General features: G+C 41.2%; 2 protein-coding genes across 3 annotated transcripts; one reads left to right on the top strand and one right to left on the bottom strand.

Annotated features, from left to right (window-relative positions):
- The first annotated feature begins 25,117 nt into the window (after positions 1-25,117).
- LOC148014028 (histone deacetylase 15-like) lies at positions 25,118-65,323 on the top strand. 2 transcript variants are annotated; one of them, XM_087666832.1, is made up of 18 exons: positions 25,118-25,392; positions 35,052-35,636; positions 35,742-35,856; positions 35,941-36,059; positions 36,160-36,235; positions 36,349-36,413; positions 36,557-36,612; positions 36,724-36,847; positions 36,933-37,058; positions 37,189-37,239; positions 37,321-37,386; positions 38,909-39,017; positions 44,846-44,925; positions 45,824-45,906; positions 45,990-46,035; positions 63,931-64,099; positions 64,300-64,846; positions 64,983-65,323. In XM_087666832.1, exons 2-17 carry the CDS (start codon positions 35,241-35,243, stop codon positions 64,425-64,427), a joined length of 1,809 nt encoding a protein of 602 aa, XP_087522958.1. In that variant the 5' UTR covers positions 25,118-25,392; positions 35,052-35,240; the 3' UTR covers positions 64,428-64,846; positions 64,983-65,323. The 2 variants fall into 2 exon arrangements, with proteins under 2 accessions (XP_087522958.1, XP_087522959.1); XM_087666833.1 differs by lacking the exon at positions 64,300-64,846.
- LOC148014029 (translocon at the outer membrane of chloroplasts 64-like) lies at positions 29,133-32,325 on the bottom strand. The gene is made up of 3 exons (XM_087666508.1): positions 32,270-32,325; positions 29,738-29,864; positions 29,133-29,621 (listed from the first exon to the last, which is right to left on the bottom strand). The coding sequence occupies exons 1-3, from the start codon at positions 32,323-32,325 to the stop codon at positions 29,133-29,135; spliced, it is 672 nt and encodes a 223-aa protein (XP_087522634.1).
- Positions 65,324-72,089: the final 6,766 nt, after the last annotated feature.

Raw genomic sequence — 72,089 nt, 5'->3', positions numbered from 1 at the left:
CCATGATCATTGATCCTCTTTGGAAGTTAGTCTGCCAGTTCCTCCAAGATAGGTTTATGCCTGCCAAAACACCATCTCATTATTTGTCCAAGAAACTCTTCACAGCTTCCAGGATGGTGTTAAAAGGGGTTGCCATTGATTGGAGTACTTACCTGCTTACGAAGATGGACCAACATTTTGTTAAAGTGACCAAAGGGAATGTCACAAATGTCACTTATGGTTCCTATTTATATGCTTTCTTGACATACTCAGGCCTTAAGAAGGCTGTGCTACCACCTCCTCCATCTGATCTAGTTCCTCCCCCTCCACCTTCAGAGGATTCATAACCTATTGACATCGAGGATCTTGATTCCCCTCCTCCATTGGTCATTCAGCAGAAGTGCTTGAAGCATGTGGCAAATAAAACTCCCTCAATCCTTCCTTCAGTCACAGTTACTGCTACTTCTGGCAGTGACCTCCCTGCCTACCTCACATACAATAATTTATTCAGGGCACATAGAGAGGGTTCTTTGGAAATATCAGTCACTTCACTGAACAGTTTAGTGTCCGGAGATGCCATTCCATTCCTTTGTAATGATATCCAGAGTTCGATTGAACCTTCAATGACAACTTGTGTTCAACAGTTATATGATTCTTTCTATGAAGAATTGATGCAGTCTAAAGACCAATTGCATAAGGCAACCACAGAGTTAGCCTCTGTTAAAGACACTCTTGCCAATCTGTTTAAGCAGATGGAGCAACAGACCCAAATGATTGAGACCCAGAGAGAAGAAATATCTTCTTTGAAGATTCAGTTAATAGAAGCTCAGTCAGAGGTCACTAGAGTTGCGGAAGAGAAAGAGAGAATGTCCAAAGAAGCTCAAGAGTTTCAGACTCTTTTAGATACAAAACTGCCAGCTTTGCAGACTGCTCATAATACAGTGGAATCCCAAGCTTCCCAGATTAAGCAGTTGCAAGGCCAACTAACACAATCATGGTCCATTCCTCCGAGTCCCAATGTTCCTATGATTCCTTCTATATCTAAGCAGGACTTTGTAATTCTCCAGAGACAGGCCACATTGTGTCCGTTGTTTCAAGATAAAGTGGAAAGATTGCATGCAGTCCAGGATGGATTTGTTATGGTCTACATTTGAGCACTTTCAGGAGTATGTTCCTCCGGACCATTCCTTCTTTGTCCACTACTAGTTGCAAAAGTTGGCCTTCTATATGAAGCTTTCAACGATGGATCTCCCTCTTCCAGAAGATGGTTGGAGTGGGACTTGGTCTTCTGATTTGCTGACAGAAGTTGTCTGTATTGTCTTTGAAGATTCTGTGACGACGGATACCATGTTGCTATCTTACATGTATCTACGAGGTGATTTGTTGATTTCAGATTATGTAGATCTAGCATGGTATGTGGGAGATGTGGTTTTGCAAGTTGTATTATATGTCAACTATTTGGAGTTGAGGATAGATGACATGTTCTAGTATTATTCTTTTAAAGTGGCTACTTGCTCTGACACTTCATGGCATTCAATGATTGATTCTGTGGTCCTAAATCAATGTCAGAATACAGCTTCTACTTATGTGCAAAGCATTAACCAATTGAGGGTGGATCTCCTAGCTTATCTTTCCAAAAACCATCCATTTGATTCATCCTTCTTTGATGCCTATCAAAGACGATCTTTTTTAGGTCCCTCTATTCCTAACCTATTATACTATCAACAAATGGCCCATCGCTATGATACTTATCTTTCCCTTTATCAATCCAACTCAGCAGCTATCTTACCTCTTCTTTTCCAACCTCAGGGTTTTCCTCAGATTCCTATCTTTACCTATTGTTCTTTCATAAAAGTTCGAGTCTTTTTCCCTTCTCCACCATGTCCTTCTCCATCTATCCATATACCTTCTACTTTTTCTGCTTATCAATTGACACCTTTCCTAACTTATTCGCTTAAATTCTCAGCCACTCCTTCTTTAGCTTATTCCTCCTTTTATGAATTTTCCTATCCATCTCTTCATCTTCTTATACTTATTCCACTTCCATCTCCTACCACTTTTGTTTCTCAACCCCCTCAGTTGGTTAGTGGGTACGAAGGATTTTATCAACAGATTCCAAGAAGAAGAGGATTGAGCTCGACTGATTCTCTCACGGGACCATAGATTAACTGGCCATTAATTTCACGGGATTGGACCACTGCTAGTCAAGCATATTAGAATTACCTTCATTTTGCTCACCAATATTCACAATCTCTAGATCCTTCAGTGAGATTGACAACTCATTTTGCTTGGTATCTAGCATATATGCATAGGCATTCCCATAACGATCAAAAAGCCATTCCAAAGCTTTGTATGAATGTCAATGTGAACATTGATTCCCAACAGTTGGATGTCCTATATTTTCACGCCCTATATCTACCTAGCAGATACCTTGTCTTGCTAGAAAGGATGTGCTGCCTTCAGTTCTTTCAAAATCCTCCAAAGACATTTGTGGATGAGTCCTTCTCCATGGATCATTTTCGAAATCACCAAGCCTTCAAAAGGGATCACCTTCATTGATGCATTTGCAATGTATTTTGGATGATTCTTAATGATATATATCTCTTTTTAGAGGTGTCATTCAAATGGTTGTGTTTAGTGTTTGTGTTGTGGGTTAATTGTATGTGGTGAGTTCGTGTTGGTTGAATAATTTGTTCGAGAGCTCTTTTCAAACTATTGATGGTGATGGTGGATGGAAAGCTAAAGAAGAACATCTTATATCCTTTACAAATTTGTTATGACTTTTAATTGATTATCAGATGTGTTAATGAATAACGAAGTTTTCCTTTAGAAGTATTTTTCTAGAGATACAGGTGATAAGTTGGGATCATGGTTTGGAGAGATTATTGAAGATACTAAAGAAGATTAAATTGAGCTCTTTAGTGAACTTGTGTTCTTCTTTTTCTTAGGTCACGAGGACGCTTCCTTTCTAAGTGTGGGGATATGTTGAGAGTGGAAAAAGACTGAAATGTTGACTGATTTTTGTTGTTTTTGAGGTCTGGATGATTGATTTTTTATGGATTTAGAGTAGTGTATGGTTGTTAATAGAAGTGTTTGAGAATGTTTTGGATGATATTGATTTTTTTTGAAAGATCGTGATGATTTTTAGTGGATATATGAAGCTCTGTGATGTTTTGATAGGTTCTGTTGAGGTTCTGATTGGTTCAGTATAGCTTCTGTTTTGTTCTGATTTTCTTCTGTATGAAGTATGGATTGATGATTGATGAAGATTGAATTATTTTGGAAGATTATTGAATAGTTTTTGATAGTTTGGAATGGTTTTACTATGAGTTATGAGGTTCTGATGACCCTTTGTAACCCTCTGTAAACCTTCTGTAGAGCCTTTGTCTCTGCTCTATAACTGTTATGTATCTGCTCTAGTCTTGTACTGTACTGTTCTGTAGATCTTCTGTAAGTATTCTATAGAATGTATGTATGACTTTGGAAAATTTTTCTAACTTTTGGAAAGGATGAATCTAAGTTAAAAAGAGCTAAAACAAATGGAAGAAGCAGCTGCTGAAGACTTAAGAGAAGACTGGAGTGACACTCATAGTAGTGAGCTATGAGGAGACACTGTAGTGGCTCTGGTGCATCTTCACATCAGGCATACCTCTTGGGAGGTGCATCCACAACCTAAGAAGGATTATTGAGAGTCATTATGAGAGAATTTTAGTAAGGAGATGATGTACTATTGAGAGAGAGAGAGAGAGAGAGAGAGAGAGAGAGAGAGTCAATTCTATCAAAACAATGTAACTGTATATGAGAGATCAAGAGAGAAAACTATGAAGACATTGAAGATGAATACTATGTGATTGATTTCCATTCAAAAATGGTATATTATTTTATGTTCCTTGTTCTATTGATGGATTTTATGAAGATGTTGAAGATTATAGTTGATTCTATCAAATCCGTGGGAGATATCTACTATGATGCTGCGTGAAGAATTGCTATTTTCTTTTTTTTGGTCATCAAAAGAATGAAATAAAAGCTTGTTGATGTTACAAGATAGATTTTCTTGTAGTAGAATCTCCTTTTCCTTGGTGTTCCTCTTGGGGCTCCACAAATGGATATCAAGAATGCTTTCTTGAATGGTATATTGGAAGAAAAAATATATATGGATTAGCCAAAAGGATATGTACACCCTAAATATCTAGATTATGTATGCAAGCTAAAGAAGGTATTGTATAGATTGAAGCAAGCACCTAGAGATTGGTGTGAGAGGATCAATCGATTCTTATATAGCATGGGATTTCAATAAATCGTGTCTAATTATTTACTTTATGTCAGACATATAGAGGATGGAATGGTGGTTGTGGTCATCTATGTTGATGATCTTATCATTACAAACACTGTGGAATGAGAGATTACTTAAGTAAACCATGGATTGCATAAGGAATTTGACATCAAAGACCTTGGATTATTTAGATACTTTCTAGTCCTTAAAGTGATTGACACTCCACATAGAATTTGCCTAGTGAAAAGGCAATACTCATTGGAGATGTTGAATAAGTATGGGACGACAACATGTAAGCCAATAGATACACCATTGAATCAAAATATAAAGGTGGTTGATGATGGATAGTATGTTGAGGATGTTACTATGTTCAAGAAGATGGTTGATAGCTTGATCTACCTAACCATGACAAGTCTGGATTTGAGTTATTCACTAGGAGTGATGAGCCAATTCATGTGGAATCCATGCAAGTCACATTTGATGTAGTGAAGAAAGTATTGAGATATGTGAAGGAGACAATTAATATGAAATTTTTTATAAGAAAGGGATCAAACCTATATTGTTTGAATACACAAATGCAAACTGGGTTGGAAGTATCATAGATAGGAGATCCTCAATTGGTTATGCTTTTTCATTTGGTTTGGCCATGATGAGTTTTTGTTGCAAGAAGCAACCTACAATTGATTTATCTAGTACAGAAGTAGAGTACAAAGGTATAGCATTGGCAACATGTGAGCAGATATGGCTAAGAGTACATCTATGTGATATGGGTATTAAGATAAATGGTGGAGTTATCATGTATTGTTATAACATTAGTGTCATCATGTTGGCAAAGAACCATGCCTACCATGTAAGGACGGTAGAGCATATTAAAGTGCATTACCATTTCATCAAAGAGAAAGTTATGGATGAAGAGATAGACTTGGTATCCAATGACGAAGTCGTGGATATCTTAACCAAAGCATTGAGTAACGATAAGTTTGAGTACTTTAGAAGTACAGTTGTGGTATTGTATCTACAAGATAATTCTAAGCTTGAGGTGGGAGTGTTGAGAAATAAGACATAAGATAAGTCTATATTCCATGTATGCATAAATAAAAGAGAGGTTATGGGTAAAGAGACTTGAGGGTCAAAAGATATCTATCACTTTAGTGGGGATGCTTTGTGTGTAGATTGTTGACAATGAAAGAAAGACAATTGACTATGGCTAGTTGCTACTTTGTGCTAGGATAGTCTTCTACCTTGGTCGTGGCAACTTTCTAGATTTGGGGTGCTATTGTGGCTCCTTTTGTATTATAAGTAGCTATAGTTTCTTAAAGTGTTACCAATCCTTTGCTCTTCAACCCAAGGTCAATGTACTTCTCTTTGTTTGACACTTCTCTTTCCTCTTATTGATCTATTAGCAATTATCAATCTAACAATACTAATCCCTCATTTGTTACTTTGCACTCTCATAATGGCATTGACCAAAATTGGGATTGTGTCTTTCTTCTTATTCATTTCAACTCCAAAGAGATTCAATGGAACTGAGGGTATGATTTCCTTGCTAGTATTAGCTTATTGCTTAGGGAAATTAGGGTACATATGCGTGTTTCCATACTCAACACACTATTGGTTAGTCTTTTCTATTTGGGAAGTTCTTATTTTTGAGAATACTATGAGGACACATGAGCTAGTTGTGTGCAATCCCAATAAGCTATACTTTTTTGTACTTAGATCATTCTACATTTCATTCCATGTCCCAACATCATGATAAGTACTAGATAATAGTCCATGAGGACAGGATGGCATGCTTCGTCATAACGAGCAGAGGGATTCGTATGCTAGGGACTCTTCTAGGTGCTTTGCAGTAGGCTACATCATGCTTGAACTTTCTATACTTGTGCAAGTGCAAATTTTTTTAGAGCATTCTGAGGGAAGATCATCCCCACCACAATGTATACATTGGACATGTAATACCCCAAGGCCCTACCATCCTAAGTCGATGAATGACAATCACCATCCCTCTCCCATTGCTTCCATGCAATGCAACACTCCACTATTGCTATTGGATCACACCATCACACCATCATAAACAAGTCATTATTCAAGCAAAGTCCCTGCCATGTGATCTAACATGCAGTTTGAGTCATTGATAACGAGGATGGGGGAGCCATGAGAGAGGCAAATAGAGAAAGGAGGGAATATTGGCTAAGGCTATAAAAGCCTTAATAATTAAGGCATTGGTAGGAATTTTTTATCTGAAGTTCTACCAGAGAGAGAGAGAGAGAGAGAGAGAGAGAGAGAGAGAGAGAGAGAGTGTGTGTGTGTGTGTGTGTGTGTGTGTGTGTGTGAGAGAGAGAGAGAGAGAAAAGAAGAGAGAGAAATAGAGATAGAGAGATATATATAGAGAGGGAGAGAGAGAGAGAGAGGGGGAGGGAGGGAGGGAGGGAGAAAGAGAGAGAGAGAATAAGAAGATAGAGAAGAGGTGAGTCTAAGTGAGGAATGAGAATAGATGAATAGATAGATAGATAGATAGATAGATAGATAGATAGATAGATAGATAGATAGATAGATAAACTCTATGTGCGTGCGTGCGTGCGTGCATGGGTGTGTGTGTGTGTGTGTGTACCAAAAATGGGCCCAACACTAGCTTTAGGGCTCTAGCCGAGCATCCTATACTCACCTAAACAACCCCATGACCTTGCAGCAGCCAAGAGTGTATAGATACTATGAACTGATTTATTGATACAATGCGTTTGTAGATAGCATCTCTAGATTGTAGTCCAATGTAATGTCCCCCCCTCCCCCCCCGACTCCAAGTAGAGGGAGTACCCAAACATATCGATTACTAGCACCTCATAACACAACCAAAGGGAGCACCCCCAAGCTTACACCATTGTAGCCCCATTACAGCTCTCCTACACCCCCAGGGTTACCTCGAGGATGCACCGTCTCAACATATAATACATATGCATAAAGTCCACTCTTCACAATATTCATTCTAGGAGATTGTGTAATCCTCACCAAATTGGTCTCCAAGGAAATGATTATCTAAACTAGTTAGAAATCAAGTGCTACGCATCTAGGAGATAATTCTCTTTATACCATGTTGATGCAATGCAATGCAAAGTGAATGACATATGTGCTCAAGCAAGTAAACTTATAAATCAATCAGTGTGGATGTGCACAAACAACCCTTTTATGATTTCAATCTATCATATTGCTTCATTGCTAAGGCAGCACTAGAATAACCTACGCTATTGCCATTTTTAAGACTTAAATCAAACGAATCCAATATGCTGGAATATGCCAAAAATCAGAATTTAGATGATACTTAACTCCCACAATCTTTTTTTCCCTACCATTTAAGATTTTGCATTCGATGGGTAGGTTAAAAGGGTATTTCATGTATGTTTCTTCATATTAAAAGTGATAAACACGTACTATGACATACAAATGGGGATAAATTGAGGCAAATCCTTATACTTTACCTTTGTTATACTTGCAAAAAAATAATCCTAATTTTTTATAATTTTCCGAAAATAAAATTTATTTTTTTCTATTTTCTTTATCCCAAAACCATATTTTTTGTATTTTTCATTATCTTATTGAATCAAAATGTTGTATTTTCTAATTGTTTTCATTCAAAAAATCAACTCACAAATCTAATCCATCATTACATTTAATTTTAACCCATAAGAACATGATTTGATTCCTTGAAACAAAACAAAAACATCATTTTTTCTCTTAAAACACGCATTTCGAGGTTTCAAAAATTAATAACTCACAAATACAAACAAGGTTCTAGATTTATGTTTTAGAGCCTTCAAAAACATCACAACCAAGCTTCAAACAAATTTTCATCATATATGAACAAGATTTGCACCATGAAATGTCAAAAGAATCCAAATTAAAAAAGAAACTTATTGCCATTTTTTGGATTTTGGGTCTTAAGGATTGATTTTATGGACAACAACCGAACCTATCATTGCTCTCCAAATAGCGCTAGTCATTACTCAGCGTCAGCATAATCCCACATCAAGCCAAACAATTGATCTCCATCCCGATCTTGCCTAATTAATTCTCGCATGAACATCCCATTGGAGAAGAGAGAGGGAGGAGAGAGAAATATTGATTTTTGAACGTCTAATTTATTGAATCATTCTCTACATGGTTTCTTCCGATTGAAGGTGAAGAATATAGAGATCTCATCCCCTAGAGGATGCCTCTTGATTCCAATAGGTGCAAAAATTTTGACACCCCCCCAACATTTTTTTTCATGGGCTTAAGCCCTTTTAAGCTTAACCTTCAAAATAAGTGGTTCCATTTTGAGTGTTCACACTTGACTGCAAGTGATTTTTTGGCCAAATGGAGGGGCAAATGACCTCTGATTTGTGAATGGACTAGATGACTAGCTTCATGGCATCGAAAACTATCAACTTAGCCTTTGTCGCACACTTTTCGACTCCCGAATCCAGTAGCTGCTTCACAACACCAAACCTTGCGGCCATTAAATGGGGGGTCAAATGGACTTCAATTGATGAACATACACTTGTGTTGGATTCCGACCATCGAAATGCATCTAGGAAAACTCTAGCTCCTTGATCCACAACCATTTCATTTGCCATGAAATTTTGCTCTTTTACACCTCCCGAGCTACCTTTCCACTTTAAAATTGGCTCCCAAAATATGCTCTGTGTGTGTGTGTGTGTGTGTGGAGAGAGAGAAGAGAGAGGAATAGAGAAACAAAGGAAAGTAGAAAAATAGAGAGGAAAATAAAGATGGATAAAACAGAAGAGGCAAGGGTCCAACCATTACCATCTTCTTTGTTACATTACTCTCACCCCATCATAATTTGCTACTCTTATTGTACTCCCAACTATATGGAAAGACCTTAAAGGAGACTAACAAAGAAAGAGTACAAGGAATCATGGTTCATGGTTGGGAGATTGCACCCAGAGGAGCACCTCAAGCTAGGAGCATCCAATGACTTCTCTAGTGGCAATGCAAGCCTCCATCTTAGAAGAGCTCGAGAGCATGAAGACATTGAAGACATCAAAATATTAAGAAGCGTCTATTGCCATTAATATAAGGAACCATCAATATCAAGGCCCTAACACTTTGTGCAAAAGATGTACCTTGGTCTCTATCTCAAGAGTCTCTACTCCTCAAAGGTTATATGAATTGCTCCAAGAACTCAAATTGTATCAATGATCACAGTTCTTTAGCTACAAAAATTGCTCTAACATCAAGGTATGTCCTTCAATTATCTTGATTTACAATTTACCTAATGGATAACAAATGAAAAAGCATAAATCTCTACCACGATCAGCCCTCCAATCCTCAACATCCATTTGTCCTCATGATGTTGGATGCTTCATTGTATATCACTTATCTATTTATTCAAAAAAAGAGAAAGAAATGAAACAAAATAAAATAAATATGCACACATGACCACTACACCACAATCAGGAGTCCTCAAGCTAGGTATGCCTAGTGGCCTCGGTTGACTGGCTTCATCCCTTGTCTCCTACTTGGTTTTACCCTTTTTCTCCATATTTACTCTAGGCCCATCAAAGGCTAATACACCTAGGGAGCTTGACTCACATATGGTTAGAGCTATCTCCTTGAGTCACTTGCACATTTTTTTCCTCATCATTGTGACTACAAGAGTCCCTACCCTTCAACAATGACCAACAAGCCAACAAGGCTCTTCATGACCTTCTTCAAGAACCTTTTATCTTTACTTATCTTTTACTTTTTACTCACCTTAGTGCCATCATCTCAACAATGAAAGTAATGTGAAAAACACACTTGAGTAGAAAATCATACTTTATAACTATACTCACCATTGTGACTACAAGAGTCCCTACCCTTCAACAATGACCAACAAGCCAAAAAGTCTCCCCATGACCTTCTTCAAGAACCCCTTTTTCTTATACTAGTAATAACTCTTCCAACATGCTTCACAACTATGCTCGCAATCATGATGTGGGAGTTCCTACCCTACAACAATGACCAACCAACCAACAAGTCTCATAACCTTCTTCAAGCACTGTTTCCCTTGACATCAACAACTCTTACAAATCTAAGTTCCAATGCTTCATCAATCAAGTCATTATGGAGAACCAACAAAGTTGTCTTCTAGATAAGTACTTATCTAGGTATGTGTCAAGAATCCCGTGGTGGGGGGACTTGCTTAAGTTGTTGTGCCAAACACATACTATACACACAAGAGGAAGCTCACTCAAGAAGACAAGAAGAGAGATGGAGGCCAAAACATTTTCTTGTTGGTTTCTTCTTCTTCTTCCACTCACAATGCAATGTACACAAAGTATATATAAGATAGAACATAAAGGAAAGTGGCCTACTAAGTCAAACAGTGCATAATTGACTATACTAATCAACATGCACTATAACTATGCAAGCTATAAGTAGGTGCAACAAACTAAATATAATAAGTGGTAAGTCAATGGCCATGTGAGGATCATAATGGCCACCGATGTGCTAAGCATAGATGTGCAGACCCATTTATCCAGGTGGTCCATCATCAATGTTCACACATGTTAAACTTGCTATCTCAATAGTATGCACATGCACTCACATAAGTATTTGTATAGCAACCTACACACACTTTGGATCCTCGAGTGTGGAATAATACTCTAGGCTTGCTTAGAGCTGACCTATATTCTAAATCAATTAAATATGTACTATGCACAAGAAAGAAGATTAGCATTTCCCCTAGGGAGAGAGTACACGATATGTTTTCCATTATAGATATAAATGATCATAATGATTATGCCAACAACTATACATCAATAATGACTTGTTCACCTACTACAAACCTACAAGCCCATGCTTATGCAAGCTTATCTAACAAAATGGAATTATCAATCAAGAGTAATATCAACAACCACCAACACTTTCAAGATCTTCAATGACTTCATCACCATCAACACTTTCAACCACCTTTTACCAACCACCTTTTACCAAGCAATATCTCTCATCCACAACTATCACTATCCCTCCAAGGTTCACATCCGAACATCCCGAGCATTCCATGTCCTCAATGCTTGTTGAAGCATGCTATCACTATGAAGAATTGCCATGGGACTAACACTCATCTAGGAGAAGTTAATGTTAATTTTAGATGGCAAAGGGGAATGCAAGGCAAAGTGGAAGAGCAATGCACAACATGTTGATAGAGCTAAGTCGAGAAGGATCACATTTTCTAATTTACATCATGCTATTCTAGGCATTGTCACTCAATTTGCAATGTAATTATGTACTTATAGCATTTATGGTTGCACTCTTATTTTTGACAAAGAGTTAGCTCAACCTTGTGCAAATTGTAAAATGTATTGAGATTAGTTAGGAAGGATTGTAGCTATGAGGAGTTAAAGGTGCTTGCCTTCTATTCACTTTTGATGAAATTGGTCTCATTAACATAATATATATACATGTGTTGGAAAGGGACTAATCAATAGCCTAAAAGTGAAAAGAGGTGACCAACGAATGGGGGACTCTAAACCCCTACCACTAGTCAAATAGTCATATCTAGACTCTTACATCTCACACAATGAAGAGGGCAATCCACTCCATATGGACTACTGACCAATTCTAGTGATGACATTGGGGCTAGAGAAAGAGGAAGGTTTTGGAGGTACACAACCTTAAGAACCGGTGACCTATTGGAATTGTGACAACCTTTGGGCATATCTTGTCTCGATGCCCTAAGAAGGAGCAAACCAAAAAATTCAAGGCCAACTTTAGATACCTTGAATGTGGTATCTTAAGATTGGCCATGATGAAAAGCTTTTACTAGCAATGCAATCATTCCATCAATGTCCATAGGCCTTTTTGGTGTAGAATCCAAGAATGAGGAAGCAACACTAATCCTGCTAAATGTAATGACAAGAACACAAGAAAATGAGCTATAATATCAATACTAAGACCAAGCAATCTAACGTTTTTCTATAGAGAATAATAATAAAAAGAAAAATAATAAAATGTCTAAGGGTAAGCTTCATTTGAAAAGCAACAATGTGACCATATTAAACACTAGTGGATAAGTTCCAAATGCTGAAGCAACAACCTTAATACCCAAATAGAAAGGCAAGGGAGTGTAAAGATAGGATAATATATTGACCCTAACCATTAGACGCAAATCATCAAGAAGTTCAGAGATTAAGAAGCCTAAAAGCACCTTAAAGAAAATGACTCAACATTAGATCATGATGCTTAGAATCTCTCAAGCATGGACCCAACGTCAACCCCAACTTACATTAGACCTATCAGGAATCAAATATCCAACCTACTCAATAAAGAATTGAGTCAAGTAGTGTTAACGGTATTTTGAGAAGGAAATTTGAAAGTGCAAGTGCAATATCCTATTTTTTGGTGGATATTTATTTTGTGGAGCTTCGGCGTATTATTTTGGGCACTTGTATATCATGGACATCATCAAAATATCATGGATGTATTATTTTGTGAGAGCCGGCGGGCTCACTCCCGTGCAGATTGTATCTACCACCCACAGTTATATTTGTCGCACCCACAAGTGTTGTGTGGGTTGAGCACATGTATTTGTGGTTAGATAGCATAGGGTTGGCCTATATAGGCTAAGACTGAAGCATGCAATGATGTTCGACTAGCCTAGAGCCCACTAAAAGTGTAGGACGCCCAAGAGAGGGTGCAAACCCTAATTCACATTTGTGGAAACCCTAAATGCAAAATGCAAAAGGGGCGCAAACCCTAAACGTAAAATGCAAACCCTAACCCTAACCCTAATTATTGGTCTATATAAGGGTGGGAGGTCTTAATTGTATTCACCCTTTAGGCACATCCATGTTGTGGAAGCTATATCAGTGCCACTACTCAAGCTTTCTATGCTATCTTTCCATTCTATCATCTTGCTTCCCTTGTGTTGCAATGACTGAGAGGGAGTAGTGAGGGTGTGTTGAGCGAGGGACTGAGGGAAGGTAAAGCTCTTCATCGTCTTCTTGATTTTCTCTTCTTCTCTACTAGCTTTTGTTGGTGTGCTTGGTGTGGTGGATGCGAAGGAATGATGGCATTGGATCATGTTGATCATGGTCATGGAACCATCTTTGAGCCTTCATCAAATGCAAGAAGGTAAGTTAGGTGAGTTTGTTACAACTCAAAGCTAGTCTTGTGCTCTTGCTTTCTTGGATTGGAGAGAAGGGTGCTTGGTTAGTTAGAGTGGACTATTGAGAGACAAGGTGAGAGATTGTCATCGAAGTGAGTTGCAACTTCTGAAACAATAGAAGTCCCACCCAAAGTCCTAATTGTTGGTGCATTTGGCTCAACATTTTGATTTTGTTTTTCTAGGACGTAGGATGGTGCAACCGCCAAGGTTCTCACACTCCCACCATGTGGTGGAATAGGAGGCTTGTGCATGGGCGTGGATGGGATAGATGGGGTACCGATCGTTTGTGTTTGTGGCTAGCATTCTGAAACCCATGCGACTAGGTTAGAAAGGCCAAATCAGAAGAAACTAGTTCATTGGATTGAGATTGTGAAGATAGACATTGTTAGGGTAGGAAAAAACACAAAACACATTTTTTTTTAAACACACAAAAAAACTCAAATCTCAAATCTCAAACGCAAAATGCAAAACTCAAACCCTTCTTGCTTGGACAACCCTTGTGGCAACATTGCAAATGATGGTTTATTTTGCTTGCCCTTGTGATTGGTTGCATATGTATCCATATTGACACCTAACCAAATTCATAGCTCACTCTTTTTCACAAGCACTCACACACATAGATCACCTGCACCACCTTGACCCCACCACCTCTCTCACTCGCACCACTTCCTTCAAACCACCTCACTCACCCGAACCACCTCGCTCATTCAAACCACTCTCACTCAAACCACCTTGACCCTAGCCACCTCTCACTTGCACCATCTCAACCCTAGCTACTCACTCACACCACCGCACTCACTTGAACCACCTCTCACTCATACCCCTCACTCACACCACTTCCTTCACATCACTTACTCGAACCACTTCCCTCCTTTGAACCACCTCTCACTTGCACACATAGATCACTTATACCACCTCACTCACACGAACCACCTCTTACTCGAACCATCACTCACTCGCATCACCTTGCTCATTCGAACCACCTTGACCCTAGCCACCTCTCACTTGCACCACCTCAACCCTAGCCACTCACTCGCACCACCTCATTTGCACCACTCACTACTCACTCGCACCACCTAGGTCACACTCACTTGCACCACTTCCTTCGAACCACCTCATTCACACTACTCACCCTACTCCTTCAAACTAGTGCACTCACTCGCACCACCCCAACCCTAATTCCTCACAAATCCTAATTATCACTCGAGCCATTCATCCCTCACTCGAATCACCACACCTCACTCATACTCCTCTCTCACTAATTCCCCACTTACTCATCCACACTCATCCCTACTCACTCATCCTCTCTCAACTCTCACTTATCACCCACTCACACTAACCAATCACTCCCACACTCACTCACACTCCCACTTATACACACACACTATGCCTCAAGGCTCACTCATACTTATCTTACTCACATTCTAAATTTGAACCTCTTGCTTTACGTATTTGCATCAATGTGCCATCCTTACTTGCCATTTTGTTAACATGACATGGTTGTAATACTTTGAGGAATTGCTTGCACCAATGCATATTGCATTGGAAAGGAAGAAAGACTAATTTGGCACACCTCACTCTTGTGAGTTTTTGAATCAAAGTGTTGCAAAGTTCCTTGATAACTTGTAGGTCTTGAAGTCAAGTGTTTGAAGTAAATATCTTAATGACTTAAGGAGCTTGTTAAAATAAGTAACCACCTTGTCATATTGCAACGACATGGCACACATTGCACTTAGCACCTAGGCAACCTTGGCAACACACACTGGGCTGACATTACCTTTGGTCATTTAGGATCATAATACACAACCATAAGAGTCACTTTCACATCTACATATAGGAAACACTGCAAGTCATTAGGGGGGGAATTGTCCAACCAAGCCGCTATTATCCTATGCTTCATTCCAATCATCATAAGGGCTTGATGAGTAAAATATTGTTGACCAAGCTACCATAAGTCCTAAGCCCCCTTTGAATCATTTTGAACCACATTCAAAGAAAGTGTTTAGATCGCAGCAATTGAGAGGAAAAGCCAACCACTGAGCCCATATTTCCGCCACTTTCACTTGACCAATTGACCAATGAGATACAAATTTGAAGGATAGGAACTCCAAGAAACAAAGTTGCGAAATCCAAGAGACAAGTCTAGAGAGTTGAACGAGAACACCCACACAAAGAACCACACAAGAGCATTGCAAGAAGAGTTGAAGAATTTGTCATCTGGCTATTAAGAGCCTTATACACTTTGTTGGCGTGCCTCATAGTGAACTTGACCTTAGGTCTCAAAGTCCTAAAACCTGATGAGTCAACAAAACTGAGTGAATATTCCCATCCATCTATCCATTCACATGTTGCTAGAGCTAGCAACATAAGAGCCTAGGCCAAAGCTAGCAGACTAGATGGTGCTAGATAAATTTCCCAAGGCTGACCTTAGATGCATTGAGTGTAGCATCATTCACATGTATCATGATTGTCCAGCATGCAAGGTTTCATATAGTACCCTACCTAGGTCTACCATGCCTAATATACGAAATGTCCAAGCCACAAACACTGATCTAGAAGATGGAGAGCTAATCCCTTCTACATATCTTAGGGTCAAACTAACTGGCAAGCGAGAGCTCATCATTGACACTCTCATAGATGAAGGTTCAGATTACAACATCTTAACCTATGAGGTACGGACAACCTGAGCTCGCGTTGTCGCAGCGCGTGAGGGTGAAGGTCACCATAGGGGATTTGTAAGAGATCTGGACAAGATAGATGGAGATGTGTCTTCAAGAGATAGGTAGTTTTAAGTAATTGTTTATAGGTTTGAGAGGAGCTTCTCAACTTTCAGTTCACCTTTTGTCTTGGAAAATCCGAGATTGATACATAAGACAATCAAATAAATGGGTTAAGAGCTTGCAACTTTTGATCACAGAAGAATGAATTGTAAACAGGAGTACAACCTCAATTTATACAAGAAGAGTCTTGTCCTTCATTGCCAATGAGTATAACTGCCTATGTCAACCTAGGCATGAAGAGGATATTTAAGTCGCTTCTCTTTTCAACTGATAATGAAGATAGAGGATCAAGAAGAAGACTGCCTATTTCAGTCTCTATGAATGAATCATTATAGTTGGATTTACATGAAAAGTTCATGACTTAGAACAATGTATCTTGCACTAAGTAGCTTCATAAAAGCTTCAGCTGCTTAATTCCAAAATATGGCAAGAAATCTCTAGAGGTCTACTTTAAACCCTCTCTTGAATGAAAAGGAAGCAAGATACTATTGAACTTGTAATGCTTGGAGTTGAGGTAGACTTTGTGTTTACAGAATTTAGCCTATGAATATCCTGGTCAAGAATAGTTTGTGTTCTACCAAGATAAAGGAAGTGGTTAACAAGTAAAGCTTTGGCCCATTAATTCCCTATTATGGGCAGCCAAGAACAAACCATGAAGTTACAAATAATCTACCAAAGAGTATCTTCAATGTCCTTTCAAGGTAAGAGTGTTTAGATGCAGCATTTACAAGAGTATGTAGAGTATATTCTCATCATAAATCATAAGAGTAAAACTTGGAATATCAAAAAGCAGCCCAAAGATTGTAGTGGGCTGAATATGATAGTTTTTAAATCAGAGTTTTAATATCTACCAAAAAGCTCTTCTTGGTAGGGAGGAGAGACTTCATCAAGCTGTAGTTATGTAAGAAATTGCCCTTCTTTTCTTCTACACAAATAACTTTACTAATTTTCATCGTTTAAAAAACATGGTCCATATTTTGTAGTGTAATGGCAACTTGATAGCATTTACTCTGAAATAACATATGTGAGGGATTCAATCATGGCATATAAATAACCTCACAATTGTCTAGACCGTTATCACCATTCATGGTCTCAAAGTGGCGGATTGTAAGATGATTACTCAAAATCATTCTAAGGTTTGTTAAGTTCAAAGGAAGGTTAGACACTATTGTGAAGAATCTCTTATAGCTCATTATAATGCTCATATTAGTGTTATGTCTCTCTCCATCTTAGATAGCTTTAAACACCCATTCATATTCTCTAGATGACTCTTGAGTTATCCATGCATTAGGTTCTTTGTTCATTTTTCCTAGCCAAATGATACTCTACACTATGTGATATCTCCTTACAACATTGGTAAACACAAAACAATACTAAAGGAGCTCTTAGAACCTCTTTGTAATGGACATGATCCAAACTACCATGAATGGGCCTACAATTCATCCCAATAAATTTAACAATGAATTCTTTGTTTATTTCCTTTAAGAGATGATTCCATGCACTTGAGGGAGAATCACTTATAGCATTGGCAAACACCAAAATGTACTTAAAAGTTTTTACAACATCTTTGTATTGGACATGTCTAGACTAGCATGAATGGTCCTAGATTGCTTCCTATAGGCATGAGCAAGGGAAGGTTGATTGCTCAACAATGCAAATGGCAGAATCATCTAACAACCACGAGCAAATATTCCCGTCAATGCCTAGTCCACCTAGGAGTCCTGAATATCCTACATCCTCTTCCCTTAAATGAACACAAGAAGCACAATAGCAGTTGCTAAGTGCAGCTGCTAAATCCCAATCTCTATCTCTATCTAAGCTTCCAAATGTCCAAGAGGTGGGACATGACACCGCCCTTATCTCTCAACCTAAGGATATGCATGTGCAATCCACTGTGACTAGCTCAACTGATGCTCGATCTGCACAAGTGAGTGCTCAAATGGCAACAAAAGACATGACCACTTCTGATCTGCCTAAGGACTTGACGCTGCAGTCTACCAATGCTGAACTAGCCACTACTCCTTCCAATAAAAAATCACAGCAGTCACAGCCTTTGGCCATGACGATGCCTCTCCCGGAATGTGTCCTTAGCAATTCACCTGTGGAAGAGGTGTCGCAACCAACATCCTTGACACCTCTAGCACTGCCAAAGCACCTAAAGCCTAGGCTTGAGGAGAAATCTCTCAAAGATTTGGCCAAGGAGATGGCTCATTTGACCAATGAACTAGAGATGAAGTGCCCAATGAAGCTTGATCACAAGCTAACAGCCATCACACATGCATACGTCCATGGGGACATTGGAACGCCAACACCAAAGAACACAAAGCTCATAGCTGAGCCCCCCTAACTTGGAACAAGCAACAACATGTTTGCTCCCACTATGTAGTTGTTGCTGAGGAAGTCATAGAGGACATCCCAAAGGCCATGGCTAGAGAGTCGCACTTGATACCCTCACATTATACTACTCAATGTGAGACAAATGAGGAAAGGCTTGAAGCAATTAAACAAAAAGGGAAAGGACAAGGTAACTTTGCATAGAAATGGTACTCCAACCAAAGTTTGGCATCCATAATTGGTCACCAACTAGGACACCCGCTGCGCAAAGGAAAGCCCTTTGGACATCAATACATGATTCCATGTACATTGCCCCAACCTCATTACGAGTGTTGGCAGCGGTCCATGAGGTCCAACTTTCTACCACTGTCCACAAACATCCCTTGTATGATAAACTGCTTCTAGAAGAAGATCTATATGTGGCTAGCAGGCTAGGAGTAGGGAGCATGGTTCTTGATGTTAGTGCATATGTCTTTTGCCTCACTCAAGACCTTGCAATCCTAGATCTCTATGCTTCCTATCAATACAACCCTGATTTCTTTAGCTGGTTTCATCCAAACCTATACGGTAAGAACCCTAAACCATCTCATGGCTCTATACTAGAGTCACCCAAACCCCTAGAGCAAGAGAAAAATAGCTCTAAACACAACACCCGCTCTTATAAGAAGCAATAGAGGCATATTCCAATGGGTAAGGGAGAGAGCCTAGAGCAAACACCCCCCGACCAAGAGCAACTGCCAATGCAATTGGATGATGGGCTAAACGCAGATGAATTAGCTAAAGAGCTAGACTCTCCAAAAAGAGAGGCATCTTTACCCTCGCAACCTAGTGAGGTTGTCCAGCAAGCTGCGGCTATGTCCCATGAGGACACACAAAAAAAAGAGAATGGTGAGGCCCACCAAGCACATAACGAGTGACCTAGTTCAGGGTCCTAAGTATTTAAAGGATACACCTCAATTTCCCAAGAAAAAGAGGAGAAAACAACGAAAACAATGGCAGTTGCAAGTGGTGGTAGACTCCAAGAGAATCGAGACCAAGAGCACTGAAGAGCTGAGGAATAAAACATTGAGTCCATCCACCAATGAATCCATTGTCATCTCTCCTAACGGCTGTGAAACCTCAAACGCATCCATGTGTTTTGATAAGTCAAAGCAACCATTACCATCAACAGTTGCTTACAACACTCAATCCACCGACAACAAAACTTGCATTGACCAATGAAAAGTGGATACAACACTGTCACAACAGGGTGACAAAACTATACCAGTCACATCCAAGGAGAATCATGACGCAATAGCAATAAAGCCTCATGAGAAACATGAAAACCTCGAGGGCATAAGCAATCCTAGCATTGACCAATCTTTCTCATCTAGGCCTAAGCCCCCACTAAAGCCTAGGAAAACCCCAAAAACCTTGCATGAGATAGCAACCGAGCAAGCCTTCATAGAACATAGAAGTGTCACAGAGTGCTTGGTTGAGTTGGATGCTAAACTCAAAATATTCACATGTGTCTACGTCCTTGCAGACATGCGTGCATTCCTTAGGAAGCAGCTTGAGGAATACTTGCCATATCATCTATCTTGGGAAGAGCAAGAATATCTTGACGAGCACTATGACAAGCTCCTACATAAATGCATGCAACTCATCTCTGACGAGAGGAAGCTGATGACTTATGCTTAATTGTGACATTCAATGATGTGCTTTGCCAACCAAATCTCTTAGAGATAGAGAAACTAAAGTGACAATCAGAAGATTGAAGTCAGTTTGAAAAATGTTGGTTTGAAAACCGTGCTACAATGGCCAAACTTGGAGCCCACAGTCTCAGAGGAGCGATTGGTCAAATGGTGGTGTCAAAGAGACCCAACCTATGTGGTGCCATCTTCCTTTCAAGTACTGACTAGCATTCGGGGTATGGACTTAGTCGAAACTAGCCAATAAAACTCTCCAATTGATAAGATTCTCACTAAGAAGGAGCTACATGTTGCGAGTAGACTCAGACAAGGTACCATGCTACTCGATGTTGTAAAATGTCTGTTGTTATTGAGTAAGCTGCCATGAGTATTGGATACGTGTGCCACACTCCAATACAATCCTAAGTCTACAATCGGTTTTTATCCTCATGAAATGACATGGATGTATAATTTGTACATAAATAAACAATGAGTTTTGTGACTGTGTATAAATAATACCAACACACACAAGCAATGATAGTCAAGCGCATGAATAAAAGTTTGGGTTTGATAGATTGAGCTCCTTACGTCCTCCCCTCACCATGTGTCTAGAAGTCATTACCATCTCCGCTTCTAGGTGGAGGGCATACAATCCTCATTGCCTCCATGGGAAGCCCTAGCCAACACCTCTGAGGGTGTAGACGAGGCCCCGACCCCTCCTTCTGGGGACGAGCCCTACTCCATTCCATCGCAGCCAGTCCACGCAACTTGACATAAGCAAAGATTTGCTACTGGCCAAAATCCGCCCCACATTGGAAGCATGACAAATGTCATCACAGGGGCCGTCCCTCTATAGCAAATACTGCATGCCCCGCCTCACCCCTCCTCGTCATATACACTTGATAACCCAGTGTTTAATCCACTTCATGCAAATAGCTCTATCCAACCCTTGGTTCACATTTTGCAGGTTCCTCCATGGTAACCCATCATGGAGCACACAATGCAGGTGGCTTGCAAAGAAGCTCTCCTTTGTAGAAGCATACGACACAAGCTCCTCCACCAGAATGCTACGTGCCTACCCTAAAGAGGTATGCACCGAGATGACGCCCAAAGCAACACCGCCCAGGATGCAAGTCGAAAGCTCCCCAAGCCAGGAAGAGGAAGACTCAAGGTAACGCTCGGGGGTAGCGACCCCTGACGTGTAGGCCCTCCCCAAACGCTCGGGCACCAAATGCCCGAAAGAGGAGAAGGAAGCTAAAAACAATAAGGAATTTGCTGAACTGTTTCACAGCATTCTTGATATGGCAGGCGGCCAAGGACTACACCATTTGGGTTCTAGCTAATGTCTCCCCAGCCTTGCCTATTAGGAGCTCACCACCAGCAATGCCCTAGTCATCTGGTCACCCGGACTCACCCTGCCTCATACAAATAGAATAGCTCCTACTTTGTATAAGATGCTTACCAAGTGCTATCTTGCCATGACTTTTTGTCTTTAGATGGTTAAAAGGGGGAAGGTTCTCCAATTGTACAAATGTGCCTTACCTACTTCTAATACATTTCACGTCTTTAACGAAAAAGATAATCAAGCGCAGGTGATATGCATTGAAATCAACACCATGGGATTCAGATATGTGATGTCTCTTTGCGTTGCACATGTTCATTATAGTTAAAACATATGACTTGCATGTACTCTCACGAGTTGTTAAGTGGATACAGGACAACACAGGTCTCTGTACGAAAGCATTCAATGTCTAAGTTACCACAAGACCACCAACCCCACAGAGAGACATTACAGAAAAGCAATAGAAATACCAAGAACCAAGAACCATGACGGAAGCCCCACTGCTAGAAGAGAAAATCACCCTTGCAGAACACCCGCATTGCAATTGAGCATGGCCAAAAGCATAGTCATTGGCTACTCTCTCTTCCTTGGACAAACTCTACATTTGGCTCAGTGCAGTTGCTACCTCAATTGTACTGATATCTCACATATTACAAAGAGGTTTACAAAATCTCAAGTGTATCTCTCCATCTCAACAAGTGTTCCTCTAGCATCGAGACTAGTAACACAATCATTGTTGTAATATCCATTTTCATAGCCTTTGGATCTTGACATTTCCCAATCCAAATGAAAGGTTGATAGCCTTAATGTATTGCATTGCCTCTATTCATTTCATTTTATCCAAAAAAAGAAGAAGCACTCACGATCACAACACAACACCTAGGGGTCCTCAAATTTGGTACGTCCAGTGACCTTGGTCGGCTGGCTTCGTCCCTAGTCCCCTAGCCCTTTACACATCCCTCGCAATTGTTCAGGGCACATCACAGACACATGACATACCTAGGAAGCTTGTCTTGCCTATGGTTAGACCTGTCACCCTGAACCATTTATACAATTCTTTTTTGCACTCCATCTCAGTACCATTGCAATCAATAGTGGTAAGCAAGGCACAAAAGACCATGGAAAGTACATCGTACTCTTCGAACAACACAACTAGCCACTAGCTACCAAAAGTTAATGTGTCAATAAGCTCAATTATGCTACATCATGTTGTCAAAATCACAAATGATGCCTCAACAAACCTTTGTATGTACTTCTCCTCAACATCACCAAAATTTTCCACTCCATTGAGCCCTTGCTTCATCCACACATGGCTATGAGGAACCATACCAATAGTTTTCTAGCTACATAATATCTAAGTACGCACGGGCACTCACATAATATTTGAACCACAACCTATACATAGTTTGGGTCCTCAAGTGCAAGCCATTACTCTCTACTTGCTTAGAGTTCAACCTGTCTCCCAAACTAATCAAACTACATCTTGTGCACACAATAAGAAGACTAGCACCAACCCCTTGGGAGAGACCCTAGTACTACTCACATCATGCTCAATAAATGGTATATAGGTGAATGATGTTGTTTAGCCATCCTATCATTGATATAGTCTACCGTCTTGTTTTTTACCCCCAAAGCACTTCTAATGTTTGGAAAAAACCTAAAAGGTTGCATTTTACATGGATTCTCATTACTCTTGGCTTCTTGCATATGTTTGTGCAATTGCTACCACAGAATCTGAGTACTAGGGTATTTGTTTGACTTCATGGAGTCCTTCTTTTGTGGGTGCTTTGGAGGAAGATGCTTTAGTCACTATATTGATCAATTAAGCCTAGCAAACAATGTGTCATGTGCTTTCATATGTTGCAAGCAACAAATAATATCTAATTGAAAAACAACCATTGCTACATAAGAGATTTACCTTCAAGAGGAACCTTGTGTAAACATGATTTGAGCACAACAATAACAAGTGCCATACTAAACAAAATGCACCATCATTTTCCCTCACTTCAACTACATAAATCCTAACCTATTAATGGATGAACTCACTATTTATACCATTGTCTTTTGCATCATGTGTAAAAAAAATAGTTTTGTGATTAGTGATACCCATTGAAGAGGATACCCAAGATGGCATGCATTGCCATGGAAAATCGATGTAAATACTTGCTTCATCACCATGCTGTAGGGGTTGCAATGAGAGACATGTAAATCACGACATAGAAGATTGATCTCCTTGTTGAGCTAGTACAAATAGGAAATAGAGCCAACACCAACAATGATCACTATTGCACATGTGGAGAGGCCCACCAAGCCAAATACCAATGATGACAACATTGATGATGACACATTCATGAATGACCTTCTCTTCAAGGGCAAGCCAAAAATTTAAAACGAGGCATCACATCACTTGAAGATGATTGCAACCATAAGAAAGGTTTGTATCACAACCATGTGACCACATCCATTGGCATAATTATCTAACCACATGCATTTCCATGTTTAATAAAATAGAATCAAATTTCTCATTTAAGGAAAATGGAGAGCCATAACGTGGCAAGGCTGTAGGTATAGAGGAGACAATCTTTAACTATTGAACAAATAAAACAAGAATTCATATCAATGTATATACTAATTAGGTTTCTAAATCAACCATGCATGAAGACATATAGATGGAGCTCATCTAGTAGTAGGAGTCAGAGTTGGCCATAATAGAAGAATCGTTTTCCCTCCTTATGAGATGATCTAAGTCATAATAGGTAGGTGTAAGAGTGAAGTAGCACCTAGCTCATTTGTGCCTTATGTGCACTACTAATATTTCTAGTCGTTCATCAAGGGTGAAGTAGCATCTATCTCACTCATGCCCCCCACATGCACTATTAGTACGACTAAGCATTTGTGCTTTCTTTGTTTGTAGTAATGTCACTTCAACTAAAAACAATGTTGGCATCATAAGCACTCATTAGTTTTGAGCAAGAGAAAAGGAGGAAGGAGTTCTGCACAATCATATTAAACCAAATATATGCATAAGACACAGTTTATGGGCCATATACTTGAAGCGTATATGCAAGACAACTCATACTTTTGTGAGGGAAAGGACATGACCCCTAAATTTATAAATTTTAGAGATAATTGTGCCAATCATCCTCCATACATATTGCATGGTACCTATTTAGATTTAGACACTACACAGACGACATTTGTGCCTATGGGAGAACAGATGATCTTACCCTTCGTTCCTTTTTATTCATATCCATGCTATTGGCAACATCACATGCAAGAAGCATTGGTGTGTCAGTACTCTTCTGATCAAGCAAGCTCAAGTAAATTCTATGACGCCTCTCTCTATCCTTTCATCCTAATGACACCAACTATCTATTTGCAAGACCCCTACCAAAGGCTAACCATCCAAGGATGGCTGGTTTCTTTATTGTTTTCCTCTTCTTCTTTCTGTTCATAATAATTAAAGCATAAGTATCTTTAGAGTCTTGCTTAATTTCGGGATAGGCTTGCAACTATATTGCCTTATTTTTAAAAGATTGATACTTCTTATTGATTTTTGTTATTGGACTTGTACAGCTGCAGACTATCGTGCTTCCAAATCTTCTAAGACGATCATAACGCTTGTTCATATTAGATTCTTCACAACGCTGTTAAATTTAGGAGGGGGAAAGGTTGCAATAGGAAGCCGGAAGCCGGAAGGTCATGTTTATGATGTCTTGACGCATAGCGTAGAAACGCCCTCTTTGTGACCATCGCAAGCAAACTCAGAGTGAGCACAGGGAGGAAGACCTTGCCCGCGTAAGCGAGACTCTGTTTCAGGATGATACTTTCGTTCAGTTACTACGCCCCAGCAACCCAAAATCAAGGTCTGCATCCAATCATGCATTGATCTTTCCAATTATTCATCGTGATTTTTTAAGTTTATCATGACATTCGTATCAAAGATTACTGTTTTATTATAATTATTATAAATATTAACATCAAGCTACTGTTTATAAGAAAGATTATTTGAAAACAGACTTAAGATGTTGCCTTGGCAAGATGCTGTTTGTGGGTTCTCTGTTTCTGTAACTACTCGTCCGTACCATCACCATCAGACATACAACTGTTGATGGTTATCATTATATTATCGTCAAGCTGCTGCTAATAAAGAAAAAGAATTAAAAGCAAGCTTAAGATGTTGTTGTGCCAAGTTGCTGTTTGTGGGTTCTCTGCTCTTGTAATTATTTGTCCGTACCATCACCATCAGACATACAGCTGCTTATGGTTGTCATTATATTAATGTCAAGCTAAGGAAAAGAAAAGAAAAGAAAAGAAAAACTTAAGACGTTGTTGTGCCAAGTTGCTGTTCGTGGGTTTTCTGTTCTTGTAACTGCTTGTCCTTACCATGACCATCAGACATGCAGCTTTTTATGATTATCGTTATATTAATATCTTATGGTGATGTTGGATGATCGCTATTTTTGTAACCACTTATAAGTACCACACCGTCAGGCATGCATTTGTATAATAATAATAATAATAATAATAATAATAATAACAGCCACCTTGGGGAGCGTGGCCATATTTGAAGGCTTGAATTTTCATAGATGAAAGCAGTGTATTTCAAGAGGATTTAAGAGGCCAACCAGTTAGCATTAAATTTGGGGCTAATTTATTTCCCAAGTAGCTTGGGTGAAGGCCAATCCCCTAGCATATCAAGGGGCAAATTGATTTAAAGGCTTGTTGGTTATTTATGACATCAAGAGGTGCTTGGATGAGTGGAGGAGGTTGAAGAATCTCAGTTGCACTCCATCCATTTGCAATGCAAATCAAAGAAATATTGGAACGGGCACCAAGTTTTTGGGGCCAATTGGATGTTGTTTGTCCAAGATTAAGTTAAAGTGTGTATTTCATTTTATGTTAATTTGCTTATTGCTGTAATTAAGTGTTAATCATGTCATTACTACCCTTTCAAAGAAATAAGATTGGTTTTAGCTACCCATCCAGTTCTCACCATGTTGTCGCATTTAGTTAACACTAGTTAGTTGACATTGGGCAGTTGGTTCGTTTATCCTTTCCATTGAATCAAAATTTTGTTGGGCAAGTATTGGTTGATGACACTTTCTTGATATTGAAAGTGTTGAGAAACACGAATCTAGAGCTAGTTAGCTATGGTGGACGCAAATCAAACACACGATACATTTTTAGAATGAGGGATTGTACCTCAAGTGAATTATGTTCCAAGATAGATTAACTTGGACTCATAAAAACAATCTTGAGTAACTCAAACTGATAGTTCCATTGTATTGAAATGAGTGTCAAGTACATGCATTTATAGCTTTTTGGATAGTACCACTTTTCCTCTCTGTGCTTATGGGATTTTAGACATTTCTTCCTAGAGCATACATCATTGTTTCTCTCTCATACAAAGCCACTTATGGTCAAACCTCTTTTGGGCACACATCCAACCTCTACGGGCATTCATATTAAGCATCATTTGCTATTCTCAACACCCCCTCTCAAATGACTTGTTCCTACCCTTGCTGGCTTTTGCCCCCCCTGCATGTAAATATGGACCAGGAGACTAGCTCTTTGGTAGCCTAGTTAAGTTAAGGCTTGAAACTTTACATCTTGGTAGGGTTTTTATATTCACTATGGGAAACAAGATCCACTATGGGAAATTCTTTGTTGTCAACAGCGGAAAGTATCTTCTTTATCTTCTTTGGGCTTCTTCGGCACTCTTCATTGTGTTTCTTATCCCTTTTGTTGGTGTGTGGTACTTCTTTTTTTGCTTCAATCTTCTTGACACGGTTGTTTTGCTTCATGCTTTTACAAATGAACACACTGATTGGTACATGGGCTTGGTTTGACAGACTCTCATACATGAAATAAATTTCGGAATACATGGATTTTATTTGGCTCAATGGATAGACAATCACCACGAGGTGAGACTCTTTTAAACGCAGCTTTGGAGGTGGACCAGGATGGGTAGGAATAACTAAGATCCCATCATTCGTTAGAAGTTTATTCAAAGCAACACGAGCTTCATTCCGAACCTTTAAATATGTCCGCCACCTTTTAATAATAATAATAATAATAATAATAATAATAATAATAACAGCCACCTTGGGGAGCGTGGCCATATTTGAAGGCTTGAATTTTCATAGATGAAAGCAGTGTATTTCAAGAGGATTTAAGAGGCCAACCAATTAGCATTAAATTTGGGGCTAATTTATTTTCCAAGTAGCTCGGGTAAAGGCCAATTCCCTAGCATATCAAGGGGCAAATTGATTTAAAGGCTTGTTGGTTATTTATGACATCAAGAGGTGCTTGGATGAGTGGAGGTTGAAGAATCTCAGTTGCACTCCATCCATTTGCAATGCAAATCAAAGAAATATTGCAACGGGCACCAAGTTTTTGTGGCCATTTGGATGTTGTTTGTCCAAGATTAAGTTAAAGTGTGTATTTCATTTTATGTTAATTTTCTTATTGCTGTAATTAAGTGTTAATCAGGTCATTACTATCCTTTCAAAGAAATAAGATTGGTTTTAGCTACCCATCTAGTTCTCACCATGTTGTCGCATTTAGTTAACACTAGTTAGTTGACATTGGGGAGTTGGTTCGTTTATCCTTTTCATTGAATCAAAATTTTGTTGGGCAAGTATTGGTTGATGACACTTTCTTGATATTGAAAGTGTTGAGAAACACGAATCTAGAGCTAGTTAGCTATGGTGGACGCAAATTAAACACACGATACATTTTCAGAATGAGGGATTGTACCTCAAGTGAATTATGTTCCAAGATAGATTAACTTGGACTCATAAAAACAATCTTGAGTAACTCAAACCGATAGTTCCATTGTATTGAAATGAGTGTTAAGTACGTGCCTTTATAGCTTTTTGGATAGTACCACTTTTCCTCTCTGTGCTTATGGGATTTTAGACATCTCTTCCTAGAGCATACATCATTGTTTCTCTCTCATACAAAGCCACTTATGGTCAAACCTCTTTTGGGCACACATCCAACCTCTACGGGCATTCATGTTAAGCATCATTTGCTATTCTCAACACCCCCCCTCAAATGACGAGTTTCTATCCTTGCTGGCTTTTGCCCCCCCTGCATGTAAACATGGACCAGGAGACTAGCTCTTTGGCAGCCTAGTTAAGTTAAGGCTTGAAACTTTACATCTTGGTAGGATTTTTACATCCACTATGGGAAACAAGATCCACTAAGGGAGATCCACTATGGGAAATTCTTTGTTGTCAACAGCGGAAAGTATCTTCTTTATCTTCTTTGGGCTTCTTTGGCACTCTTCATTGTGTTTCTTATCCCTTTTGTTGGTGTGTGGTACTTCTTTTTTTGCTTCAGTCTTCTTGACACGGTTGTTTTGCTTCATGCTTTTACAAGTGAACACACTGATTGGAACATGGGCTTGGTTTGACAGACTCTCATACATGAAATAAATTTCGGAATACATGAACTTTTGGATTTTATTTGGCTCAATGGATAGACAATCACCATGAGGTGAGACTCTTTTAAACGCAGCTTTGGAGGTGGACCAGGAGAGGTAGGAATAACTAAGATCCCATCATTCGTTAGAAGTTTATTCAAAGCAACACGAGCTTCATTCCGAACCTTTAAATGTGTCTGGTACAAGCTTAGAACTTGTTTGTATGGTAGCATTCACTCGATCAGAAGTTCCACGGCCCAAAGAAGGCTTCACACTGTTGATCCACTCTTCATGATTTGTCTTAATCTCGTACTGTTGAAGCAGCTGCAGTGCATTTCTCAAAGAGTTCAAACTAGAAACACCGCGTTCAGCTTTCTCACTATCTACATCTGCTTTGAATCTTTTAAGGCTTGAGATCTTGGATGATATGTACTGTCTAAGCTTAATGTGGGTCACAACTTGCCTTCCGCATGTACTTTCCATAGAATTAATAACTATTGGCATTAGCGTGTCCTCAACATTCAAGCTTAGCCTAAAACAATCATCGGCAATGAGCACACGCTTTGGCTGCCTTGGTTCAACATAAGGTTGCTGTAATAAGACATGACCCACAGTGCACAATACATCTGGGTCCTTGGCAAACCAACCCACTGTGTCAAGACTCTGTGACATAGAAACAACACCAATACACGATGGACAGAATCCCATAATACCATAGAATGTTGCTGGTATCCTGACACTAGCACCTGTATCTGTGCCTAAAGCAAAATCAATGAGACATGCTCTGACTGAAACAACTGAACCATTGGAAGAGCCACCAGGTAGTCAAAAGATGATGCAGCTGGATTGACTGGAGTGCCATAATGTGAGGTTACTGAGAGGATGTGGGGTGCTTGGAGGAGCAAGCTGAGGAATACCAGAACTTCTCGGAAGAAGGAGGACGAGGAAATTACAACATTTAAAAGGAAAGATTATAGAACAACTAGAATATTATTCTGAAGCTATCAGACAAGATAAAACAAATGCAACTTATTACAGTAATCGAGCTGCTGCATATTTAGCATTGTCCAGTTTCCTTTTAGCAGAGGCTAACTGTTGAGAAATAGACAAATGATGTATGCTCCAAGAGGAGCTGTCTTGAATCCCATATGCACAGTGAGGAGAGTGGAACAACTCAAAGTCTATAAAGGATTGTACTTGACTATGAAATGAATACAATATCATGATGCTTTGTACTTTCAGTTAAGTGTCTTGTCATTGTCAATTTTACACAAGATTGTGTTTATGAGTCCAAGCTAATCTATCTTGGAATCTAATTCACTTGTGTAATAGCTGGTCTCTACTTGTCCATGTCATTATGAACTTGGTCTTCATCTTTGATCCACCATAGCTTGTGTCATGTCCTAGATCCACATCATTTAACACTAACTGCAGCAAGGCACTTGAACTCGACAAGAAGAATGTGAAAGCCTATTTAAGAAGAGGCACTGCACGGAAATTCCTTGGCTACCACAAGGAGGCTAATGAAGATTTTAAACAAGCACTTGTTTTGGAGCCCACTAGCTACCTAACTCAGCCATGGCTCTGATACCATGTTGAGAAACACGGATCTTGAGCTAGTTAGCTATGGTGGACGCAAATCAAACACACGATACATTATCAAAATGAGGGATTGTACCTCAATTGAATTAGGTTCCAAGATAGATTAACTTGGACTCATAAAAACAATATTGAGTAACTCAAATTGATAGTTCCATTGTATTGAAATGAGTGTCAAGTACATGTCTTATTAGCTTTTTGGATAGTACCACTTTTCCTCTCTGTGCTTATGGGATTTTAGACATCTCTTTCTAGAGTATACATCATTGTCTCTCTCTCATACAAAGCCACTTATGGGCAAGCCTCTTTTGGGCACACATCTAGCCTCTACAGGCATTCATGTTAAGCATCATTTGCTATTCTCAACAGAAAGTGGGTATTGAAAGTCTCAGGTTTAGCCATTTCAAGTGCATCTCAAAGTGGCACATTTTACCTATTTTTTGCTACTTTTGCCTTAAACTAGGAGTAGTTTTGAATGACCTTACAAGGTATATCCATTTTTTGTTATGGGACAAGGATTTTGTGCATACTGGTGTCTCTTGGATTCCTTGGAGCTATGTTTGTACTCCAAAAGCATGTGTGGTGGGGTTGTTATGGTTGCTCTTTGTTGGTGACTATTTCAAACTATATGTGCTGATCATGAGTCTTGGGTCTCTATTATTCACTTTTTCTTGAAGATTGGAAAATTGTGCATGGTAATACTGAAATTCAGGGTTCATGGTGCACATACTCAACACTTAATCCTAGCTTTCGCTTCTTTCGTTTGTGCTAGTGATCCATTTGGTGTGCTCATGGAAGACGGTCCTTCAAAAGGCGAATTGGAAACTAGCAGAGGATAGATTATTCACTAATTCCTTGTAGTTTGAATTGCTACATATGTCCGGTCTGCTCGTTTGGGAAGGGAAATAAGATGACCGCTCCAAGTTTAATCGCACGGCATGTTTGGGCTTGGTCTCTATTGCGGATGTGACTCTCTCAACTTGCAGTGTGATGAGGTCTTTCCGCAAGGCTAGATGGATTTTCCAGCTCTTGGATACCATGACTTATGGGGCAAGATCTCAATGTTATTGCAGGACCGATAGCCCTTTTCCACCCTTGATTTCAATCATCCTTTGGTAGGATTGGAATCTTGCGGGTCATCTAAATTTGGAGAGGGCTTTGGTTAACTAGATGTATCACCTTATGATTAGAGATCACCATTGGTTGCGAACCAAAGCCAATGCTATTTGGGGATTACATAAAAGCGAGGCATGGTGGAATTGGACTGCTATGGAAGGGTGGGTCAATAAGACTCAAATGCAAAGTTTTTCTTAGAAAAAACTTGATAAGTGGCTTGCTTATTGCCTTGGCTCTTTCTAGGTGCTATATTTCAAATGGCAATTGTTTCTTTTGTACTACCAATGTGAAATGTTCCCGCCTAGATTTATTTTATGCCTTAGAGCTAGAAAGATTTTGTCCCTCTTGTTTGACATTTGAAATATAGCACCTAGAAAGAGCCAAGGCAAATCATAAAATTTTGAAGTTTGAAATCTGCACTTTCACTGCAAATCATAAAATACATCACCATGTAGGCTAGAGACTGCCTAAATAGGCTACAAGAAGAGGGGGTTCTGGCAGGGGGGGGGAGGAGAAGAGCAGGTTGGCCAGCATAAACTGGTTGATTGTAGCCTACCATGTGGCATTGGCCGATTGGCAGTTCACTGTCTGCTTACTGTTGGTTTTTGCCTGCTGTGCGACTGCCCATCTTGCTGTTGGACTCCTTGTCCATTGCCCGTTTGTGTTACGTGCTTGCTGGGCTATTACTTGCCTACTTGCACTCATCCATCTACTTGAAGGCTGCCTGCCTTGCCCACTGCCCATCCAAAAGGTGCTTGCTCATCTTCAAAGAAGCCTTGGATAATGGATAGTAGTTGCTTCGAGTCGTATGACTTGGAGGTGTGATTGGCTCTACAAGATCCGTTCTCAACAGGGATTCGTTGGTGTAGGTGACATTACATTTGTGTGGCACTTAGCATCATTTTCCGATCGTTCTCATTTGAGCTTTGTAGCCAAAGTCCTACATGTTCTTGGTTTGGGATTTTGTCCCCGTTGTTCATGGGTTTACCTATCTCAGAACTCTGATGTCAGTGTCATTTTCCAATCGTCCTCATTTGTGCTTTATAGCCGAAGTCCTACATGTTCCTGATTTGGGTCTCCCTAGTTTATGGCGCTACCCATCTCAGAACTCAGGTTTTGTCAGTGTAGGTAACATTACATCCGTGGACACTTGGCATTATTTTGTGATTGTCTTCATTTGAGTTCTATAGGTGAAGTCGTACATGTTCCTAATTTGGGCTTCCATCTCCTCAATTTATGGCCTTACCCATCTCAGAACTTGGGTTATCTTTAGTAAGCAGGCTGTCTTTTAGAGGAAGCTACCTCAGGAGCGTTTCTTTGGATAGATTTTAAGAAGCGTGGGCATTTTTTCCTCCTAAGATAAGACACATACCCTGAAAAAAAGTCCACGAGGGGTTGCCTCCCCTCCAAATATTAGTCAAGAGTGAGCCATGCTGGCATTTTTCCTATGTGCAGTTAGGGCAGCTTGCAAGACAAATGTAACACCGGAGCTTGATCGCACTAGGATCCTCCTCGTGGCCCTACCAAGGAGGACAGACCAAGTGCTCAAGTGGGCAAGAGCTTGAACTTGCACAAACATAACATGTGAACATAGGTGTCCAAACCAAGTGATACACCCAACGAGATTTGAACCCACAACCTTACAATTGTGAGTTCAGTGCTAATTGCCAGGCCATCACCTTTTGGACGGGAGCACGGGCTTTATTGGCCCCATTCTTCATCTTTTGAGTAGTGTCCATTGCCTCACCCACTTCTTGCAGACCACTATCCCCCCAATTGTTTCCTTAGCCCATCATCTCCTCTAGTGGCTAGTAAGAGCAGCTCGAGATAGGTACTTGAGCACTGCAGATCTGTGAGCAATTGTAATGGATTGGGCCTATTGATGGCTGAGTTCAGGAAGCCAGTGATATGACCTTTCTGAGTAGTAAAAGCTGTATTGGCAATTCAATAATGATAAGGACATGCCGCAAGGGGTGGCTGACTTTGTGCCAATCTTCCTTTGTGCTCAGGTGCAGGAGTATTCTAGCTCACAGTTTGATTTGTTTTTTGGTTGCTGAATTTTTATATTACGATTAAGTGCTTGCAAGTTGAAGTTTGTACCCTTTGGTTCATTGAAGGCAGGTTTTGTCTTCAAGAAGATCCTTCACCTCTTTGGATTACTGAATTTGCACCCATGGCTGGAGTGGAGGGGTGTATACTTTGGTGAGAGATCACAGGACTATTGTGGAGGTCAGGCTCGGCCTGCAAGTTCTTGCACAGGAATCCTCAATAACTATGTGCTGAGAGTGAGGTCACCATCAGGGCTAGAGCTGGTTCCTGGATTATGTGGTTGTAACTTACAGGATATGCTACAGATTGATTCTTGGATTATTGGGATACTTTAAGAATCTAGAGACTCTGGAGGTTAGGAGGCGGTATAGGTCTTCAAGGCATTGCAGATGAGGAGCAGGGGGTGTGGGGGATCGTCTTAACAGTGGGGCCCATCCTCTAGAGATGCTTGGATTGACACCACAGGCATAGGGTGGAAATCAGAATGCAAGGCATTGGGAGATTGAGTTCCAGCAGATCACTCTCTCTTCTCAGCACAGTGACCAACATAAAGTTATTTCTCCTCTCTTCAGGCATTTTTGGTGCAAATCAGCAGTTGGTTCATTAGGCCATGATTTCAAACTGCCCTACTGTAGTCACTGTTGGTAGGTTATAATAACACTAAAACAAGCCAATAATCATTTATATTTTGCCATTATTTCAGGTTGACCTACTGTAGGACATTTTTGTGTTTTAGTCCTAGGGATAATTCTAATTTTTTTTGCTCATTTAGGAAATAAACCACTGCTTCTCAGTTGTATAGTTCAATTGGTAGAGTTCACTCAAAATCAACCTCAATGTTCAATTGCCAGCGCTTGTCTTCTTTTGTCACTGTTCAAAAGCATCCTGGATCCCTGCATGTCTTGGAAACTTAGGCAATGTACCTAGAGAGTGGAGTATGCAAATGGCCAAATCACAGTTATACCTGCATCAAGAGTATTGGAAACTATAACTTAAACCACAGCAGGTAAAGTTGGGGTGATCTCTGTGGGAACTATAACTTAAACCACAGGAGGTGAAGTTAGGGTGATCTCTGTGGGAAATGCAGCAAGGTATCTTTGAAACTGATTGCTATGCAAATTTAAACTTGTTGTCCGTCCCATGCTTCCATATGTGAAGAAGGATCTGCTTGGGGAGAATGACCTCTAGATTTCAGTCTGCCGGTTTATTTGGAGATGTAATATCCTAATATAGCAATTTTGTTCAAAGGTGTCCCTAAAGCTGTTCTATGTTTTCATCCAGAAAGTGTTTTGCCTTATGATTTTAATGTAATGGTGTTGTTCATGACAGGCTTATCAATGGTCTTAACAGTGGTCAATTTTTAGAAAGAGACGCTGTTATTTACCTTGTATACCTTGAGGTATTTCTGAGCAGGTCTAGAAGAAGAAGAGATCTTATGCTTTTCCTTGGCTTGAGAAATTGTAATAATATTGAGAAAGAACTGTTACACATCATGATGTCAGTCTAAGGAAAAATGTAATGGATATGGAGCATCAAGCAGTTGAGAGTGACTGGCCTAAACAGGCCAGTACTAGTAGAGCAGAAGTACTCTCAAATAACCTCCAGAATATGCACTCTAAGCAACAAGATCAGGGAGTAAATGGACAAAGTGATCAGACTGCTAGCATTGGAGATGAACAAATGGCTGTAAGCTTGGCAGATGATACAAGTGATGCATCTGTTGAAGTTAGGCAGACTCATAGAAAAGAAGGCTATGAGGCTTGTGGAAGTTTAGCTTTGCGTGAAATGTATGAACATGAAGGCGAGTGGGAGGATGAAGAAGAAGATGATGACTGGGAACCCTCGCAACAACGCATCGAATGGTGTTGTACGAACTGCATATTTTCAAACCCTGATGAGGCATCTAATTGCATGGTAAAAAAACCGCCTTTTTTGCAATCCACAAACTTATTATTTGGAACAGAGATTGTTTCACAAGAAAGAAAGATAACTGACAGGTTCTTTTGTAATCATGTGAAGCATTGCCGTGAGCATCGGAAATCTGCAATCCTTAAGCATGGATTTTTAGCACCTAGGTTTTCACCAGAAGGTACTGACGAAACTGAGACAGAACAAAACAAAAACTCTGGTCAAGGTACTGATGTTTGTGACTTCAAAAAGAGAACTGTATAACATGTGGCTGCAGTTAAACGTAATTGCCACAAATTTGTCTTGTTAGGGTTGGTGGAAGGGAACTCTATGTCTGCTCAATGGTTTTCATCTTTACGGAAGTCTGCAAGATCCATAGTTGGAATCACAGCCATTGGTTTTGATGAACGAATGCTGCTTCATTTTGAGGTCTAGTAAGATGAATCTCAAGTTTATTTTCTACACTTTTAGGAGGTTTGGTATGGTGGTTGGATTCCATGCTTGGTTGATTTACAGAGTATAAAATCAGGTTATTAAGAAGCCAGCTCCTCATCCTGAAAGACCGACCCGGTTGCAGTCAATTTTGGGTGGTCTAGCTGCTGCAGGTAAGCTGTTCGAACTGAAAATAGGTGTTTTTAAACTTTGTTTTGGAAAGCATATGGAGGCAAGATGATACTAATTAATATATTTTATGATGTTACTCTGCAATTGCTGTTAGGTTTGTTGCCTGGCCGGTGTGTGCCTTTTCCTGCAAGAGAGGCCACTCGTGCAGAGCTGGAGGCGGTAAGGTTGATTTTTTATCACAACTGTAATATTAAGCAATATTTCAACAGCTAACTACAGCTTATTCTTCTAAATTGTTCAGGGGAGGGCATTTCACTTCTGATGTTTAGTATTGTGGGTGATGATTGTGATCTTGACCTTAGGTTCACACTCGTGGTCATGTAGATGCTGTAGAAGCCACAGCTGGTACTGTGTCAAGGTATTTGGACTTTCATCTTTAACCTCACTGACGAGAATGATTCTTTGTCTGTAGGGGTCCTTGATCTGTTTAAGGTTTGATGTAGTTTCTTCACCCTTGACGCATATGCAGTTTTTTCACACCTGACACTTATGCGAATCAACATTCAGCTCTGGCAGCCAGACTGGCAGCAGGATTATGTATAGACCTTGCAAAAGCAATCATGAATGGACAACTTTTGAATGGCTTTGCTCTGGTATGCTCTAATAAATTCCAAGAAAAATCTCTGCTAGAGTCTTATGGGAGAAATAGCAATAAATGTCCTCTGTTAAATATTCTAGGTTAGGCCTCCAGGACATCATGCTGATTCAGCCACTTCTATGGGATTTTGCCTTCATAACAATGCCGCTGTTGCTGCTAAAGCTGCTCAGGCAGCAGGTGCCAAGAAGGTGTTGATTGTAGACTGGGTAAGTACAGCAGACCGATTAAGTTTGTTTAGGTCATGTTGATTTGAAACTACGTGTCTTCATTTTCTGCGTCTTGTTTGGCGGCAAAAATGACATCAAGCATGTTCACCTTCACCTATATTTGAAACAGGATGTGCACCATGGGAATGGGACCCAGGAAGTTTTTGAGAATGATTCTTCTGTAAGTGAAATTGAGCTGCAATCTTCCTGTCTGATTTTGAAGGGAGGTTTTGAGTAATGTAATACTCTTCTATATATGCAGGTATTGTATATCTCTTTGCATAGGCACGACAGATTTTTTTACCCGGGCACTGGAGCTGCTACAGAGGCAAGTGTTTGAATTCTTTTCAGCTTCTTTCTAAGACTCGTATATTTGTTTTATCTGACCAGATTTTTCTGGTGCTGATTTATAGGCAGTAGAAAAACTTAAGTCCCCCTAGGTTTAGTCTCGAATTACTATGGTTCTTTAGCTTTTCTTGTTTTGAGGGTGTGTCAGTTTTTTCCTTCTAATTCCACTGTAGTGCTATCATGAAGTTGTGACAAACAGAAAAAGATTCTGTGGCTGCTGTTTTTGTATCTGCGGCATGTTAAAGTGTTGGATTTGTAAAATCCATTTTCTCCTTGGCCTGCCATTTTTAGGTCTTAGTAGTTGTCAGCTTCTTTGCAAAAATTTGGAGAACTTTTTTGATGTTTTTTACTTTGACTTTGTTTTTTCCCTGTTCCAAACTTTCAACCATCTTTGCCTTTTCTCAAAGACATTGCAAGATCTTTTAGGGGTACAGCATTACTGCTGTGCATTATTGATTTATGCTGAGTAAGTATTTTATAAATGAGTGGAAGAGGGGTCGGCAAAAGGCAGGTGTTTACATGTTATGGCCCGGACAAGGGCTCCTTGTTATACCGGACTGTCCGTGGCAATGACATTGGGATCATGGAGATATGCTAGGGTTTGGAAAAGAAAACACTAAGTGCATGACCACGATTGAAACACAGAGAACACAAACGCAAAAACACAAAATGCAAAACACAAACTAAGAAGAAAGAGAACTCTGAAGCAGGTTGAGTGTGGGGTTGACGTGTGTTGTCCACTGGAGACAGATCCTGAGTGCTCTAACCACTAGTTGAAGCAGATGTTGATGAAAAAAAGTGCTGAAAAAGTGAAAACGACCTGCTGTAGATGATGGTGGCATCAACAAGCTAGGGCAAAATGCGACCTGTAGGAGTTGCCAGGCCAAAGAGCTATAGTTGGAGATGACCACAACAACAGATTGAATGAGGTGCTTGATGGATGGAGGCTGGCAAGAACTGGGTAACTTGCAAAACAAGGCATGAAGAAGGTGGCTGGGTAGCCTCCTATTTATAGACGTGGATCCTCCCAAATATAGGGTTTTGGCTTGTTGGACACAGAAACTTTGGAAATCAGAGTTTTGGGGCTGTTTTAATGAGCTAATGAAGATTTAATGTGTAATGCATCTTTTTTAGCTTAACAATGATTGCCTTTTTAAAGAAGATTTTACTACAAAACTTTTACATATAAGTGGAAGCAGGATCAGCAAAAGCGGCAACTGCAGTGGCAATGTGAACAGTGTGTGCATAGATGTGCTCTAAGCAGTTGCCAATTGATCTAAGCAGTCTATGTTTTGTTTGGTCACATGCAGATAAAAACACTTAACTCTTTTTTGGAGTAGAGGAACAAAGTAAACAATGAAAGCCTGTTGGCTTGCTTTTCATCTCTGTACATTGTAATCTTGGATGTGTGCATTCCTGGCTTTATATTTGCATTGTTATGGTGGAACTAGCTCAGTTAAGTTCTGCTGCTATTCCTGAGTGTCATTTTCTCTGCATAACAGGTTGGTCACAATGAAGGTGAAGGTTTTTCAGTGAATATCCCTTGGATGTGTGGAGGAGTAAGGGATAATGACTATATTTTTGCTTTTCAACAGATTGTGCTGCCAATCGGTAAGCCAGTTCAATCAGTGTGCTTGGTTGTTGCAAGTTTGTACAATGGCTGGTTTGTGATAGGGGGTTGTTTTTGTCTATTACCACAATTTGAAGGAATTAAGATTTGAGGAATTTAGGTCTCTCAAGTCCTCTCTCCTGACTTCTTTTGAGATAACAGGTTGTTTTCCATATTTACCACAACTTGATTCTGCTAATATCTGACAAATCTAAATCTCTTTGCTTGTGACATCTTTATCCAACTGGTAACTGTTATTATTAATCCTTTGGGATAAGAGAATTGACATAGAGGCTCAGTCTAGTAAGGCAATTATGTTATGACTAGGGCATAGTAGGAGATGAACAAGGGCAAGTTCACACCAGTAAGGTATAGGTCTGCAGTGGTGGTCCTCTGGTGTCTGCAGTCGATATAGCTCTGGATCAAGAGAAGAGCCATACTCTGTTCGTGCTAATAGAAGCCAGTTTGGACATCGGCCTTGTGTTCATGGGGTTGCCAAATCTGTGTCTAGGAACAGGTCATATAGTAGGGTGGCGATCTTGCACTCTCCTAGGTAGCTATGGTCCCTAGTTAGGTGAATACTCAGGGTTTCAAAACTGGCCTCATTAGTTTGTAGCTTTTTTTGATTCATGTTCTAACCTGAGCAGCAGGTACTAATGTCGTTGGTTCTATCATTTTTATCACTTCAATTGCCTTGGGTTCTAGAGCTAGCCTGATTTCCAAAGGTGTTACTGTTGATCCCATATCAGACTGACATTTATGCTGTCAAATTGGTCTCGTTAGTCAAGGCTCAGCTTTTGTAGAGCTGATTCATGCACACTCCTGGTACAAAGCATTTGTAGACTGTAAAACTTTTGGTCTGTTAATTCAAGGGGGATTTTGGAGTGGGGAGGGGATCTATATTTGATTTTGGTCAGGACAGATTGTCCATGTGATCCATGAGAAATCCAACAATCATTAGTGTTAATGCTTGTGACATTTACAAGATGCAATGAATGCTGGCTACATTAGCTTCCTTCTGATGGACTCAAGTAGTGGGAGAAACTGCTGAACTGGGGTAATGTCAAGTCCCATTTGGAAGCCAAGATAGCCAAGCGGATGCCCCACTCGGTGCTAGACTTTGGATCTGTGAGAAAACCAACCAACTTCTGCCAGTTGATTCTTGCAATCGCAGCTGGGCAGAATACCTCCAATGCAAGTCTCACCTGTTCCATCATCACCTTGCTGTCCTCCACATAGAGGACCATGTCATCTGCATACTCAAAGTCCACCAGCTCTGTAAGGCCTTGCAGGCCGCTTGCTCTCGAGCAGAGAAAGTAGGAAATTGCCTCCGCAAAGAATAGGAATAGGTAAGGGGCTAGAGGGCAGCCTTGCCGGACGGACCTCTCCAAATGAAACTCCTCCCCCCTCCTACCTCTTACGAGTACCCTGCTAGGGGCTGACCTGTACAATATAGATACCCCTCTGATCCACTCTTGGGGGAAGCCCAATCATGCCATAGTGCCTTCCAAGAAGTCCTAGTCGACCCTATCATAGGCCTTCTCAAAATCCAACAGAAGCACAACCGTCTTCTGGCCACTGTGCTGAGCCCACTCAGTGGCCTCAAAGAAGGTAAAGATGTCCAGGATGCTCCTATTGTGGATGAAATTTGTTTATGTATCATGGATGGTGTTTGGGAGAACGGAGTGAAGCTTATTGCCAATCATCTTGGCTAGGTCTTATAGGCCAGTGATAACAAGGTGACTGGCTGCCACTGAGACAGCTCCAAGCAGTCTCTCCCTTTGGGGAGAAGTCTAACTAGTCCTGCTGACAGGGTGCCCAGCATTCGACCCGAGTTGAAGATCACCTAAAAAGCCTGGAGTAGGTGATCCTTCACCACCTCCCAATACGTGGAGAAAATGCTATAGACAGCCCATCCTCTCTTGGGCATTTCTGCCCATCTTGTGTGTAGAATACCTCTGCTAACTCCTCCATGAATGGCTCAACGAGTGCCTGTCCCATCACCTTGGTCACAAGGGGTAGGAGAGCAATTGAGGACTATGCTAGAGACAAGCATGGGCTGATTCATGAGCAAGGCACATAGGAATATCATTGGCATTAAAAGAGTGCTAGTTTGTGATAGTAGGTCACTTGTGATTTAGGCAAACTTTGAATACTGATAAAGAAGTACGGCAAGGGGTGCCGTCCTTTGGAGCCTATCAAGTGTCTCTATTGTGGAATAGTGTTCTAACTCTCATGTTTAGTGAGTCTTCGTGTTTATTTGATTTGCTGATTTACTTGTTTGCAAGTTAGCTTATGTTTATTGCCCTTTAGATTATTTCTGCCCTTTAGATTATTTCTGAAGATTGGTTTCATTGTGACCCAAAGTATTGCTAGCTTCAAACTTAGGGGTGAGATTGTTTGGCTTTATGGCTGGGAGGCGAGTCTGATGTCTATTTCCTTTATGTTCTATGTTATGGGTGTAGCTTGTGTGGTATAATGTGCAAGTTGGATCCTAGGGGGATGTATTAGAAAGAGTAAACAAGCTTCTAGTACCTAGTACCTTGTGTCATCAACTCACTTAGAACCATCATCAAAGAACTTCTTGTTGGGATCCATAGAAGGAGTCAATCATTTACTAGAGATTATAGCCCTGAAGCAACTATCTCAAAAACCATCCATATAAATAAATGCTGTAACCTTCAATCAGCTATCTCAAAAGCAACACATAGCTGATGCATAATACCACACTCAGCAATAAAATGGTAGAACTTGTGTCTAAATGTCTTCCATCCAAACCTTGTGAAAGAAAGAGTGAATTTTGTGACTCCAAACTTTTGATGCCTATTGAAGATGATACAAGGCCTTTAAAAAGCAATCCCTTGAAACTTGAAATGAGAATCCCTCTTTCTTTCTATCTCTTCCTAACCTCTTTGTTCAAGAAGGCATTCTTCACATCCATCTTGTGAATGGGCCAACCATTGAGCTAAAATCAATCAAATAGAGACTATGCAATCAATGCTAGCTTGCTGTGCTTAGACCTTGTCCAAAAATTGAGGTTTGTTCCTCTCTAGAACTTCATTATGGAGATTTACTTAACATCAAAAACTTGCTCGTGAGGGTTCTTTCCATTGATTCCATGTGTGATTTTGAGGAAAAGAATATAGCTATATATAGCCACTCTATAGTATGTCTTCACTTAGATATGGATGAAACCTAGTGAACTATAGATGGATCATATCAATAGCTCACATAGACTGTGGAAAACTTTTGTTGCTCATATTATGCTTAGTGGTTTGAAACCACTTTGACTGATGCAAAACTAATCCCAAAAGTGACCATAAACATTTCTCAAACTGATCAAAAACTAGAAAGGAAACAATTGATTTTTGAGAGAGAAGTGATGCTAGTGGTTGAATAGGTGGTCGGTAGTTCTCATGTTATGAGTGTTGTGTCATGAGGACATAAATTTTAACTTAATACTTTTTGGACACTTAAGTTGTGACACTTTAAGTTGTGTACATGTGAGACTAAGTTGGATGTGTGTCATGGTGATAGATAATCCTAGCTTACGCAATGAGATACATTGGCAGAAGTTATTTTGAACAGGTGTTAGTTGGGTACCTAGGATAGATCTTGGTTAGGGATATTGAATTTCCCCTTAGAAATGATTTTGGTGTCATTGGGGGGTTAGAGATTTAAGTGATTTAATGTCCTAGACTAAGGTTTATGGAAAGGGATTTTGATGCTGGTCACTGTTTTAGGGCTGGAAATGCAAAATCTTCTCTCTTGCCTCTTCTCTCTCATCTATGCTTGATGCATATGCCATTCGGTGAAGGAAATTGGAGATGTGAGCCTAAGGTTTGAACCCAATTGTGGTGTGGTTGTTGATTTGCTAATATTAGTGTGTAATTGGCAAGGATCAGGGCTTGCATGGCGGTGGTGGAATGTGTGCATGCATGCCTTTGTGATGATCGAGAAAGGTTGTTGATGCAAATTTGGTTAGTGGACAGCAAAATATGTGAGATTTTGGGTCTATAGGTGGGCTGAATATGCATGCAACAGCAATGAATAATTTCGGGCTTGATGCTGATGGTCATTTTGGACCTATATGCAAGTGTTCACGAGGCAATTTGTGCCTGCATGTGCTTGTAATCAAGGGGCAATTCAGGGCTTGAAGCAGCTTGTCATTGGAGATCTGCATGCAAGTGACGACCTAATTTATGCTTGGATGCACTTCGATCGGGGGCAAAATTGAACTTGGTGGTTTCTGGGTACAGAGAACAACATACTATTCCAAATATGTTGTTGGAAAATTGGCTTGGTCAATTTTGAGTTGTACAACAGGTGTTTGGAATTAATGCGAAAAGAAATACTGTAGGGGGTGGTAATGCTTTGGGGCCAATCGAGTGCTGGTTTGTCTCAATTCCTTGAGGGCAATCTAGCCCCAAGTGGTAAAGTGTTAGATTTTTATGTTTTTAATGAAATTACTGCTTGCTGTAAATTGCTTTAAATCAGTGCATTTTAGGGCTCCACCACCTTTTTTAAAGAAGGGTGGTTTCATGTTGTGTCTTATGGAGAGAGGGATTGATGGAAGGGGTAGATTCTAGAGAGATCACTAATGAAGGTGCCTCCTTATGTGTAATATCCACCAAAGGTGTAATATAAATTTCAATAGTCACACTGCCTCTGCCTAGAATTGATAGTCCATGTTGTGTGAGTTTTTAGAGGTTTGCTGATCTGCAAGGTAAGTGGACCGTACAACGATCCTTTGAGATCAAACTTTATTGCAATACATGCCTAATTTGGTAGAACTAGGGAAGTCCTCCTAGGGTTACAGTCTAATGAACCGAGAAAACCAGAAAGATGCTGCGCATATTCTTATTTTTCCAAAAAGAGGCTTTTGATATTGAGAGAAATGTGCAGGGATGTTCAGAGTGCTTAGTATTTATGGGCCTAGTCTACATTGACAGTAAACTGTTGGAGGTAAAGTTACCAGCTATCCTATGCTTGGATGAGCAAGTTGGTGGTGGGATTCTCAAAGATCCTTGCCCTTAGCTGTTTTCCCCGTTGCCGGGCTATATGCTGAGTAACTGTTTCGGTGGCAATTCAGCATTCATGTTTCAGGACATTCGGTACTCCTAATTTGTAGCAGTCCCATCCTAAGTGAAGCAATTTACTCATTAATTATGGTGTATAACAAAATGGGCATGTAACAAAAATGTGGCAAGGCCAGATGTAATTAATGAGTTGGTAGTGATTGGTCAGCCGAGTCAAAAAGGAAATTAACAAGAAAGAATGTTACATGGACTTACATTGGGTGCATGTGAGAAAGCAAGGTTGTCCTTGGAAATTTGCCAGTTCAAAGAATATTGACCAAGTTCTTAGATCTTAACCCATATGGATCTTAAACAGGTATTAGGTTCCATAAGGGAATCTTATGTAGAATATATTTGGTGGGATTGGGCCATGATATTTATAGTTTAATGCGACAATATTTATAGTCTAATGCATATATGCAAATAAGGCCTTGTCTGTGAGTTGCACATGAGCAAAATGTGTTTGACAGTGCCTACAGGTTTGTACAGGTAAAATTGTTCATGTTCTTCTCTGCACGAGTCCAGCCTGAACGTTTGAGATGATTTTGGATATTATTACTTGCTTTTGCACTTGGTTGGCAGTTGTCTCAGATTTGAAGCTTGATTATACATCTTTTTGTAACAAGTTTTGATTGGCTTGCAAACTTCTGAAGAGAAGTTGGATTATCTTCTAGATGCTTTGAAATTAGGAAAAAGAATCAAGCTCTTGTGGCTCTTTTGAATACTAATTTATTGTTGTGGCATTTTTACAGCATCACAATTCAATGCAGACTTTACAATTATATCAGCTGGCTTTGATGCTGCAAGGGGTGACCCATTGGGTGGCTGCAAGGTGGGTTCACCACAAGGTTTTAAATATGACTATAATGGATGAGCATTTGAAATGAATGTATAGTATTGGATATATGATGAATGTGAAGAGGCACAACTTATGAGCTTGCATACCCAGAGTTCCAAAATAGAACATCAATAACATATCTATTGCTAATTTGGAGGTCTGGTGTTTTTGTCATACTCTCTAAGTAGTGCCAGAAGTTTTACTCAGCAGAAACGTGTGCTAATTCTGAGTGCAATTTCTATTTCAAATATAAACTCTTGACTTCCATCAATAATGTGCTCGCTGGTTTTCTTTGGCACTTCTGAGTCTGAACAAGAAACAGACTTGGTAGAAAGCAATGCTTCATGTGTGAATGCATGTGATTGGGGTGAATGAATGACTCAGAATAGGGATATAGAAAGCTGATACAATAGACCTGATGAAATCAAGAGTTACTGTTGGATAGAGGGCCTTTGCATTATGTTTGTCAGGGGACCATCATGAGTTGTAAGCAGATTAAAGTGGCAGCAAACAGTTTACCAAAAGAGGAAAACTCAATCACAGTGCCAGATTTAAATACGGTTTTGCACTGTGGACACATTAGGCTCTATATATGTGAGCTGGGTGAATCATGGGGAAAATCAGATGATCCGAAGTGCAGGCTGTTCATGAAAATAGATTCTTACCATTGGTAAGCAAATCCTGTGAAGGGTTCTTTGTAAGGAGAATGTGAACATCTCTTATGCATGTCAAGAGAGTCGTGTTGTCGTTTATTATGATTATGTTTAAGTGAAGTTGTTGTAGAAATTGTATATGTAACATGAGCATATTATGTTAGAATTGTTCATACCTGTATTTGGAAGCTTTTAAGTACTTTCTTGGATGCAAGTTCTGACAGTAAAGGGTGCTGCAGGTTACACCTCTTGGTTATGCTCACATGACTCATATGTTATCCTCACTAGCAGCAGGGAGATTGTTAGTTGTCCTAGAAGGCGGGTATGTACATATATCAAATATGAATAGTGGAGACTTTATTCTAGAACCTCTTTAATAAAAATGGATTTACTTCCTTTTTGTAGGTACAACTTGCGGTCTATTTCAGCCTCAGCTGCAGCAGTCATAAAGGTATCCTACTTTTTATGTTTGTAGAGCCTGTTGAGCATTTCTATATGTAAGGCCATTACTAAATTGGCAAGTGTGTATATTTCATCCTTGTCTAGAGATGGGCATAAGGTCTTTATGTGAGACAGGCAGAAGTGTAAGTATGTTATATTTTTCCCAACAAGAGACAATTCTGTTAAATAGCCATTAATGATTTTCTGCACATGTATTTGATGGTGCCAGAAAGAAATATGTCAATCTAACTTCTCAAAGCTGAATGTTTTAAATGGTTGTCATACTTGTTGAGTAGTTTGTAGCTCTTGTGTGTGAACAGGTTCTGTGACATATATTTATCCTGTGTGAATAGCGTCTGAAAGGCTGGATAGCTAGATAATATGATTATTGAGATACTATTTAAGTCAAGAAGATAAGGCTACAGGCCTTAAAAAAAATACTTGGGTCCTTCATATCACAAGTAATTTGAAGAGTCTATCGTGCAACATCCCACACACACACACACAGCCGCCCCCCACCCACCCATCACCAAGTGGCCTCACTCGACTGGGTTTCCAGCTTGGCAAACAAAGTTACAACTACTGGCTTATGAGATTGTCTCATCCATTGCATCAACCTTATCTTGATTGCATAACAAAACTGTAGCTATCTAGAAGGTATTTTTGGAAATAAAATAACAAATTTCAAGCTCTTTTTAAGCTTAAATTTTATGATCTGAAATGGGTGATAATAAGAACTGATCATCTTGCTAAGTTGAGTTCTCTAGTCCATCAAATCATTTACCTTAGTAGTGCATCTAATGATGAAGTCAAGATGGTGGGTTTGACAAAAAGTACAAAAGTGTTGAGAAGTTTCCAATCAACCATTGAATCTTGCACCTAGCTTCAACCACATTTGAAGTGACAAGTAACATTCTTGATGAAAAAAGTATTTGTCACTTTGCCAAATTGCAAGTCTAGCAAGAATATCAAGTTTGTTATTGTGGTCCCATTGAGCACAAGCCCAATCCTTTAAGTCGGACAAGAGACGAGAACTTAATGAATCCCTATATATTCCCATATTTTGTTAAGAGTTGGGCCCTTTGATTGGTATTCTCTAAAATGATTGTCATTTTTTCTTAATTGTTTTCTATGATATTCCAGCTCATCCAAGCTTAGAGACAGGACAGGGGACAAGTGTAGCCACTTACCCAAGTCCCTTTTCTTATAAGGAGGGGTCACCATTGCACAGGACTTGTAGATGGTTAACTGTGCTCCAAGATAAGAGGATATGGTAAAAAGTTGCAACTTTTTGTTGTTAAGAGCTCACCCACCTTTGCTTCAAAGAAAGTTTTGTTAGTTATTTTGTAGCTTGTGGTGTGAACAGGCTCTTGTGCTTAATATTTATTGTATTGCATGAACAACCTCTAAAAGGATGGATATCTAGATAAGATCTTATATATATAAAATATTATGTAGATGTTATTTGAAAGAAGATGAGGCCATGTGAAATGTCCGTCATCCCCATGAGATCCAACTTGCACATCAAACACAACACAAGCCACATTTACGAATACAAGGGACTGGACGTCAGACTCACTTCCCAGTCATAGAGCCAAACGGGCTCACCCTCGAGCTTGGGAGCTAGTAGCACTCTAGGTTACAATGACATCCCAAGTGTTGGTGTCCCATACCACTAATCCACACCATCACGGTGTACAGATGTGTCGGCCAACGGGCCAAGAGTGTGAGAGTGGTGATCACACAATAATGTGCACAATAGGGCCTCGAGTCCTATAAATAGGACTTGGCTGCTCTAGCCCCAAAGTGTTGCACTAAGTCACTTCATAACCACTGTGACCAATGCTACTAGCTCCTATTCGGATGTCCAAGGATGTAACACTTCCCCTCTTATGAATGATTGTTGTCCTTAGCATTATCCTTAGGAACAAAGTGGGGAAAACAATTCTTTAATGAACATATCGACTCCCAAATGTTGAGTCGAAAATTCATTCCATACTAATTAGCTCTTTAAAATAGTCCCAAAAACATGTAAATTACAAAAGGTTTCATTAAATAGGGAGCGGTTCTAGAGAGTTTCTGTGTTCCACATGCAAAACCTAAATTTGGAGGGAGCCTTCTACATCTATAAATAGATAGGCTGCCCACCATTCAGCCCCATCCTTGTCTTGTAGGTTTCAGCCATCAGCCCTCTTCCACTGGCTATCCTCCCCCTAGCGTGATTGTTGCTATGTACATGGTCTATAGCTGTCGCAGAGCCTCCCATTGTTGCTAGTGATCAGTTGTCATCATCTTCAGGCAGCTGTATTGCAGCATTTACTAGTTCCAGCCCTAGAGATTACTGCGTTCGTGTTTTCAGCCTGCTGCCCTTCCATTTCCAGCATTAGCCTGATTTGCATTTTGCATCTACGGGAGGTCGTTTTTGTGTTTTCAGCACTCTTTTTCATCAGCCTTTGCTTTGACTAGTGGCAATTGCATCAGGATCCATCTTTGGTGGATGACACACATTGACACCTTCCTCAGCTTGCTCGCACGTGAGTCACCAGTTGCTGGACAGCTCTATCCTTGAGTATCTTGTACATTCTTTCCTTATTTATAGCATTCATTCATTCACTTCAGAGTTCTATTCTCTCTTTGTTTGTATTTGTGCTTTTTGCATTTTGGGTTTTGGATTTAAGGTTTGCATTTACTGTGTTATTGTCTAAGTTATTTTGTTTTAGTCGTGTTTGTACATTTTGTGTTTTCTCTATGCAAACCCTAGCATATCTTCACATGGTATCAAAGCTGGTCCTCTTTTAAAGAGTGTCCTGTGTTACTGTAGAGGCTTGGTTTTGTGTGAGATACATGAATGATGTGTAACCATTTGACAATATCTAAGACTTCTTCTTGGGATTCCATGGTGTCTTTTCATGCCTCTCCATCATTGGAGTCCCTAAGGAGGCATTATGGACTCCATGAGGAAGACAATGCTTTACCTTCAGGTTCACTTCCTTCTCCTTTTCCACTTCACCCTAGCTATAAACCATTGAAAACTGAGCATAATGTGATCATAAATAGATCATTAGCTGATCTGAGAACTGATCACAAACTATTGCAAATGTGACCCCAAACTGATCGCAAAAACTGATCAGCAATCGATGCAAAAACTGATGCCAAAACTGACTATAAACGGTTCTCAAACTAATAAAAAACTGAGCTGAAACTGATTAGAATTGATCTCAAAACTAAGGCAAAAGCTCATACCCAACTGATCATAAATTGATTCCAAACTGATGCAAAAGTATAGTCTTAGAGCCGCGATAGCAACCATACTCGTTTGCATATATCTCACAGTGACTAGTACACTGAGTAGTGACCCCATAGCAGACATACTGTTAGTATAGTACCTTGGATGCATGTTGAATACATCCGAGATCCACTATATATGAGAGTTGTCCACAACTATAGTTGTCGAAGTGCTACCTCCCCCTGGAGCATCAGACAATACTTCGGATCCTTGCTCTATTGAATTTGATTGAGCTCGAATTGAAATCGCCTCTAATTGAACGGCATCTAGGTAAAGCTGCAACAACTGAGGATGGTTTGCCAAGTCATCCTTTTCCATCCATTAGTGAATAATTTTGAAACTTCACTAGATATCTCCTGGGAACTTTATCTCTGAGCTTTCCTTTTATGTGCCAAGATCTGCTTAGGTACCTAAATCCCATCTAGCTTCTCAATTTCAAGCTGAATTTCAGCAGACATATCCTCTAGCACATCATCACGAAAAGGTCTCAACAAAGTGACATGAAAGGCATTGTGTATCAACCAATGTGGAGGTAATTTTAGTCGATATACCGCATTGCTGATCTTCTCCAACACTTGGAAAGACCCGTAGTGTCTCATACTCAACTTCGGTACAACCTCTCTCTTTCTTTTATCTTTTTCAACCTTGCCTTTTCAAAATGCAACAATACAGAATCGCCCTTTGCAAACTGCGAAGTAGGTCTATGGTGATCAACTGCCTTCTTTTTCTTTTCTTGTGATATTTGAAGTGCATACTTTTTCTTTGGATAGGTTGCATCCAAGTTTTCCACATAACGATCAGCCTCAAAGATCTTATCCTCGGTCTGCAAGATAGGCGTTACCTTCTTGCTATCCTCAACCACCTCAAATGGATATTTGCTAGTGGAACTATGCACTGTATTGTTATATGCAACTCAACTAATGGCAAATAGCATTCCCACTATGTCTTGTGTTCTGAAACATAGCACCTAAAAAAATCTAATATTGTGGAATTGGCTTCCTTAGATTGACTATATGTCTGTAGATGGAGGAATGATGAGAATTTCAATGTGGTACCCATATTCTCAAACAATCCCTTTCAAAATAAATTGGTCGTCCAAGGGTCTTGATCATTGACGATCGACTCAAGCATATCATAATACTTAAAGATGTATTGCAAAAACAATCGTGCCATACAATCAATCTTTATTTTCTTCCTCGCTAGAATGAAATGGGCCTGTTTGCTAAACTTGCATAGTCCATATCCATCATTTTCTATAGGTATCTTAGGAAGCTTAAAAATAAAACCCATTGCAATGCTTTGCCAAGGGCTATCTGGAATAGACAAGGGTTGCAACAAGCCCGACATCTTTTGCCTATCATGCTTTACCTTCTGACATACGATGCATATCTTGACAAACTGCTCTATATCATGCCTCAAAGCTGGCCGATAGAAGAAACGCTCCATTGCCTTGATCAGAAATCCATCTCTAAGTACAAAGTGCTCATGTCTCTGGCCATTGCAAAGCTGATCATAAACACTTGCAAAGTTTGAATTAGTAGCATATTGCTCTTTCATGGCATCCAACTTAGTGTGATAAACCATATTGACAAACTGAAATTTGGGGCTTACGTGACAGTGCATTAGCCACCACATTCTTTTTACCATCAATATGTACAATCTGAAAATGAAACATAGAGAGAAAATTTGCCCATCTTATATGCTTCTCTGACAACTTTGCCTGAATCAAAAAGTACCTCAAAGTTTGATGATTTGTTTGCACTATAAAATTAGCTCCCAACAAATAATGTTTCCATGTAGATAGTGCATGAATTACAGCCAATAGCTCTGTCTCATAGACCTGCAAATTATTCATTGCATCGTGGAGAATTCGGCTCTTATAAGCCATAACACGGCCATCTTGCATAAGAACAACTCCAATGTTATTACCACATGCATCACACAGAACGACGAATGATTTCCTTAGATTGAGCAATACAAGCATAGGATTTTTAGACATTTGAACCTGTACAAATTTTTCTCTTATCCCGTTAAGAACAAGTACACTAGTTCATATTGTGCATACGCCAATGCCAATGCTGAAATTTCCATTGCTGTCCATCTAAACGGCATATTCTTCTTCTGTAAAGCACGCAATGGAGATGCAATTTCAATAAATCTGCATATATACTTCTTGTAGTAAGGTCATAAACCCAAGAAGTTGCGGATCTCATGTACATTTCTCAAAGGTAGCCATGATTATGTTGCCTCAACCTTTGCAGGGTCCATGTGAACACCATCAGCTGATACAATATGCCCCAAAAAGTGGATTTCATGTAAAAAGAATTCACTTTTCTTATAATTAATAACCAGTCTATGCTTATGCAGTTCATTGAGCCCAATGTCTAAGTGTTTTCTATGCTCTATCTCATTCTTTGAATAGACTATCATGTTATCAAAGAAAGTGCTCACAAATTCTCTATGTGGTCTGAAAATGCAATCCATAATCCGATTGAAAGTGGTAGAAGCATTTGTAAGCCCAAAAGACATGACAAGAAACTGATATAACCCAAAAGATGTCGTGAAAGTTGTCTTAGGTATCTCCTCTAGTCTAATGCGTATATGATGATATCCACTTTTCAAATCTATACGATTGAATATGGTTGCCTCTTGTAATCTATCCATAACAGCATCGATCCGAGGGATCGGAAATCAATTCTTTATTCTAATCTTATTAAGAGCACAATAATCAATGCATATACGCCATGAATCGTTTTTTTTTTGCACCAAAAGCATAGGAGAACAAAAAGGAGATGAGATGGGCTTAGTCAACCCTTTTTCTCACAACTCATTCACCTAATTCATAATCTCCTCTTGCTAGGTTGCACCGACTTTGTAGGGTGGCTTATTAGGTGGGCTACTTCCAAGAATAAGATTATGCCATGATCTTTAGGTTGTTCAAGCGGTAGTTGCCGTGGAAGTGATTGAGTGAAGCAATTAGCATACATTTTTAAAAATGACATGCAATCCTTCTCTAACTTAGAGATGTTCCAATATTCTTACTATCATCTTTATCCCTAGTAAAAACCAAGTATGCTAGAAGATGATTTTTCATTACTTTAGAAATGACAATTGCAAATACAATAGGGATAGATTCTTCTTTTAACTTTACATCAAGTGTGAGTGTCTTTCCCTTATGTTGAATAGTGATGTCTTTTACACAAGAATCAATCATTGCATGCATATGATGACACCATGGTATTCCAAGTAATACATCACAACCCTCAAGTGGAGCAATGAAAAACTCTTCACTATCCACATATCCCTATATATGCAACTGAAGCTTTCCAATGAGTGGTGTGACAGGTTTTGCATGGCCTTTACATGCCATTCCAACTTCCCTCATGGGTCCCATCTTATCCTCTCTGATGCCTAGACGGGTTGCCATGTCTACAGAGATGAAGTTGGCTTGTGCATCATTATCAAAGAAAAACAATGCATGTTGATTTGTAGTTTTGTCCCATGCTTTGCACAACTCAACGGTATCATCATTGGGTTGATCACTTACACATCGGGCAGCAATCCCACTTATGTTTTGGGTTTCTTTTCCTTAGGATCTCCTTGATTTTATGATTTTCCAGCTTGCTGCCTATTGGGACAGTCCCTTGAAATATGGCCCTCCTATTCACAAATAAAACATTTATTTGCAGCCATGAATTCCCTACGTTGTGTCAATGTTTTCAAGCCCTTTCTTTGTTGTTTTGGCATTTTTTCAGGCTATTTTTCAGATCTGCCTATTTTCTCAGTCTTAAATAACTTTTTATTCGGCTTCTTCAAGCCCTTTCTTTGTTGTTTTGGCATTTTTTCAGGCTATTTTTCAGATCTGCCTATTTTCTCAGTCTTAAATAACTTTTTATTCGGCTTCTTCCCACTCTCTAGGAAGCCGGAATCCTTCCTACATAGCAAAGCATTTGCTATAGTAGCAATCTCTATGAGTTGAGATATGCTAGAGATAGCGGATTTAATGCAAAATTCCCTAATTCCTTTAGGAAGCTCACAAATATATGAATCCATGTAGATGTGAATCGTAAGATACAATGGATAGTTTGATGATAGGGCTGCTTATAGATAGGCACACAAATTTACAAGACGAGAAGTAGAGTAGGCCCAAAGTGGCAACCCAAGAAAGTGGCACAAATCACAAAAATCATGGGCAAAACTCCCAATGTCCTGTGTTGACTTATCATGGGTAAACCTCCCAATATCCTATGGTGACTTAGTGATAGGTCTCAGGAGTATTGCTAACACCTCTCCTTAATCTTGCACGTGGTGTAAAGGCCTATACTTGGAGTAGAAGTTTGGAAGATTAGAATCTGGGAACATTACGAATTAGGTGTTGGCTTTGACATTCTCAATTTGGTGGCATTGACAAGTGGTATCTAGAACACATTGACACTAGCTTTTTAGAGAGAGAGAGAGAGAGAGAGAGAGAGAGAGAGAGAGAGAGGCATTGGATGTTTGGAATCTTTTCGGTCATGCTTTTGGGCTTTATATTAATGTTGCCGAATCTTCCCTCATTAGTTGTATTGAATCGGATTTGCAATCCTTACAATGGCAATGCATGGCGATTCCTTGTGTTAATGTTGCAAGGCATTTGGGTTATCCCTTGGATGTAGATGTTCAGCCAAAGCATTTGCTGCAATGGATTTCCCAAAGATTGGACACTAGTTTGTTTACTGAAAATTGCAAGCTTGGCCTTTCCATGTGTGCATTAAAAGTGGCACAGTCCATCATGCTTTCCATACTCACTTATTTTTTGCTGCTTTTGCCTTGGACTGGCTCTACTTTGAAGGATCTTACTAGGCACATTCACTTTATGCTATGGAAAAAGAATCTTTGCACACAGGCATCTCATGGATCTTGTGGAGCCATGCTTGCATCCCTAAAAGTATGGATAGTGGAGCTATTTTGGGTGCAGAAACTCACATGGTCGCTCTTTGTTGGTCTCTTTTTTTTTGCAAATAAAAATGTGGCTGATTATATTACTCAAAAAAACAGATTACAATGGAGTGCTCATGCTCAACAGACTAGTTGGAGCTGATGCAAAGTCACAAATACATCATGTGTATACAAGCCTCTCAAGGCGGTCTGTGGGGGATGGGGGCAAGAAGCCATGGAGGGGGGGTGTATCGCCATGTGGGGCTGCCTGCCTGCATCACAAAAAACAGGTCCTGGCCGCTCCAAGTATGCATGAAATGACAATGGAGCTCCTGACGAGCCCTGGACTCGCCCTGCACCTGATCCCAACGGCCGCGGAGGGAGTGGATGATGGAGGTCCAGAGCTCTGCTAAGATTACTTGTACTAAAAGTCTCTCTCCGCCGAAAGCCTCCTGACACCTCTCCTTCTAGATATGCTATCCAGTAATACTCCCAATGATCTCCCATACCTCAGAGTCGTCTGCTGTGGGATCCAGTACCTGGTGAATGAGTAGAGCCTCCAAACTGACCATTGCGCACGAACCTGTCTTGATGATGAATATCATGTCCTGCATCTCAGCCTCATACAGAAGGTGACGGCCTTGGTTGATTGCTTGCCAGTAGAAAGCTCCCCATGAGATACATCCAAGGCTGGGTGCTATACGGTGAAGGATGCGGCATACTCCTCTCCACACGAGTTGTGCCTCCTCACATGACCAAAGGCAGTGCTTTGGGTTTTCCAGAGGTTGCTATGTGCAGCGCTTACAACCTCCCTCTTGCATCTGGGCAAGCCATCTTCCCACCGCCAAGCCTCCATGTGCTACCAACCATAAGAAATACGATATCCTCCTTGGTCTCCAGCTATCCCATAGGCGGCGCCAGAAGGTTCGTTAGAACGGCTCCGTGATGCTGTGCTCCGCCCAATGCCTGCTACGTGACGGCGCATCAATACGCGTCTGCCAATCCTGGCAGTATACTCCAGGAACCTCGGTGGCTTCTTGGTGATTGCAGTGGCCGGCCATAGCCACTCTCCTGGATCCCACTCCAGCTCATCAAGTGGTTTGCCCTCCCAGATCCAAAGGTGCCACTCCCTGAGCTCCTTCTAGAAAACATAGGGGTCCAGTCCCCATGTCTTCCCTTGAAGGCCCACCACCCGAATCCTCCTCCACGAAAGGGTAGCTATCCCCTCATCCTGTTGCCCTCTGTCAAGGGCCAGATGCCCCCCCTCCTGAACGGTGAAGGTTCCCTGCGAGGTGCCGCCCACTCTACCTGCCACTTGTAGGGGGATGCCTGCTGGTGAAAACCTAGCGTCCCAAACCTCCCCGGGCTCTATCGGCACTTGTATCGGTGGAGCAAGCCACTCCAGAGGTATTCCTGTGTGTATCTCCCTTCTCCTCAACTCCACTCCTCTCTGGCAGCTTGATACTCGCTGCAGCACCTCCTCATCCACCATCCTGTACACCTCCCGCCATGTCGTGATGGTACGAGCCGGGCCAGCCTTCCAACCAGCCCACTGGATGTGGGGGTGCTCGCCAATTTGTACCCCTTCCCGAACTTTGACCTGGGGGTTCGAGATCACCGGCGGTCTATCTCCTCTTGGCAGCCTGGGGGGACTCTGGATTAGGGCCTTACGGAGGCCCTGCCACACGCGGAGTAAGCTGTGTAGAAAAGGTGATCTGAGGGGGTGATCTGGGCTGATGTGAAGATCCATCTCAGGGACGACCTTCACTCACCGCCAAGCCTCGGTCTACAATCTTGAAGACCCTCGTGCAATAAAACCTTCCAGGTCTGGCCGCCTGGTGTGAGGCCGTGGACAACTAGCTTGCCCAAGAGGGCCATACTCTGATACTCTGGGTCTATGATCCCAAGCTCTCCCTCTGACCGATGCCGTATGATGGTCACCCATGCCACCTTGGCCTTAAAATCCTTGGAGTCATCTGACCCTGACCAAAGGAAGTTCCACAAGAGGCGGTGAAGCTGCACTACGCAGGACGAGGAGAAGCACCAATACGAGGTGATATACTAGGCCATCTCTAGGAGGACATGGTTAACCACCAGGGCTCGGCCGGCTAGTGAGAGGCGAGTTGTGCTCTAGTAGGTCAGCTTCCTCTGAATAGAATCAAGGACAGGAAGAAATTGCTGGGCGTGGGTGATGTCAAGTCCCACCTGGAACCTCAATTACCGGACGGCCTGCCCTCTGCTCACCCATCTAAATCCAAGGTGGATGTCCCACTTCGTGCTAGAGTCCAGGTCTATGAGGAAACCGACCAACTTTCGCCAGTTGATTTTCGCTCCCACCGCAAGACAGAACACCTCAAGAGCGAGTCTCACTCTCTCCAACATCAACTCATCATTCTCTATGTAGAGTGCTATGTCATCTGCATACTCTGAGTCTAACAACTTAGTCTCCTCTCTCACTGGAAGTTGGAGGCCACGTAATCCGCTCACATGTGACTTGAGGAAATGGGACATCGCCTTTGCAAAGAGTAGGAACAGGTATGGGGCCAGGGAGTAGCCCTGCCGCACTGATCTCTCTAGTTGAAACTCCTCCCCACACCTACCACCTATGAGAACCCTGTTGGTGGCTGATTTGTAAAGTGCGGAGACCCCGCGAATCCAAGCATAGGGCAAAACCCATCCTCACCATGGTGCCTATTCAGAAGACTGCTAGGGTTTGCATTGAGGACACACAGAGTGTACGACCACGACAGAAACACAAAGACACAGACACAGACAGAGACACAGAGGGAAAAACTTAAACCCTAAATGCAAAACTCAAAACTCAAACCCTAAACATAAAACTCAAAACTCAAACAGAAACAGAAGAAGGGAGAGAGAGAACACAACTCTGAAGTGAATAAATGCTGTAAATGAATGTAAGAGTGTACAGTGTGCTCAAGGGTAGAGCAATGTCGGAGTGTGACGTCCACCGAAGATGGATCCCAAGTTTGTGACCACCAGTTGGAGTGTAGGAGTGCTGAATAGTGAATGACAGCAGGCTGCTCACTAAAACGCAGCAGTCTGGAGGCTGGAAACTGGTAAACGCAGCAGTGTACCACCAATCGGGGGCTGGAAACTGTGCACAGTCTGCTGTAAACAGCAGGCTGAAACAGTGTCTGAGAGTGTCACGGCCTGCAATGCTGAAAATGCAGGCTGGCTGACCCTGGAGATGATGGACAGCAGGCTGAACAACAGTCTGGGACAGTTTGGAGCAGTCGCCGACAGCTGAGAGCCGTCGCCTATAGGAATGGACAGGCTGAAGATGATGTGGCTGCAGTCGATGATGGCTGGACAACAGATGGAGGCGGGCTGCAAGCTGGAAATTGGGCGCCAACAGCAGCAGAGGGTGTGTGGGCTGGTGTAACCTGCAAATAAGGATGATTGCTGAATGGGGGACAGCCTGTCTATTTATAGATGTGGAAGGGCGCCCCAAAAATTAGGGCTTCCACTAAACTTTCTCGAACCGCTCCCTGTTTTACGGTTTCCACTGAACTCTCTCGAACCGCTGAGCCCACTCTGCCACCTCAAAGAAGGTGAATACATTGTCCAGGATGCCCCTATTCTGGACAAAGCCTGTCTGTGTGTCATGGATGATGTTTGGCAGCATGGGGCGTAGTCGCCTACCAATCATCTTTGCCAGTGCCTTATAGGCCACTAACAATAATGTGATCGGTCTCCACTGGGAAAGCTCCAACCGGTCTCCCCCTTTGGGGAGAAGACTGATAAGGCCTGCCGAAAGACTCCTTGGTATCTGTCCTGTAGTGAAGATCTCCTGGAAGGCCATCAGTAGTAGGGGGTCCTTCCCCACTTCCCAGTAGGTAGTGAAGGAGCCTTAGAGAGGCCATCCTCTCCCGGGCATTTGTGCCCGTCGTGTATGGAAAGCCTCCTCTAGTTTCTTCTCTGTGAAGGGGGACTAGGAGGGAGCGTCCCATCTCCTCTGAGACGAGGGACATGATGTGATCCCAGACATGGTGTCTACATTGCTACCCTCTAGCTAAGGCTGTTTCCTGTTGGAACAGGTGATTGTAGTAGTCGGTGGCGATCTCCATCACCTTGTCTGGGCTAGTACGAGTCCTTTCATACTGATCTCGAAGGCTGCGTATCTGCTCTCCTGAGGAGCGAGGCTGGTGCACCTGGAAGAACTCCCTACACATCGTATCTCCCTTCCGCCCCTAAAAAGCTGATGAGGTGCGGAAAGATAACTCCGAGCGCTTGTCCTCTAGGTCAACAATGGCTGCTCGCGCATGCACCTTCTGTGCGTGGAGGGTGGGATCCCCTGGTGCCTCATGTAATAATCTCTGCGTGGTTGCAAGGTCCCGCCGGAGTGCTCTCTCCTCATCCCAGCTCTGCTGCCTGGTCTGTATGGCTGCCTCTTGGCAGATTCTGCTTGACTCGGCTAGGGGCTTTGGAACCTCCTCTACGATCCGGTCCCTACTGCCCCACTCCTTGGTCCAAACGTGCTCTATCTGTCTCGTCACCTTCCCCCTCCTATAGATTGAGTCAGGAATCCGACATGCTCGTGTGTTTAGGGCAGATGCTGGGGGATCTAGTGTCAGGAGAACCGGGCGATGATCGGACAACGAGGTGCATGCCAACTCCCCAATCTGGCCTCCACGAGAGCCACCCCTCTCTCCCACATAAAACCTATCCAACCACTCCAGCAGGACTCCACCTAGCCGCCTATATCCCCAAGAGAAGTCTAGCGACCTCTCCCTCCTGTGAAAGGCAGGGTCTCTCTAGGCGTCGCGTGCTCCTACTGCCAGTAGAAAGACCTCCCATGCCTCCTGCTTCTCCCCAGCCATGCTGTGGTAGTTTCTGCCTCTGCCCTGTTGGCCCTCTAAAGCTTCCAGGTTGTTGAAGTCTCCTCCAATAATCCAGGAGTCCACCTCTGGGAGTACATCCACGATCTCCACCCAGAACGTGCTGCGTGCCCTAACCTCCGTAGGGGCATAGACATTGAGGACTCCAAGGCACGAGTCCCCAATATCCAATTTGATCCATAGAACCCTCCCTGCTACTATCGTCCCGTGGTCTTGTACAGAAGCGGTGAGACTTGGGCCAATAGAGGTGTATACACCTCCACTTCTACCGTGGGCACCTACGGCATGTCCCCAGTAGGTGTGCGAGATGCTCGGGAGTACCTTCCCAACCCGCTGGGCTTGGGTGGGAGTGAGCTTGTGCTCCTGTAGAAGTAAGATGTAGCTCTTGCCGAACAATCAACTTCCTGGAACCATGTGCCCCAGTGTAGTAGAGACTAATCACATTCCAGGATGCAAGGTGTAAGCTCATGGGGAAACTTGCGACTGACGGAACAGGCATCTGTTCAGTGTAGAGGCTGCTGATGAGGAGGAACAACTATGGGGCATGCAAGTACGCTTTGCCATAGGTGTGGACGGTGAACTCCAGTCCCTCATGGTGACCCTCGGTCGAACCAAAGGGGTGATAGATGCTCCAGGTGGTACTATCAGTACGTCTATCAGCCATGCTGAGAGTCGTGACTCTGTACACTAGTAGAAACGGGCCGCCTGTTGCTAGGGGCCACTCGATCACATCCCTTGGAGCTCTCCATTGTGGGGGGGACTTGAAAGATCATGCTCAAGTGTGGTACCTCGGCTCCAACCCACTTGTTAATGTTCATCATGCAACCAGGCCATTGCTGTGTAGATAGTGCTAGTCCTTCTTCTCCCATCCACTAGGAGATGTGGTCCGCCACCTGACTCTTCACCTCCTCCTCAATCTGTGTCATCGTCCAATCCCCTGAGCGAGAGGACTGAAGGAAAAAGGCGTAGTTTGGTCCACCCGGTGGTGCTAGTAGATGGATCTAGTGGGAACTCTCCGCGCTCCGCAACTCTCAGATAGGACCATGGGCCACTGTGGAAGAACTCCTGTGGCAATAACTATGCCTGTCTTGGGAAAGTGTGACGGGTGACAGGGGCAGATGAGCTGGTGGCCTTGTGGGAGGGAGAATACTGCTGGTGCGAGGAGGATGTGGGCATGTGTGGCTCTTTGCCACCTGTGGGAGGAGGGGGGTGGGTCTGGGGGGGATCTCCTGAAACGGGTGCGGATTAGGGGGTGGTGGTGGGGGGGAAGAGGATCGAGGGACGGTGGGATGGTCGGATGTATGTGACGAGTGTGGGGGGAGGCTGGTGGCCCTGGAGGGGGGGGGGGGGGGGGCGTTATGGGCCAGGGTCAATGGGGGCAGCTTGGGAGGTGGGGGTGGGTGGGTATGGGGGCTGTGGGATCTCAGGTGGGGTAGTCTGCGGCAGGGGTGGTGGCTGTGGGGGACAGCGGTCTTGCCGGGTGGGGTGGGTGGGGGATTGCAAAGTGTGCTGTCGAGGGGGCGTTGCTCGCTCTCCTGCTCCCTATTGTCGGGGCTGTGTCTGAGAAGTTGACTGTGGTCCCACCTGCCGTCGCCCTCTCTGTCGTCTCTGGATCCGTGTGAAGCCGTCAGTGTCCACCTGCGGGCCTGTCAGTACTGCCTTGGCTCCAAAGCGCTTACAATCTGCTACCTAATGCCCAAAGTCATGGCAGTGCAAGCATTGTCCTGGTTGCCCAATCACAATGACTTGCTGTCTAAAGGAGTGACCTCCTGCCTCGATCTCCAGGAACTTTGGGATATACTTTGTGTCTTTCACGACTACTTGTACCTTTGGGACTTCTGTAGCTATCACTGCATCCGCGAAGGAGGCAGGGAGAACTGTGCCGAAGAGTCGTCCAAAGTCCTCCACTAACTGGCGGTACTCTACCACTAGTCCGGGGAAAAGTAAAGTGATTGAGTGTCTAAGAAATCTGTTGTGGAGCGCAAATGACTCCACAGTGAAGCCGCTATACCAGGGAACCATGTAGATGACCCCCTTCATGGAGACATAGGGCGAGCTCTCGAGCTGCAAGTCATGACATTCTCAACACGCAACGAATTCTTGGCTGCGGTAAAGCAGTCCACTCAAGCTGATAATGAGATGCAGAAGCTGATGGAAGATTTGCTTGAGGGAAAAACACCGTGGGGGATGTACGAGATTAAGGATGGATTGCTATACACACATGAGAAACTCTACATCCCAGATGACCTTGAGCTCAAAAAGACTATTCTTAAAGAGGCGCATGATTGTAAGCTGGCAGGGCACACAGGACAGACAAGGACACTAGAAAGATTACAACGACATCTGTTCTGGCCTAAGATGCGGGAAGAGGTCATAGAATATGTTAGAACATGCCCAACCTGCCAGCTAGTGAAGGCACAATGGCTGAAACCGGCCGGTCTACTACAACCCATGCAAGTACCGTCGCGCCCTTGGGATGTGATCAGTATGGACTTCATCTTGGAGTTGCCAAAGTCCCATGGGCACAATTCTATTTTCGTTGTAGTGGATTACTTCTCGAAGCAAGCACACTTTGTGCCCACCACCATTCCACTCACAGCGGCGACGGTGGCACAACTCTTCTTCAGTCGGGTCTTCAAATATCACGGATTGCCTCCTTTCATAGTCTCTGACCGGGATATTCGGTTCATGAGCAATATGTGGAAGGAGTTGTTCAAACTGTTAGACACTCAACTTAGGTTCTCCTCCGCATATCACCCGCAGACCGATGGGCAGACGGAGCGGGTGAATCAGGGTCTCGAAGATTATATCCGCGCCTATGTTCGCGCTGATCAAAAGGATTGGGCCCTGTACCTAGATGTGTTGGAGTATCACTACAACTCCTCACTTCAGAGCGCAACAGGTTTCACACCCTTTGGGAGGTAATCACGCCCTTGGCACTGGCAACGGAACAAGTTCCACGCGTGGAAGACCCGGACGCGGAAGAGTTTTTGAACAGGTGGAGGGATAGGCTGAAGGCGGCCCAAGAAAGCTTAAAGGGAAGCAAGGTCATCATGGCAAGACGTTTCAACACGAAACGGCGTCAACTTGAGTTCTTCCCAGGCGACTTGGTGCTAGTGAGCTCACAAAATATGGCTCTACCCAAAAACCTCACACCGAAGTTCAATCACAGATACTACGGGCCATATAAGGTGGTGGAGCAACTCAACGATGTCACGTATAAGCTCCAGTTACCTAGAGGAGTATGCATTCACGATGCATTCCATGTCTCTCTGTTGAGGCGCTTTCACGGTGATACAAAGTTCGGACGGCAAGTTCCTCTTCCTGCTTCACATGCCAACTTGCCCTTCGAAGCTGAGGCAATCTTTCAATCAAGGTTTGTCAACAGGTGGCCTGAATTTCTAGTCAAGTGGAAGGGCAGACCCTTGAAGGAGGTGACGTGGGTCAAGGAATAGGATGTGCTGGAGAAAGCGCGGGATTTGCTGCTCGAATTTTTCAACAGAGATTGAAGACGCACTCCTTGGCCCGTTTGTACAAAATGTACATACCTTTGAGAGCATAACTAAGTAGGGGCATTCTTATATGTATATTCAACTTTCTTCAAATTTTGCTAGGAGTATGGGGAATAAGAGTGTAAATACTATAAAAATCCTTAGCCCGTCAACTCGAAGTGGGCTTCGAGTTTTTTGAAGGGGGGGTGTGTATATGGGAAGTACCCTACTCGAGGCTTGGCTCTTCTTGGTGGTGACACGGCACGGGGCTGTTGCGCGTCACGCTTGGGCATGGTTAAGTGGCTCGGGGCATCCCATCGGAAAATATAGGAGGGAAGGTGAGTGACTTGAGTGAAAAAGTGAGGGGGGGGGATTAGTTTCTTCTTGGGTTGAGAGGTGAGGGGGTTATAGGGAAGGGCCGGGGTTTCCTCCCTTGGCCCTTGCGTGAGCACCAAAAACTTTCGTGTTACCTTCAAAAAGGCTCCTTGCACGTTTGGGGGAGTTAGAAAAGCTTGTCTTTTGGCCCGAACTTGAGTTGTAAGCTTGTTCCATCTTAACAGGCTCCTTTAGGCTATGCAATATGGGCTCTTTTGATAGCTCCCCTCTCTTGATGCCAAATCGATTTGGTAGAGAAAGATGCTTCAGCAGACATGTGGCAGAGACAAATGGGATCCCTACATAAAACCAGCATCGACACCAGTTTTATTTGGATCTAGGACAGTAGAAGACGGAAAATGTCCACAAGAACCTTGCGAGAAAGGTTCATAAGCTGTAAATGCATTCTTGGACTAAGTTGTGGACATTGATAAAGATCTCGATTTTGTACTCGGGTTATATAGTTTGGCTAGTTGTCCACCTTATATTGGAGGTATTGGCTATTTGGATACTTCTTGTGGGCCAGAATTCAGGTCTCTCTTCCGTAGAGGGTGTTGGGATTGAATTTTTCATATTTGCTAAAATTTACTGATCGCAACACATGGTATCTTCATATGTGTGCCCAGGTTTTTCAGTTTACATTGCACCATTAATTTCATAATTCAGTTTACAGCATTCATCCTCATCCGTGCATTTTTGTGCTAAAGCACCTCAATGTGTTGTAGGGATTGTGTTGAATGTTACCTGCAATTTGAAGCTTCAAGTAACTTGTGCATTTTTGTTTGTGTAAATGATTGTGCCTCAATGTACTAAAAGAAAGGGACTTTCATAATGGATGCTTTTATGTATGCTTACGAATTCATATTTGCTGTCACAAGTGGTGTATTGTGTTGCCACAAGAACTTCGTGGCTGCATTAATGTTCCGTTTGGTTGTTTTTAGTCAAATGTTGATACAAATGTATGTGTATCTGTACAGGTGCTTTCAGGAGAGGTGCCTGATCCTGGTCCTGTCAATATTCAGCCTTCAAAACCAGGTTTAGCAGTTGTTTTGAGAGTTTGTAGCATTCATGCACGTTACTGGCAGTTCCCTGCTCCATTGCTGAGAATGACTGCACGATTCGTTGCTGCCAATGCCAAACCCAAAGGTAGTAGCCTACCTCCAAAATGGAACTCAGTAAATATGACCATTCTGAAAATGTATTTTTGTTAGCTGCCACATGAACAAACTCTGTGCGCGCGCATGTGCATGTGTTTGTGATTTTCCAACTTCAACTCCATGTGTACAACTATGGTCTGTCTGCTGCCTCATAAAAGGCGTTATGACCTAAAAGAACCACATTTGCAGAAGGTGTTCTACCATCAGAGTCATCATCTCGTGCTGAAGGGCTGCAGACACAGTTGACTATTTTAAAAGAGTGTGAGCCATGCAGTTGTTCTCAGATCGAGGAAACAAATCCAATGGGAAATGTGTGAAGGCTGTAGTCTACGCCTCTTCTATTACAACCACCTACTAGTAAATCAGTGCTTGAAGATTTGCTGAAAACATTACAACTTGAAGGGATGCTCGTTTTTTCTGTTGTGTGTATATATACTGTTTCCCGAATTGCTAGTGTCAAATAGTTGAAGATAGAGTATATAACTTTCGGAGCTCCTTCGATGTCAGTTCAGCTTTACTGTTTGCCTGGGCTATCAGAGGATTATCTTGGGAGTTTTTAGTGAAATGAAGGAAGCAAAGCTCTTCAAAGCTCTGGAAGTTCGGCAGTGAAATTGGGTCCACAAACAGTAGAATGACAGCAGAGAAAATGGCTTGCACTTGTTAGTCAGAGCAGAGTTGATGACAAGTGGAAGCTGTCCATTTAACATTCTTGGCAGGTTTAAACTTTTGAGAAAAAGTAAGTTGACTGAAGAGGATGTTTCAAAATCTTAACTTTCTATGTGGAGAGGGTCTTGGAAAGATTATGTACAACTCAGATAGGTTTGACCTAAATTAGGTGTATAGGAAATAAACGTGACTTTCTGTGATTGCAGGCAAGCAGAGAATCAGACAAGTTGTGGGAGGACCCATATGGTGGAAGTGGGGGAGGAAAAGGATGGTTTATAAGCACTGGTTTGCATGAAGGGCCAATTTTTTTGTTCTGATTAGTATAGTCAACCAGTGTTGGCCTTCCATTTTGACGTATGCTTTACCTACTCTTTACCATCTAAATGGTGCCATTCCCATTATTTTGGTCTGCATGATTCTGGAGGTCTATTCAATGGGAAGTGCTCCTTCAGGATGTCTGTAATTTGGTCTCGTATTGGACATTGGACCAGGCATTTTAAGGCCTTGTGTACTTGTTTAAGGAGCCATAACAAATAGATTAAGTTTATTGTTCAAGTTGCAAATGTCCAGATACCTCTCACCACAAAAGATAAAAGAGAGAAAAAAGCGGCACCTTTCAGCATAATCTGATTTTTATTTGACAGACTCACCCGTCTCTGCTCACGTGTCCGTGAAGTACCACTCGAAGCCGCCCAGCCAGAAATTGAACTTGTGACCGCACTTGACACACCCAGTATTCCTACCAACCGAGCTGCCGCTCCGGGGTTAGATACCTCAAATTGAAAGAAGAAAACCTGCATTGGTCAATTTGAAATGATGTACTACAATGCATGATGGTTGCAATAATTAGCTGTTAGGAGGGGGTGTGCAAGGTGCATTGATGTGTCTCTTAGGGACGATACCATTATTATCAAGGTTCTCTTAAACTTTGCTGTACACGTTAGGCTGACCATCAAGTTTCTCCAGGATGGCTATGACATATCATAACTGAATTTTGGTGTGAAGTTCTTTACATGTGCAGCTAAGGATGATTTTTGATTTATCTTTTTTGTGATTTTTTTGATTTTCCTGGTTTTTGGGCCTGCCCTATGCCCATAGCGATCACTTTGAGCGACGACTTTTCTTAGCACAGAAAATAGAAATGATAATTTTTAAATTTGGAAATCTGACTCTTAAAAAAATCAACTGTCTAAATCTTATTGGGGTTTTAAAAACTTTCCAAACTATCTTTGGTAGTTGCACTCCTTGAGATCTTCCCAAACCTCTCATTTTTCTTAGCATATAAAATAGAAATGATAATTTTTAAATTAAAAAAATTGACTTCAAAATTTTTCATTCGAAATCTTATAGGGTTTTTAAAAACTCTACCCTTCCAAGCTATCTTTTGCAATTGCATCTCTCTCTCTCTCTCTCTCTCTCTCTCTCTCTCTCTCTCTCTCTCTCTCTCTCTCTCTCTCTCTCTCTCTCTCTCTCTCTCTCCACCCAAAACCTAGAAACCCCCTTTGTGTCTATCCAAACACGTGGAAGAAGATGAGATTTTGATCATTTAGTCGCCATAGCCTTATCAACATACACCATGTGTGGTGGAGATGGTGGGGACCTTGGGGAGGGTATAGGCCCATTGGGCGACAGTCTTGGCTAGTTCTAGTGGTGTGCTTGATCGTTGGTCTATTAAGAAAGTTGAAGCTGCCTATGGGATTTGTGGTTATAGGTGGTATAGTCACTAGAGTCTCTAGGGTGTTCGTGACAAGTATTGCATCTCTCACCTCGGATGGATTGGCCATGGATGGTGGGATCAATATCATTATTGATTTACTTTTGTGTCGATTAACGAGCATACATCGTTAAACAATGTAAGGTTGCATGTAATACTTTCCATCAATGACGAGTTGTAATATGTGAGTGTAAAGAAGATGTATAAGTTTTTTTCAAATATCAATTACTAGTTGTGTAAGCTCGCAAATCTAATAATGTTAATGTCAAAGGTGATGTAGCAATCAAACATGTCTTATTATAGCTTTGCTCAAATTATCTTGTTGAGCAAGGCATATTAAAAAAACGAAGAGGAAGAAATGAAAGCGAAGAGGATGAAGAGAGAGTAAAGATGATAGGAAAGGGAGGAACAAAGCTTGGAGAACCAAGTCTTATTTATATGTTTCATTTCTACATTAATCACCCTACTTGGATATGAAAATGTATCAAAGAGGGTGAATATTGAATCATGGTATTAAGAGTAATGCATGTGTGCATGCACATCCACGCACGCGCATGCGCACACGCACACATGCACGTGCACACAAAATCACAACTCATGACTATATTGTTTGAACAACCAAGGTGAATTTTTATTCTGTTTTGATAAAGCGATGGCCAATCAATAATTTTCTAATATTAGGGCACTAAACTCAAGTCGGCTCAGTTTGAATTGTTTCTTTCCATCTCTCATGCCCATGCTATATCTTGAGCCACTCGTATTTGCAAAGGATTTTAAAAATATTGTGAAAGCATATTCTATAGGTCATAATTAGTATTTGCATGATAGGAATCTATAGACAAGGATGGACATGGCGATATGATTGTTGTAAAATTAATGTAAAGTTGCTATTCTCATTCGTAGTTCTTGATATTAAAGGGATGATGATGTCAACTATGATTGATAGATCATGATTGCAACAAGAGCTTTTAAGTAGATCCATGGGTGTATCAAGGATTGTGGTTGATTTAGATTGCATGTATGACAGTGGCACCCGCTTTCTTATTTATTGTGGAGATCACTACACTCCATTGATGACAAATCCTTGTATTATAACTTGCATTTGCTACAAAGATATTTATACTGAAGGCTCATAGCCTTCCTCAAACTCTTTATCATCCTTTTATTTGAAGCATTATTGCAAATGTAAAACCATCAAGCCTTCTAATGGTTCCCCCCTTTTGTGCCTCACACATTATAAGAAAACCATATTGCACCTATCTAACCAAATGAGGCAACCACACTATTTAGTCATGAGATACCTCACTCATTGTAAAATCTAGGTTGAATGGAGCCTCATAAATAAGAGTTTTGTATTATCTAATGGTAATTCTAATGGGTTTGTGTTTATCAACGGTGATTGCGAATATAGCATCAAATCTATTTGAGATTCTATTCAAGAGTTGTCTAAGGTAATTCAAAACTCTTGAAGAACAAATTAGAAATATCTATGCATCTATTGAGTATGCAAATGGTGTCAAAGCCATAAGTGATAAAACAAAAACTTGTTAATATAGCTTCCCTTAAGGTTAAATTTCAAGAGCAAAAACATTAAGGATAAGTGAGAGGTTAATGAGAGTGATTAGATGTAGTTCATATAGAGTTTATATGTCTCATTGAAGCAAATGCTTTATAAACGGGCTTAAGAAAATGCAATCTATTTCATATTGCACATGCCCCTTGAGTAAATATTAAAAAAAGGATATTGATTAAACCTAAATAAGACTCATAAATGTTGTTTGAAAATTCAAATGAAGGTGTAAAATTTGTGAAGGCTTGTAAGAAATAAAAAAGAAAACTATTAGTAAAACCTACTAGCAAAATCAAATTGTTTTAGAAACATTAAAGATCTAATATTTACATAGAGTAGTAGCTTTGACTGATACTACTTTTGTAAATATTCTAACATAATCATCATTATGTTAGAATATTTACGTAGAGTAGTAGCTTTGACTGATACTACTTTTGTAAATATTCTAACATAATCATCATTATGAACATTATTTATTACAATTGTCTTTATTGCATATGCTAATTTCTCTCCACAAAGTTTTATAATGTTTATTCACAAAGGTCTAAACTCTACTAGTTTCTTTGACCTTATTAATTTAATTTTTTGTGTGTTCAAACCCAAGTGGCACCTTAGGAGCTTTAAATCCTTTGCTTTTACCTTATATTTGGTAAGTGCCACTTCAAGAAAATAGATAGATGATTATTTTTTTAAAAAAAATCTTGTACAACAAAAGAGTATCACATGCAAGTAAAAAAGTTTATGAATAAAATGAAATAGAGTTGACATAGACATTCTAAATGAAGCATAAATCAACAACAATAAAATGTCCCATAGGTGAAGGCATTGAGGTTGTGTGTAGGATCACTTCACCTACGTGCCAGATCTAGATGGAAATACACATATCAATTATGGGACCTCTCTAACCAAGATATCTCATAGTCTCTCACCCCGCAAGCTCTCCTACCATCTACTTCCACTCACTTGGTTAGTCTTGGACTGAATCCACAACCTATCAAGAAAGCAAAATAAATCAAGTGAATAGTTGAACCTAGAGAACTCACCAATAGTTATAGTCTAGGCATCTGTTGATGAGCTCCAAAGCTTCGATGATCCTACTGAATGCACTTGCAAGCTCCACACTTCACGCTCCTTTGTCCCTCGTGCGCAAGAAGTGGACTTCTTTGCTTGCTCCTACAAGCTGAAGCGAGATCCCCCCCTCCTCCCCCTCCCCCCCCTCTCTCTCTCCTACTCCTAAGCCCCCTCAAGCTTTCTAGCTTCTATCATAGACTTTCTCTCTCTACCTCTCAAACTGGGAAAACCCAAGAAGAGAAAAAGAGATGGAAAAGTTGTAGACAAGATGCAGAAGAACAATCTCACAAGCCTAGTTGGAAACCACCTCCTAGTCTCCATAGCCCAACTCACATGCAGTAGAGAAAGCTTCGGTGATGGTTGACACAAATAAAGAGAAAATAGATAAGCTTTTGTTTGTTAGTCACTTGGAATGCTCACATTAAGAATTTTTCAACCTTATATGAATTTTGAATTTTAGACCTCCAATAGGGCCTATTTCTCATCAATGCCCATTGTCCGTTCCTTTCAAGCCCAGCCTTCAGGGTCATGTGACTTGTTAGCCTATCTAATTACCTAAAAAACCTAACCCACTCCACTTGCACACTATTAAATGTGACTTAGTTTACAATTTGCATGGGAGTGCCCAACAATGCTCAGAAAAATTTAATTTTACATTTTTTTTTCGTTCAGGTCGTGATATTTCAATATCTACATATTTCTCATTTTTTGTCCCATGAGATCCTTTGTTGTTTTCTACTACTTGTGCTTTCCCATATTTTGATTTTTTTTTGAATTTCCTTAACGTTTTGATAAGCTTCTCTCTTTTCTCTGCCTTTTCTTACTTCTTAGCCATTTTGTTTGCTTTTTTCCCATTAACATTATCCCACTTAGTATTTGAGTGCTAGTCCCATGGCACTAGTAAAGGTGCTTGGAACTAGGGTGGAATGGTAGTTGGAAGGATAAGAGGTCACATGATGTCGAGGGGGGAAGGGTGATCATCTATTGTCCTTCTCAAACTTGAAGGTACTTGTGTTGCTGCAAGGAAATAGTGCATGCTGTGTGGAAAGAGCGAGCGGGTGGTTTGTGTGATTGGGAGATGGATTTGCACTAAGAGAGCCAAGACTCCTTAGAACTGTCCCACACTTCACGACCCAATTAGTGAAGGTTATTGGTGGAGTGAGGTGGTTGTTAGAGAGACAAGTTTTCCCATTTCTTGGCATGTCCTACCATTGAGGACCTTGACAATCTATGGGGGAAGGGGCTAGGGGGTTGAGGATAGAGCTAGCCAATTGAAGTCATTGGATACCCTCAACTCGAGGACCCCTAGGTGTATATGCATGCATTTTTAAAAAATTTGGATGGATGTGATATAAACACTATTCCTTCTCCTTTTGGCATAGCGTACTTGTCAATTCCTACATTAATATCAAAATAAGGTATGTAGCCTTTCCTCCTCTGCAGCTCTTTTTTAGTTAAGTAGAACCACTAGTAACTTAAGATAATTGCATGTAGTTGTGAAGATTGGGTTAGGACAACTTTGGAGGGTGTTCATGAACTTATGGAAGGAAGGGAATATATTTTTCTCTTAGAACCTCAAGCTATCTTCAGGATCTTTGGTGTTGATGTTGAAGATGAGAGGATAGTCATATTTTCCATGAAGGTTAGGGTTGAAGCCAACTCCATGCCTCCATAGGTAGGGTAGGTGGGGTTTTCTCTCTTTGTAGAAATAACTCTGTAGAAGGCCATCCAAGCTTCATTGCTAGCTTCAAGGATGGGCTTCCTCCAAGCTAGTTGTTGCGACTCAAACCCTTGTTCTACCAGTAGCCTTCCTCCTTCTATTGCCCTAAGTTAGGGTTTTTGACTTGTTTCTCAATCCATTGCTTCCCTAATACCTTATCCACCTTAATCACTTAGTTTAATGATGATTGTAAGTATTAACTTTAGCTTTTGTATCATGGTGAAGATGAAGGTCATTGGTGCATCTAGTGGCTCTCTTCTCTCTAGTTCTCTAATCTCTTATTCCCATCGTATGATGACCCACCTTTGGTTCTTTCACGAATGGTAATTTTGGTACCTATTGAGGCATTGCCTTGAATTTAAGCCCAACTTTGTTCAACTACTTCTCTTGCCATTATTTAGGTGTATCTGAAGAACAAGATTGATTGGGAGATTGCTCAATATTTTTTTGCTCAAGATGGAATCTTGGATCCTCTACCACATTCCAATCTCCTATCTCAATCGAGGGTGGTAACAATGCATGTTCCTTTGGTGTTAGGTTGGCCACTTTGATGTTTGTGGTCTTGGTAGTGAGTGTTTTGGGACTCTTGGGAAGCCAAATCCAACGGTTACCCTGGTTGTACACTTATGCTTGTAGTAGAACTTTTGAGACCCATCGCGGTTTTGCATGTGCTTGTTTACCATAATGCCAAATCTTTTGTTTGGGATTATGGTAGGAGGTTTGAGGTTTGAATCTCCTTGTAGACCGAGCGTCAAAGGGATTAGACTTACCATTGGGAATGTATTTGGTTTGGTGCTTTTGAATAGTGGCTAGCTTAGTCACTAGTTCATGTTTACTCTTCTCAGCTTGTTTTACATTATTTCGTAGTTTTGTACCCCCTCACTAGAGTTGGTGCGAGATGTGGACATTTACTAAAAGCTGTTATGATCCTTATTGAAAGATGTTATGATCCTGATATTTACTAGAGCAAGGTGGATGCATTGGGTCTCATAGTGTTTCCTTTCCCACCCCCTTAGTGTTTGGTAGTGCGCAAAAAATGATTATGAGGCTTTCAGTTTGTATGGTAATCATGATTTTGCATTTTCCTAGTAAGGAGTAGGGTTTTCCCCCAAATAGGTTCATTTTAGCAGTGGTAGGGATCAACTGGGGATGTTCTATTTTGGTTTAGTCCTCATAGATAAGTATGTTGTTGTTTGCCCCTTCATCAATTAATGTGACTTTTGTTGAAGAAGCCTATG

This window comes from Lygodium microphyllum, chromosome 25 (genome assembly GCF_053477565.2).
Source record: "Lygodium microphyllum isolate KBCC chromosome 25, Lygodium_microphyllum_v1.1.10, whole genome shotgun sequence".
NCBI lineage: Eukaryota > Viridiplantae > Streptophyta > Polypodiopsida > Schizaeales > Lygodiaceae > Lygodium > Lygodium microphyllum.
The sequence above is the reverse complement of the archived record's forward strand: the minus strand, read 5'-3'. Positions and strand labels throughout refer to the sequence as shown.

Excerpts from the sequence above, each read along its gene's own strand:
- LOC148014028 (XM_087666832.1), top strand. The coding sequence starts at position 35,241 with ATGGATATGGAGCATCAAGCAGTTGAGAGTGACTGGCCTAAACAGGCC. Across the intron at positions 35,857-35,940 it reads AAACAAAAACTCTGGTCAAG|GGTTGGTGGAAGGGAACTCT; the intron begins GTACTGATGTTT and ends TTGTCTTGTTAG. Across the intron at positions 37,059-37,188 it reads AGGTGTTGATTGTAGACTGG|GATGTGCACCATGGGAATGG; the intron begins GTAAGTACAGCA and ends TATTTGAAACAG.
- LOC148014029 (XM_087666508.1), bottom strand. The coding sequence starts at position 32,325 with ATGGACAAGGAGTCCAACAGCAAGATGGGCAGTCGCACAGCAGGCAAA. Across the intron at positions 29,865-32,269 it reads ACAGCAGGCAAAAACCAACA|CTTGCTCCTCCAAGCACCCC; the intron begins GTAAGCAGACAG and ends GGTATTCCTCAG. Across the intron at positions 29,622-29,737 it reads AGTTGTTTCAGTCAGAGCAT|AGTCTTGACACAGTGGGTTG; the intron begins GTCTCATTGATT and ends TCTATGTCACAG.